Consider the following 71474-nt stretch of genomic DNA (forward strand, 5'->3'; position numbering starts at 1 on the left):
GTGATCAAAGAGAAAACACATGTGGTCAAAGCTCCTATGGTCAAAGGCCCGCTGTGGTCAAACCCCCTATGGTCAAAGCCCCTATGGTCAAAGCCCCTCTGTGGTCAAAACCCCTATGGTCAAACCCCCTTTGGTCAAAACACCTGTGGACAAAGTTCCGCGCACCTAAGGGAAGGTAAGATTACTTTTTAAATAATTATTTAGAAATTAATTAGAACGGTTAGAATTAAATGAACATTGTTAATAGTCAATTACTATTCATAAATGGCGTCATTGTGGGGGGGGGGGGGGGGTCTCTGGCTTTTTGTTAGTCGTTAAAAGGCGTGACGTCTATAGCCCTAGATACAATGAAACCTCACGGAAAATCATTTTGAAACGATCAGTATTGAAAATAATAACGTGTGGACAGCACAGTGATGTAGCCCACTTCATGTAGAACTCAAATCTTGTAAAACGTACTCAACTGCTGTCGGTGAAAATACTTTCTAAACAACACTTCATTCGATATGGATACCATTTATTTTTTTCCGACAAGGAAAATATGTCAAAGTACAAAAATATTTTATCTCCCCCCCCCCCCCCCCATTCAGTCAAACATTGAACGACCTCACAAGAGGTTCTTGCGTTTGTGCATTCTGGTATTACTCGTGGTATTAGCAAAGAAACATACAAAGGTAGAAATAGGATTTCGCTCGTGTGTGTTCCACCCAGAGGCGTAGCGACCCATTCCGGCGCCCGGGGGGGGGGGGGGGGGGGGATTATCAATGTTGTTCCCCCTTATTCAAACTTTGTTATTCACGTTGACAAAAAAATGCGCGTCCCCCCCCCCCCCCATACATACACCAATTCAGGAAATCAGTCTGTAAAGCCATGTCTCAATTTATTTTCTTAAATTTCACTGTGCAGAATGAGCTTTTTGTTTAAAATGTACCCCGTTTTGCACGCCCTTCGGTTGGCGCCCGGGGCGGCCACCCAGCCCGCCCTCCTCGTAGCTACGCCTCTGGTTCTATCTTTTATGGAAACATTCATTTTATTTATAGCACGAAAGCGCTATTTAATAAACAAAACGTGAGTGTTCAAACAAAATTGATCAGAGTATAACATCAGAAACACATTCAAGTTTTAGTGATATCCCATGTTTTCCTCATGCTCGTGGTCGACGGTGCTCAAGCTAGATGTAATGAATCTGCATGCCGCCATCTTTGCAATTTTTTTCCTAGAAAATTTCCCCGTAGACTGTTTGGGAAAGGAGTCAAAAATGAGAAATTTGTTTGGAACTCCGTCGAACTCTGTCGCCCTGTTGGTGTAGAGAGTTCTACAGAACCGTTTGAGATCTTCTGTAGTGAGTCGAGCGCATCTCTCAAGCGTGACGCACACACAGATCTCCTGGTGCAGGACTGGGTGGGGGGATACCTGCAGGGGAGTGGGTAGGGGGGTATGAATTTATTCGTTGGTTAAAATGTACTAGATAATGTATGGTCCAGAGCAGGGAATAATCGTTATCATGACAGTGTTGGTGACTAAGTGTACGTTTAGCTCAGAATCTGTTTTTCAATAGGTTTCCAGTTACCATTTGGAATGTATCTCATACAATCATTACGGTACGATTCATTAAAGTGACTACGAAATATAACAACAAATATTTAAAAAGGCTCCTAATATTTTTAACTAATGTTTTAACTCCACTTTTAAAAAATAACCAGAGCAAGACTTTGATGATTTTTTTTCCTAACATTTCTAAATGTATCACCTAGTGAAATTGAATTTTTGTGTAGAAATAATCACAGATATTGCCGCATAACTTTTTTCCTTGATGTATTTAGAACACACAAGGTGCATAAATCTAAAATAAACAACCTAAAAGTGGAGTTAGATCGGTCTGGTTCTTTGGAAGCGGTATGAGTCCTCAAACGTTAGATATCTCAACTATAACATCCAACATCAGACATAAAAAAAACTACATCATCCACCATAAAACATCTTAACTACATCATCCACAATTAGAATCTCCGCTACAAACATCCACCATTGGACAACTCAACTGCAACATCTAACAATGGACATGTTAACTACTTCATCCATTATTGGACATGTCAACTACATCATCTATCTTTAGACATCTCAATTACAACATCCACTACTGGATATCTCAACTACAACATCCACCGTTAGCCATATCAACTACGACATCCACCTTTAGACACCTCACCTACAACATCCACCTACAACATCCACCTACAACATCCACCTACAACATCCACCTACAACATCCACCTACAACATCCACCTTTAGACATCTTAACCACAAAAACCACCCTTTCAACACCTCACCTACAACAACCACGTTCTCCACCCCCGGGCAAGTGTGCAGCCTCTCCTCCAACCACTGAGGGTAGACGATGGTTGTACCGTTCAAGATAGAGTCGGATGTTCGTCCAATAACGTGGAGGTCGCCGACTTCACTGCACATCATCACCATATCAAGCAATGTCACAGAGAAAAACAAATGTAAATTATTTTGGGTTGCTGTCTTTGGTTCTTCCAAGCAGAAACACTCCCATATAATCAATATAAATAAACATTAATGGCGGTTTGTAAGAATTGAAATAGTTTGAGCGAATACATTTTTAACATCATTATTAACCTCCCCAGTCAGTGCCCAAGACACATGGGACACCTGTTTGTTTCAATTACCTCGGTACACATCAAATTGTGTGGTCAGCACAATGTCTAGTCGCCTTAGATTAACCTAACGTAAGCTTTAGGGGTTTGAACCTCGAGACGTTAAGGTTAGCAGTTGTGCGCACTACCACCCGAACACTCATTTTAGAACACACATAAACCATAAACTTGGTTTCAATATTTTTGGATAACTTTAAATAAGCATATATTGGTTGGACCAACAGCAGGGGGGGGGGCAAGATTATCAACCATCTTACCAATGTGTTGGAATGTAGGTAAAACTTTGTAAGTATTAAAATGTGTACATTATGTGTCTAATATAGTAGTCGACTTACTCTGTGTAGCCTAGATCACTGGTAACAAACCAGTTGTCCTCAGTGAACACGCCTTGTGTTGACCGCTCCATACCCAGGTAATGTCTCAGGACGTTGCCCCCTATGTCGTGAGAGATGAAATGTATGTCACATACTCATGTATGTTTTGATAGATGGGCAGTAGCATAACCAGGCAGGGGGGTGCGGGCCGCACCGGGGGACAGTTCGGGGGCGGTGGGGGGGGGGGGATCCAAATTGAAAAATCGTAAATATTACTGACAAAACAAAGTTTTATACAGTTAAATAAACTGATGGGGAGAGACCAAAACGATTATGCAAAATTAAAATTGTTGAAGGAGGAGTGGGGTGACAGCCTCAGTCATTGCACCGATTTGAACAGCACTCGACCTAGTAACGCCACTTTGGATGAGTGCATGAATATTGTAATGGGTGATTATGCTCACATTGGATATAATCATATAGCTTTTAATTAGGACATTCGTGGGTATTAGCTTCACATATTATTATATAACTTAAATACAAATTGTTCAGTATATAACGAAGACCAACGTATGATACTAGTGGAAACAAATGAAATCAAACTGACAGCAAATAAAGTACGCTCTGACAGCTGAATGTTCACAGATAAAGTAGAGTTTCTCTGGATTGGTTGTTGTTGTTTTTTTTACATCGTCGTAAGGAGGGATTGTGTGGTCAGCACAATGACCGTTACACTAAACTCAGGTACCCATAAAGGCTGAGCTGACTCAAATAATCAAGCCCTCAGCTGACTTTCCGTGTTAGCAGACCAGAGATCTATCACCCGACCACACCACTCCATCTGTGACTTTATTTCATGTTGAGTATAACGTAAAACATTAATTCTGATTAGTGAGTGTATGTAAAAAGATGACAACGACAGAGGACATAGGAGTACACGTCATCCCGTACACCATATGCCATGCAACATTCGGACAAAATGTACGCTTACCCCTCCTCCCACCCCATCCTCACTCACTCCGTACAAAGTATCCTGCACGCCCCAAAATCAACCCCCTATTTTAAGCGAGAAATCTTTCACCTCTGCCTTTAACCTCCCCACCCACCGTACCAAGTATCCTGGCACGCCCTTGTATCTAGTCCCTATTTGTAGCGAGAAACCTTTCACCTCTACAAAAGATTTTTCCGACTTTGTTAGCGCTTGTGACGAGTGTGTTAGTCTTCTCGTCCAGAAGTTTCATCTGTAGCCCAGTGGTCAAGCACTGACCGGTGTAGCAGTCTTTAATCTGATCCTGCTTCCAGACGTATAAGAAAGTATACGGTAAAACATAAATCATAAGCAGATATTGCCTTATTAAGTACCGAGGATTCAATAGCTTACACTGTTTTGCAAATAATGGATGTATTTATTAAATTACTTGAAACGTCTCAAGAGGAAATTCATTTTTAATTTATTTATAAAGATTATCAGTATTTTATTTATAATTTCAGGACTAGATCTATATCTTCAACAAAACTACTGTTTGTCTGATCAACAACTCAACAAAATTACCCTGTTAGTGTGATCCACGACTCCTGTTACCAAAAACCCTGCGTCTGTTGACCCATATATTGTGTAAACTTTCTCAAACACTCGCCCCACTACATCAAACAGCTTCTGCAATGAATAGACTAAGAGATAAACTGTGTTGACCTAAACAAAATAAGCTAACAGCTTCTGCAATGAATAAACTGAAGAATAAACGGTGTTGACCTAAACAAAATAAACTAACAGCTTCTTCAATGAATAAACTGGAATTATAAACGGTGTTTACCTAAACAAAATAAGCTAACAGTTTATGCCCATTAAAACAAGAGTTAGTCAGTGAGCTAATGGTACCGTAAACAAAACTAGGACTTACTTTTCTGATTGGCTGGCCTCCAGTAATTAGGGCAGAGATTTTCTGATGAAAACATCCGTTATCATATGCCTTTAAAAATAGTTTCAATACATTTTGTTTTTAATTCGGCGCAGTGTTTATTGCAGGCATCTTTCATGGGTGGGGGTATGGAGAGATAGATGTCAGGATACTATATAGATATGCCATTGTTCACCCCCCCCCCCCTCCCCCCCACGTCACGGGAGTTTCAATTGAACCCCTCCACACACAGAAAACAAGGGAAAAAACATCTTTTAGTGTTTTAGTTACATTTAGAGTCGTCCATAAATACCGTCACACTCGTAGGGTGGGTCCGTAATTTTGTGACGGTGTGTGATGAGGCGGAAGGGGGGGGGGGGGTCAGATGGTGTAACGTCACACTTTTGCATCATAAAAAAGCAATGTAAGAAAACGAATTTCAGCCGTTATCTCGCGTTTTAGAAAACTGTTTTAATAAATTGTAATAGGAATTGATTAAAGTACTCTATGTTGACAGCGTTCAGACAAGATTTTGTGAAATATCGTATTTTAAGAAAAATTCAAATACAATTTTGAGGGGGGTTGTAAGCTGAGGTGTGACGTCATTTTAGGGGTGGGGTCTGGCTTTTTGTGACTGAGGGGAGGGTAGAGGTAAAAGTCGTCAAAAAAAGCGCGACGTCATTTATGGACAACCCTTTACTATCATTTTAAATATTTTAAATTGGTACAATTTCATTAATATATATGTATGCCTATATTTATTTTATTTAAATAATCTTTGTTAATATTCAATTGGAAATATTTACCAACTACTCTCATAAAGAAAAGAACAACCAAAATTACTCGTCTAGATTTGTTCAAATGACAGTTAACCGATCGTCTGCACTAGGTTCAATCACCTGCTTGAGTTCCATGACGTCAGCAGGTAACATGAAGGCCAGGTGTACGCCCAGGTGAGAGAGCAACTGCCAGATGTCCGTCACTCGCCTCTTGACCACACCGTCATACACCTCCTGCACCACCGTGGTGACACCTGCCGAGAGATACAGGTGGGGACTTCCGGCTATCCACTCCATTGGTCGGTCGTTGTACATGACGTCAGTGAGCTGCCCAAAGTGTTTGATGGCGTCAGCTTGTGCCAGGTACTCTCTTGTGGGGGGGGAAGGGGGTGGGGGGATCGAAATAGAAGGTTGTATTTGTGTCAGGTACTCTCTTGTGGGGGGTAGAAATAGAAGGTTGTATTTGTGCCAGATATAGGTTCAGAAAATTTTAGACAAGTTTAGAAAATTATTGGAATATAGGCTTTGAACAGTGTCATGTGATATATTTTAAAATTCTTTCAGAACACTATAAGGATAGGCCTACTTGTGATAAGTTTTACCATTCCACTGTTTCCTATATAGTAACACTAAAGAAAGATAAACGTGGGCTTAAAGTAAAAATGCGATTGCTAAAGAAAAGCGATAAACTATTAGTTGAATGCAACTTCAGCAAAATAAGTAGAGAATCACACAGGAAATTCAAATGTAATTTAACGAAAGTAAATTAAGAGTTTAAAAAAATTCGACTGAAATGTAACCCACCTCTGAGTCCTAGGCACCAACTTTGAGTAGCTAGTACTACCGGAAGTCAAGAAAATGTAAGCCTCGTCATCAGCATTGACGTCTGCCTCGTAGAAATCTTCATCAGCGAGAGAAGAGATGAAAGCTGTGTGGTCTTGGTGGCTGGTTAACTTGTACACGATCAGCTGTTTCAGACAAGGGGCCTGGCTACACTGTACTGGGATGATGGTTTCTACACTGTTTAGTAAACGCACATTCGATCAATTGTTTGAAAGAAATTTTTTAGTTATGTCTCTTTGAATAAAAATGTTAATATATCTTATAGGAATATAATGCTAACGAAGTTAAAGTTAACCTAGCCAACAGTGGAAATGTGTGACCATCAATCATTTAAAATATAATTGATAAAATTAATTATTAGATAACATGTACACCATTTAAAGATAAATACGCTTCCTATACACCTACCCTACTTGGCGTTTCAGACCATCTGTTTTAAAAAATGTCTGAAGAAAAAGCAACTCTTCGCAATCTCGTGATGTTATGATAGTCCTGCACTTGGAGATGTTGAGGGCTTTAAATACATCTTGTCCATCGGACAGAATCGTCTAGAAGGTTACATGTATAATTCTTTAAAAAAAACAATTACTAGCACAGTGCAGACAAGTTCTGCAAGTGTTCTCATTGTCAAGAAAAGTAACTAAAGAAGTCAATAGAGAGTTCATATTTTTCTTGACCTCGGATTTTGAAGTTGTGGTGAGCACTTTGCCCAGCCGCCTTTATTTCCCAAACATAAGCTAGGTACCCATCAAAGCTGGGTGGACTCAGGGACATTCTACTGACTTTGACCCGGATCCGAACTCGAGACTTTCGAATTAACAAACTTAGTGCTCTACCGCTTAGGCCACGCCGTTCAATAAATTGAAATAAATGATACGAGCCGACCCGCCGCCGCTATTTAGTTGTTTTCATAATTCATAATTTGTGAATTCGACAGTACCAACGCTGCCACTAAAATTATTTGTCTTAAATTTAAATCACTATCAGTAGCTCGTTAAGGACGATAACCCCCCCCCCCCCCCGTGAAAGTAAACTCCTCTTAGTTACCTCCCCTAAGTTTAAAATCGTTTCAAACTAAATTATCTGCCTCTAATAGCCGTTACTAAACCCGGCTCTACGATTGTAAACATTTCGCATGATCATGTAGGGGTGGGGGTGGTAGGGAGCGCGCTTACAGCTGGGTGTTTTCTATGGTCTCCAAGAAGAGAATTATATATAGAGATATGAAAATAAAAAGCAAGGTCACAAAGTAAACAAAAAATATCTCAATTAAAAGGTAACTAAATTATGTAGGCCTATTATTGCACTTCCTAATCAAATCGCAATCAGCTGTGTCCAATCAAAATGATTAATTACCGTAACCAGTTGTGTGGGATGTGCTTAACAGTCCAATCAAACCAATTAATTACCTTAGCATTGATGACGACACCACCAGCCGTCATGATACCCAAATCAGTGATGAGCTTTGTCCGTGAGTTGTTTAAAATGGAGCAGACGACATCACCAATCTGTTGATTAAAATATCTTTAATACAGAGTCCTTGACGTCTTTAGACAGACAAGAAACTGACAAATAAATGTACCTTAATTCCTAATCTTCGTAGCCTTGAAGCGAATCGTCCACTCAAGTTCCACAACTCGAATCTTGATAAGGGAAGCAACTCATTTTGAAAAGTTAGAAAAATATACCCCGCCTTTGAAGGGTCTTGTTGTGCGCGGTATTTAAGCCTTTCGATAACAATATCTGTTGGAATATTTTGTGCCATCGTGTATCACTAAAATAAAAATAAATTTAAAAACAGTTTATATAACATTTGTACAATGTAGATCTAAGTGATGCTTTGGTTTTCGTTTTAGTTTCGCTAGAAAACTTATAATAACAACGGTTGTTGTTTTTTTTTAGAAAAAGAAAATATTAAAATTTCATTGTTATAAAGAGGTTAACACAATGAACATGGACAAATTCTAAATTTTTCCCTTAAAAAAAGTTAAATGAGAATTTCTATTGACAATTACTTAATTACGTTTTCAATAACTTAACAGAATAGGAAATCATGGTAATTAAACGCAAAATGTTGACGAATCTAACTTTTATAGTTTTCCTAATACAACATGTTGACGAAACTAATTGTTATTTCTCAACGTTAAACACGATCTTGCTCCAGTTAAATTCTTGCTTGTCAACACCAGTAGTCCACAACTGCGTCATTGATAACTTTATTAGGACCAAACAACCTATGTTGGCAGCAACTTTTGATAGAATACGTCGCTTGGCCTTTTTTATCATGGTAGTGCTACATACTTTCATGTTGAAGGTATTTCTCAGAGTTAGATTATTCTTAGCCACAGACCATGGGGTGGACTGGCCCATAGGTACAAAGAAAAACATTAAGCAAGACATCAGAGTTTCTTCCAGGCATCTCTTCGGGCCCCCCCCCCCACGAAAAAATTCTACCGCCCCCCCCCCCCCCCCCGAAAAAATTCTACCGCCCCCCCCCCCTCCGAACTAAATGAAATTTATATAACTTATATAACAAATATATACTTTTAACAGTGTCCGCCCCCCCCCCCAGAGAAAGTCTACCGCCCCCCCCCCCCCGAAAATTTCAAGTGACCCCCCCCCCCCCCCCCCCGGAGAAAAAAGTCTGTAACAAACACTACACGACATTAGCGTCGTAAAACCACACCTCCATCCTCTTACGTGTCATCCATTTATTGGGGTGTTCCACAGGCTACTCCTTTTGAAGAACGCCACCCCTAGCCTCTACACCCGATGTAAACGTTCACTAAAAAGTCAAGGCCTATTAGTGTTTTTAAAAGTTTAAATCATTAGATTGTCCACACCGGATTCATTTCCTATATTTCTGTTTAGGTCTAATATAGGTCTGAATGTCGATTACCATTTCATGCAGTTTTGTTTTAGTTATAAACAATACAGATTATGATTGTGATGTCCACATAGACCCTCCCTCCCCCACCCCTTCCACACGCATCCACAATCGTTAACTGTGGTGGTTCCATAAAAGAATAAGGTTGGGGTGTGTAAAATGGTCCACAAAAATAAATTAAAAGAAATGTTTCAGCAACACTGTATAGTATTCCAAGATTTTAAAAATGTCTAACTGTATAGTCCGTCGTACCATAACACGTGGCTTATTGTGTGTTTGGATGGGTGGGGTGTGTATGCGATATAAAATAAGTCTCCCGTGTAGACTGGCAACAACGTTGAAGGTTTGGGATTGTAGGGCTAGCCTATTATAGCCTACAATCCTACATAGACCACATTAGCCACTGTCCCTTCAGCGTGGATAATGATTGTGAAGATTGTATATCAGAAGCGTAGCAACCCTTCCCGGCGCCCGGGGACGAACTTTCAATCTGGCGCCCCGCTCGGGATCAACTTTTCAACTTTCGATTTGCACCCCCCCCCCCTCTCTCATACTTTCGATTGGCAACCCCCCCCCCCCCCATCAAACTTTCGATTTCCATTCCCCCCCCCCCCCCATCATCATATATTTTTTATTTTATTTATAAAGCAAAAATGCAGCTAAAATGAGATTTTAATTTGTTTTTCCAACCCATTTTGGCGCCCCCTAAGGTCGGCGCCCGGGGACATATGTACCCCCCCCCCCCCCCGCCCCGCCCCCTTCGCTACGCCTCTGTTGTAGATTATGCCTAAGTGAATACCGTCATTACTTCTTCCCTTCCCCCTTCGTATCAAGAAGTTAAAGCTAATTTTATGACGCAGAAAAAAAAAAGCAAACAACCTTAAACGTAGTACTAAAGTTAGTCTAATGTATTGTTTGTAACTTTCCCTAATTTTAACTATCACTTTAAATTTAATCTGCTTCGAACAAAAAGATGTCTACTAATTTATTGATGTCCACTTGTTTGGTAGGTGTAGATAGGTTGTGATGTCCACTAGTTGGGTTGGTGTAGGTGCAGTCAGGTTGTGATGTCCACTTGTTTGGTAGTTGCCTATTTAAAACAAATGAGATGTAGTTATATAAGTGTGTATTTCCATAAGCAATACATTTTCTGTTCATTTTTACTTTTTCATATACAAAGTAAAGAGGAAGTATTGTAATTGTTACACATCCCTGAGTTGGATAAACATAGTTTTGTAATTTTGTCCATGTATATGTGTGTGTCTGTCTGTGAACATGGTAACTTGAGTATCGTTACAGCTAAGTTGATGAAATTTCATTTATAAGCATTATATCAAACTAGTAGTTCTGTAACAACTTTTCAGCGATTTCCGGAAATGAACTTATTCTACTTTTCATTCATCTATTTATCTGAATTAGTACTCAAGTACTTTTTAAAAATTAAATTTCGCATGAAAGTAAAAGATCTAGTTCTCTGCCTTTTTTCAAATTTTGCGTAATTTCCGTTGACCAGAAGTAGTAATTTACACTATTTCTGATTTCTCAAAAGAATTTATAAAGTACTAATATTCTACACTATTATATTGTTTGCCGTTCACTTGGTGTGCACTTTTTTTTCTACGAGATTCTATTCTATTTTTAAAAGTAAGTATTTAGAAATTAATTAAAAATCATATCTATATCCCAAGATGCCATTCTCCGTAGTGTTATACAAGAAATTTTAGGGGAGATCACTCCCGGTTTATTTTTTTTTTTTGCACCTAACATACAAGTGCTGGTACAACTGGCACCCAAAGTGTAAATCTGCCATACAGTCAGTGACTGGTTGGCAGAGGCGTAGCGACCCCTCCTGGCGCCCGGGGACAAACTTTCGATTTGCACCCCCACCCCCTCGAACTTTTCATTTGCACCCTCCCCTCCAACTTTCAATTTAGCGCCCCCCTAAGGTCGGCGCCCGGGGACATATGTCCCCCCCCGCCCCCCCCCCCTCGCTACGCCTCTGCTGGTTGGTCAGTGACTGGTGGTTGTCCTTGACTTCCGTGACTGGTGGTTGTCCGTGACTGGTTGTCATATAAATATGTCAGTGACAGGTGGTTGTCAGTAAAAAAAAAGTAAGTAAAGTTTCCCTTTCAAACCTGACGGTCTATGGGGCAGGTGAAGTAGAGTTCACTTGTTTCTGTGACCTCGGCATATGAAGAGATAGTGTGGTCAGCACTATGCCCAGCCGCCTTTACTCTCCCTAACGTGAGTTAGGTACCCATCAGAGTTGGGTGGACTCAGGGACGGTCTACTGGCTTGAACCCGGATTCGAACTCGAGACTTACGGGTTAGCAGTCCAGCTCTCTACCGCTAGACCACTCCGTCCCTTGGTTGTCAGTGATGTGGTGGTTTTCAGTGACTGGTGGTTGCCAGTGATGTGGTGGTTTTCAGTGACTGGTGGTTGTCCGTGACTGGTTGTCATATAAATATGTCAGTGACAGGTGGTTGTCAGTGATGTGGTGGTTGTCAGTGACTGGTGGTTGCCAGTGATGTGGTGGTTTTCAGTGACTGGTGGTTGTCAGTGACTGGTTGTCATATAAATATGTCAGTGACTGGTGGTTGTCAGTGACTGGTTGTCATATAAATATGTCAGTGACAGGTGGTTGTCAGTGACTGGAGTGCTTTCATCGCTTCCCACCAGACAATGTTTATTTAAAGAGAGCTGTCCTTAAAATAAAATTTGTGTGACACTGCACTAAAAAAATTGTTTTTGATTGACCTCGCTCATAAAACACAACCAGAGAGTAAATTACATTAGACTAGGCCTAGCCTACATTGTCAGATCTGCATGTGTTAAGTGGACGGATCACATAAGTTGTAGGGCTGTTTGTGTATAGTGAAATTTTCCAAGAAGCCATTCAGCCGAGTTCTCTCGATGAAACATTGAAAGAGAGTTCACTAACTGTGTCATGAAATGAACAAGTATAAAAGTAATATTGGTGGGCTTTTGTGAATAGAGATCAGAGTTTCTTCCAGGCATCTCTCCGGGAGGGGGCAAAGATCCCCCCCCCCGAAAAAATTTTTACCGCCCCCCCCCCCCCCGAACGAAATGAAATTTATACAATTCATATAGAAAATATATACTTTTAATAGTGTCCAATTTTGAGGGGGAGGGTGTTAGCTGAGATGTGACCTCATTTTAGGGGGGGGGGTCTGGCTTTTGTGACGATGTGTGACGAAGGGAGAAGTTAAAACTAAACGCTAAATTATGGTCACACCGAAAACATAAACTTAGACATCATAACATCAAAATGAAAAAACCCAAAATGGTAGCCTTAGTATACATAAAGCTCAATAAATTAGTAAACAATAGTAAACATCTTTTTGTTCGAAGCAGATTAAATTTAACGTGCTAGATAAACTTAGGGAAAGTTACAAATAATACATTAGACTAAAGTAACTTTAGTACTACGTTTAAGGTTGTTTGTTTTTGTTGTTTTTTTAAAGCATGTTTGTGTGGTCAACTCTGGAGATGGTTACCACATTAGGTAAAAATCTCTGGAAAATATTTTTATAACCATAGTTAACAGTTAAAAAGAGAAAGAAACAAAGCAAAAGAAAAAAATCCAACTTTCGTAAACTAGGCAACACCCGGAAATGGAATACCGCCATGTTTTACTTACATAGAGATGTGTAAACAATCGAGTCTAAGCTTAGAAACCAACTCTTTTTAAATTTGAGAATGAAATTTAAACAATTAAGTTATCAGTTGCACTTTGATGACTTTAATATACATCAGGGAGTTACTGTTCTACTAGTGTCGGACAAAAAACTCGCCTGTAAGTAAAAGTAAGTGTTTTCGGACAGAACAGTTTGAGTTAAAGTTCTAAAATTTAAAATCTAAAAGTTGTGAACTTGAATTACCTAGACCACCTACACTGAGACACTCCTACACTTACACACACTACACTTACACTTTTACTTGAGACTTGAGTCACAATAACTCTCCTCTCACCATTCTAACTCTAACTAAAAGTAAAAAGCTTTAAGTTTATATAATAATATAAGGTAATCTATCGTTTTGGGTACGTAAAATCGCCCGCGGCTAGTAATGTACGAAAAAGTTACCTCATTGTCAAGGCTTTAATAGAAGTATATTTTGATATATTTGTGTCAAATATTATAGATAAATGAATAACTAACCTAAATCAATAGGTAAATATATCAATATAGGCAAGAAATTAACTTTAAACAGCAGTGTTTGCGAGCAGGATTTCCTATATAAACAGCAGCCATTTGTAAAATAGAGTTGCCTTCCCCTGATCTCGCGCTATAAGTTAACAAAGAAAGAACTTAAACAAGATGGCTGCTATAGTAAATGAGCATGGTTGCATCTGTTGGAAACATCGCTAGTATTCATTTATTATTGAAAAGTTTTAATTCAATTGTTTGAAAACAGGTACATAAATGAAACAAGGAAACATATTTGTATTTTTCAAAACACAAATCCTCCTCAAAATGTGAAATAATTATTAAAATTTAAGGAGTCACCTGTTTTTCACATTACTAGTCACCGGCGATTTTACGTACCCAAAACGATAGATTACCTAATATAAATATTTAATATAGTTAGGTTCTAACTCAAACTACTACTAGTTCACTACTGACTACTCTAGACAAGATACTAGACCTAGTTAAGATTTCTAGATCTAGTAGTAGGTAACTACTAAATAAATATAGTAACTAACTACAGTTAATTTTATTGAAATATTTAATATTGTTGAGTCCTTGACTATCAGTTACTAGACTAGTAGTAATTTAGACAGATTAGTTTACTAGTTTACTAGATCTATTACCCCCCAAAAGTTAAGAACAGTTTAACTTATTCAAGGCTAAAGGCTAAAACTATCAAAGTATTCATAATTTTTATATTGTCCCTTGATTTCCTGGTTACTTTAGCAGACATAAGTAGCAGTTTAAAACTGAATGTGTTTTTTACATCTTTATTTTGTCACCTGATGTTTCCCATCCACATTTAAAAATCAAATAGGTTGAATTACACCCACGAAGTACGGTGAATGTTAAAAAATTGACTCCTAAATATAGCAATCATCACCTCAGGATGACAATTGGAATGAGCGGCACACATTACAATAATAAAAAGTACTGCCAGATTTTATAATTGAATTTCTATTTCTACTTTATTTTATTTTCAGCTATGATGTAGTTCACTCAAAATTTCATTTCCATGTTGAGGCGAAGACGGCAGCGTGTTGGTCCCTCAGATAACAATGGCACAATGATAGAGATCCGTCCCGGACGTAAGCTGAGAATTCGACATTTTAATGCCAAACCAAGAGATGAAAAATTTGAAAAAGAAATGCAGCTGTATATCCAAAACAAGCAAAGAAATGCTCACATATCAGGCCCCCTTACTATGCCAAAAATGGCTCATAACTCAACACAATTGAACAAACCTTTTTGTGATAATCTCATGCTAAATGAAAAATTAAGTGCAGGAGACGGTTTACAGTCTGAGAAGCAGTACACATCTGAGGTTACATTAAGTAAAGTAGCACATATATCCCCTGCTAAGTCATTAACAAAGAGCATGAATTATGAAGGAGAAACAAATTCTTTTACAGGAAGTGCAGCAGAATCACCATTGCATCATGGGATTACAGAGAAGAATATTAGGTCTGCCTCTAGTGTTCAGGTGTCATTACATAATGCTGGCAGAAGACTCAATGATATACAACCCTCTAACGAATCAGGTCTTTCACAGTTGAGAGAAGATGAACGTGAAAAGCAATATAATGAGCTGCCAAGTTCACTTGATCTTCGTAATTCTACGCCCCATTCTAAAATACATGATGTGTCCTCCCATCCCGACTTGCAAAAGCAACTACAGAATCAAATTTCAAGTTCTAGTGAATCATCTACATCAAATCAAAAACTTACTCATGAAGACGTTGTTTTATTTTTTATTCATGGAGTAGGTGGCTCCTCTGATGTGTGGTGTTCACAGTCTAAATATTTTGCGAGTCGAGGATATGAGATTGTCATTCCTGACTTGATAGGGCATGGATTTAGCTGTGCACCCAAAAATGCCAAAGCTTATCATTTTAAAGAAATAGCTGCAGACTTAGAAGAACTGTTTGATAAATATTGCAAGAGAAGAAATATTATTGTTGGTCATTCATATGGGTAGGTTTAGAACAATTTTTCAAATGAAAATATTGGGTTCGTAGTGACCGACTTTTTAGTGTGGTTAAAAATAGTTGATTGTGTTAAATCAAATGCTCAAATATTTGATTAAAAATTTCTAATCCAAATAGGGAGATTTACTAATTTTTTAAATTGTGCATTCATCATATAAAATGTTTTATTTTATCTGCAGTGCATCTTTTGCTACATTGTTAGCCAGAAACAGACCCAGGCGCGTCTACAAGTTAATACTTATAAGTGGCGGGCCACCTACCCCACTGGCTCCCCAGCCTGGGGTTTTCACCCTGCCCTACTGCTTGCTGGCCTGCATAAAGCCATGCCTTGTCTGTGGGTTCCACAAGTAAGTGTTCTGGCTTGGTTAAAAAAACTTTACTTCATCTGCCCAAAGGATCATTAGGTCTGAAAGGGGAATATTTAAAGTTTGTTCCTTGACATCGGCATATGAAGGGGTGGTGTGGTCAGAACTATGACCAATGCCTAGTTTGAGTCAGGTCTGTGCAGGGCAGCAGACTCAAGTTCGGACTGAGATTCAAACTTGAGACTTTCATGTTAGCAGTTCAGTGTTCTATCACTGGACCACACCCTCCCATGTCAACATATTTTCTGTACTAAAATTTACATAGCTGTTGTAGCCAAAGTGTACAAAATTTTTATACCGATGCAAATTATTCTCCAGGTTTGCATGTTTTAATCTTTTACATAAACCAATCGATAATTATTCCTTTAAGTTCAATTTGATGGAGCAATTATTTCTAGTATTTCTACCCTGACCCCAACGTTGATAACAAAACTTTGAGAAACCACTTTGCGCAAACAGCATATGTTTTCATTGTTTTTCAAGGTCTTCTTAGTACTACCAGCTTATACTTTGTGTTTTATAGAGGTGCGTTTCACAAAAGAAGAAAACCTGTGATCTCAAAGGAAGAAGCCTTTAACGTGCCTGCCTATGTCCTGCAGAATGTGATGAATGGTCAGGACTGGCCTGATGGGGACGAGCTGTTTCACAACTGGCTTACCTGCCCTTGTTTGCTCATCTATGGGGATCAGGATCAGCTGGTGTCACTCAGGGATGAGGAGGAGATGGCCAAGGTTTGTTGTGTAGATGGCCAAGGTTTGTTGTGTAGATGGCCAAGGTTTGTTTTGTAGATGGCCAAGGTTTGTTGTGTAGATGGCCAAGGTTTGTTTTGTAGATGACTAAGGTTTGTTTTATAGATGGCCAAGGTTTGTTGTGTAGATGAGATGGCAACCTGATCTACACAACAAACCTTGGCCAAGTTGTGTTGTGTAGACCAGGGGAGATGGCCACACTGTCAGCCAATTTTATATAGTATTCAATATTTAATAGAACACATTAACAGTCTCCTATCACCTGCCATGTATTTAAATGGAATAAAATATTGAAGCTAACAAGTCTTGTGGTTTAAGATTCAAATCTACACTGAAATTAATTTGTTTTCCTTCAATCATTATTTCATGCCTTGAAAAGGGGGATAACTGCTATTGATGTTAAATTGTCTTCCAAATTTTTTCAGGTTTTATTGAACTCAAAGCTTCAAGTGATCAGAGATGCTAGCCACATGGTGATGATAGAGGCACCAGATGAAGTGAATCAACTCTTGGAACAGTTCATCCACGAACCTGAAGGTCCATCCACTGGCTACCGTAACAACTATGCAGCTCAGAAGTGCCTAAATCAGTCAACGTCTTTTACCAACAGCCAAAAATCTTCAAAGCATACTTTACCTCAAACCTTTATAAGTAAAAGTATTCTAATTTAAAATAATTATTAGGTGTTTTTAAGGGTGTTTTAATTTTTATTTTTATTGATTTACTATAAATAAAATGCATTATTTCTAGCTACAGTCTATTAAGAATTGTAATGGTTTGTCAGCTAGTAACTAGAATCTAAATTAAACTCATTATAAAAACTCATTATAAAATAAATACAAATGAGTACAAATACTACCTGTTATTTTGTTGTATTGTACCTAAGGATGTTACACTAAACTCAGTATTTCAGGACTACTTTGTGTCTTTCAGAAATTATGATGATGTTAATCCTGTATAAACCATGAGTCTAAGAGCTCATAAGTGATGATGTTAAACCCTTTATATTTCACAAGTATTATATCTCAATCTTATTCCCACCATAATTCATAGGTGTTAATAAGATTTCAATCTCAAAACCTTTTAGGTTGGTTTATATTCGCTCTACCAGATATTGTATTCTGTGCATAGGAAAAAAAAATTTAAATTCTATTGACTGGCTCTAATCTATAGAACCTTGACTCAGCTCTGATGGGTACCTGTCATGAGTCTGGGAAAACAAAGGCAGATGGACATGCCACTGATAACGCTATTTCTTTAAAGAAACAGATGAACTCTTCTTAATCTGCCCTATAGATCATCTGATCTGAAAGGGTACCTAACTCCTTTTTGTTTTTTATCTTATCTAAAAGGGTAGGCTACTCTTATGGAAATCTACATTTTTTTTTGTGTATTTATTTATTTATTTTTATGATTGTTATAAACTCTTGCTGTTTAATAAATTGGTCTTAAATTTTTAAATATCTATCAGGATTTATTGTTTAATAATTCTGTTTCTGAAACACCAAGCTATCTGTTGAAGAATGCAGAAACAAACATCAATTCCTTTGTTGTTAGTAGTAAGCTACTTCTATCTTTTTTAATTTTCTAAATATTACTATGTTTAGAGCATCTATTTCTTTAATGTAATTCATAAATCATAATTTTGTAAAATATTTTTGCTTTTCTCAAAAAAAAAAATATAAACACATTTGAGTTACTTTTCGCTTATCCTAACCTCTAAGTCTAACTGTTAAAATCTAAAATAAAATGTTTTTACACGACTTACTGCTTTATAATTTTTTTTTTATATTTTATGTTTATCTTTCATAGTTTCAATCTTTAAAAAATTGGTGCATAAGTGTGTGTACATTTTTTCCTCAAGTTTAAATGAGTTTTTTAGAGTATACTTGTTTTCTATACTTTGGTTAAATTTGACTATATTAGCTTACATTAAGTTTGACTAAGGTTAAGTTGGACTAGGTTAGGTTAAGTTTGACTACGTTAGGTTAAGTTGGAGTAGGTTAGGTTAAGTTGGTCTAGGTTAGGTTAATTTGACTGTGGTTAAGTTAGCCTTTCATCCACATGGACAGGCAAAGTACACAACAATTGTCCAGGCCATTTATGACCTTAGTGTGTCCAATTGTCCCTTTTGGGGTAATACAACTTTTTGTCCCTTACCTTATTATTGCTGGGTTTTTTAATGAGAAGCTTTTTTTTTATTTTTGTTAAATAAATATGATGTAAACAATTTCATAGGACAAGTAGCAACAGTACAGGTGGTGTGGGTGTGTCACTTTCTTACATACAAGGACAAAACCATGATATAATATGTAAATTATTTCAGCTATTTTGTTTTCCCATTTTTACAGGTTTGAGTTGTTTTTTTTTTATTTTTGGTGAAGTATTCTTGTAAAAGTACTCCTTCAGAACTGATAGCATAGGGCATGATATGATAAAGGCAGCTGGGCAAAGTACTAAAACCTGTTCATATGACTAAGGCAGACTCATGCCTGGTACCCATTAGAACTGGGTACACTCAACGAATTCCCTGAAGACACACACCACAGGTGCCAACATCAAGACTTTCTCATTAGCTACCATTTCACAATATTCAAGTATTTTTATTTTAAATACCACATGCACTGTCACATTTTAAAAATGAAAAAAAAAACTGATCAGATGAAAATTCTCCTGAGAGCTCTTCCCTAGTGTTGTTCAAGTAGTAAAATAAACATTCAGAATCTTTGATCCCTATGGCGTTGAACCCAAAGCATTGCAACCTGACTGCCAGAAGATGATTAGTACATACCATTGTCACTTAAGTCATCTTTTTACTTGGAAGCATGTTAAAAAAATTGTGTATTAATAATTGATGTGTGCTTGCGTTCATTTGAAAACATTTAGCCCTCTGTGCGTCATTATAGTCCAATGTAAGTTTAGATTGGTTGTAAGAAATATTGTTGTGTCCTTGTTAACTGGGCTTTATTCACTAACCCCTTTTGTCTGAACTTAATTGACTGGCCCCTTTTGTCTGAACTTAATTGACTGGCCCCTTTTGTCTGAACTTAATTGACTGGCCCCTTTTGTCTGAACTTAATTGACTGGCCCCTTTTGTCTGGACTTAATTGACTGGCCCCTTTTGTCTGACTTAATTGACTGGCCCCTTTTGTCTGAACTTAATTGACTGGCCCCTTTTGTCTGAACTTAATTGACTGGCCCCTTTTGTCTGGACTTAATTGACTGGCCCCTTTTCTCTGGACTTAATTGACTGGCCCCTTTTCTCTGGACTTAATTAACTGGCCCCTTTTGTCTGAACTTAATTGACTGGCCCCTTTTGTCTGGACTTAATTGACTGGCCCCTTTTGTCTGGACTTAATTAACTGGCCCCTTTTGTCTGAACTTAATTGACTGGCCCCTTTTGTCTGAACTTAATTGACTGGCCCCTTTTGTCTGAACTTAACTGACTGGCCCCTTTTGTCTGAACTTAATTGACTGGCCCCTTTTGTCTGGACTTAATTGACTGGCCCCTTTTGTCTGAACTTAATTGACTGGCCCCTTTTGTCTGAACTTAATTGACTGGCCCCTTTTGTCTGGACTTAATTGACTGGCCCCTTTTGTCTGACTTAATTGACTGGCCCCTTTTGTCTGAACTTAATTGACTGGCCCCTTTTGTCTGAACTTAATTGACTGGCCCCTTTTGTCTGGACTTAATTGACTGGCCCCTTTTGTATGGACTTAATTAACTGGCCCCTTTTGTCTGAACTTAATTGACTGGCCCCTTTTGTCTGGACTTAATTAACTGGCCCCTTTTGTCTGAATTTAATTAACTGGCCCCTTTTGTCTGAACTTAATTAACTGACCCCTTTTGTCTGAACTTAACTGACTGGCCCCTTTTGTCTGAACTTAATTGACAAGCCCCTTGCGTCTGGACCACGATATTGTTCCAAGTCATCTTTAACCACTGACTGCATACGTCATGCAAGATACCCGTGAGCTGGGGACCGGTTTCCGCAGTTTAGCTATTCGCTGATCAAAAACTGCTACTTGAGTACACTAAACATTTCCAGTTTTCGCCTCATGTGAGGAAATTACTGCAGCACCGCAAAGCACACGTGCAGAAAGGTTTAGTCCCAATGTTATGTATAAAGTCTACAAAATAATATTCACCGCCTTCGGGAAGACTTCCCAATATGTAGAGTTTTACCAATGGTTGCAGATGGAGAAATTCTCATTACTGCTCCAGGTGATAAGTGTATCATAATTCTTTGCCTGAAGTTGAACTCCCGATTTTTAATGAACAATCAGAGGATAAAAAACTTTAAACACACAACTGAAGTCTACAATTACCGAAACACAAACAGCTATAGAAACAGAATCTCAAGCCTGTAATATACATCCGTCAATGCGAATACGCCTCAATTAAACCAGAGATTACCCTCTAATGAACTTTGCTAATGAATTGATAATTAAAGTCATTGATGTGCTGCAGAAGACAGAGCTCTCAGGGACTAAAGCTCAGCTCCCGCGAGAAAGCTCTGATTCGAACCACCTGGGCGGATATCACAAAGCAGATTGAGGAAGTAGGTGTGGAATCTTTCTTAAATCTGTTTACCACACACACACACGCCATTGACTCATTTCTGAAATTTAAAGACACCGACATTAAGGATTTGGCGACAAGCGCACTGCTAAAGTCGCACAGCCTAAGAGTGACGAATTTTGTAAACAAATGCATCAATCGGCTGGAAAATCCGGAAGGCATGGCCAATATGGCTGTAGAGTTGGGCATGTCTCATTTAGACAACAACGTGAAAGAGGAGTACTTGAACACGCAGACAGCTACATCAATGCGATAGCCAAGAGGTGTCGCGAGACTTGGAGCCGCGAGGCGAGACTGGCGTGGGAGAAGCTGTTTGATTTCATACTGCGCAACATGCAAGTTGGTATAGCTCTTCAAAAAAAAAAGAGAGACTCACGGCATAAATAATCTCAAGAAAAAAACTTTTTTAAAGGTGACCAGTTCTTTCTCACGTCACAGATTGAACATAATTAATTGTACTGATTCTAAAATTACAAAACAACAAAAATAAACTCACAAATTACTTTCATGTAGTGTATGTAGTAATTTTATTTACATAAAGTTGATATAACGCCTCAGTACTCGTATTTTTAACAGGTATTCAAAAGAGTAAAATCATTTGAATACAATAAGCATTTTTTGTTTGTTGAAGGTTGTCGTTTTTGTTGTCTAAACAGTTCTTTGAATAAAACTTAGGAGTTAAGATTAGTCATATTGGTTGTTTTCATGGCAATCAAGACAAAAACAGTTCTGAACAACGCGCAAATCCCCTCTCGAGGGGGGCACGTGATATTTTCGGAGGGAGGTGGACTAAGGGGGGGGGGCGGTTTACTTTCTTTGGAGGGACAGAGCCCCCTCCCCCTCCTCCAAAGCAGAGGCGTAGCCCGGGGACAAACTTTCGATTTGCACCCCCCTCAAAGTTTCAATTTGTTTTTCCAACCCATTTTGGCGTCCCCTAAAATCGGCGCCCGGGGATATATGTCCCTCTCCCCCCCCCCCCCCCTCGCTACGCCTCTGCTCCAAAGAGATGCCTGCTTCCAGCGACTCAGCCCCGTAGCTGCCTGTCCTTCCTAAACACACCACCTGATATTCCCCTCAAACCACACTACCTCTACCCCCATCAAACTCAACCCCTCCCACCTACCCCTCCACATAAAAAACACCTTCCTTGCTCCCCCCCCCCTCTCTTCATATACCAACCATAACAGCTTCCCAACCACCCATCCTACTCTTTTTTATTTTGCTTCATTAGGTTTTCAATTACAAAAAAATTGACCAAAACAATTGATACAAATTCACTTATAATAATAATTTTATTTTGATTTCATGAATAAACTTTACTGTAATGGAATACAAAATGTGACGGTGAAATGTTCAAAATAACTTAGATTTAAGGGTTTGTCGCTTATCATGTAACTCAATTTTGACCCAGTTCTAGTTTAATGCAGCAATTTTGTTTAAACTTTCCAGATATATTCATCTCCGAATGACAATGCAAGAATATCTTATTTTTAATCATATTTGCTATTAAATAAGTCATCAAAAATGAATTTAAGTGAACTGGTCACTGATACTGACTAAGAAGGGGCAGATAGTTTTTTTTTAAATCACAAGCCACTGATTTGGCTTTCAAGCAAAGGTTAAGAATTTTAAAGAAAGCAAGTGTTTCATTTTCTTATTTTAAGTATACAGAAAAAGTTTTAAAAAGTTACAGGATAAAAAAAAATAATGCCATACAACGACGTAGTCCAGACATGAACTATGTGATGCCATCATTAAAACTGATGCAATATCTTTTAAGGTTAGAAGAAGCTTTGAGATAGACTATATGGTATGGTGATTGTGTCTCCATTTCTGTTAGTAAATAATAAAATTATCATTAAAAAATTCACTAAAAACAAAACAAAATCTAATTCAATTGATACTCGTCAAACACCAGGGTGATTGGGACTTTATACACGACTTGGCATTATCACCACAAAGCCAGTTGTTTTAACTGTATGGTGCTTAAAGCTCGTGATCAACACAAGTGAAGGAGACAAACAAGCTAGACAATTGTGTAAATAGCTGCCTATGGTCAATATTAAATACTAGGAGGTTTAGTAAATTACTTGACATAACATCATGGGAAAAAGACAGGACAAATCCCAGTGGAGCAAGACATTTGGGGAAAAGACAGGACAAATACCAGTGGAGCAAGACATTTGGGGAAAAGACAGGACAAATCCTAGTGTAGCAGACATTTGGGAAACATACAAGACAAATCCCCCCAGTGAAGCAAGACATTTGGGAAAAAGACAGGACAAATCCCAATGGAGCAAGACATCTGGGGAAAAAGAATATAGTTATTGGTGACTTCCTTACTATTTTGACTATTTCAATCAAACGCATGACAAAGCAGACGCATTTTTCTCTTTGCTATTGATAGACCTAGATATATATTAGTATTATGATAGTATAATATTTTGAGATAGTAGGCCTACATATTATTATTAATAAAGCATAGAAAAAATTAAAATAAAATACTAATAGTCAGTGATAATAAAATTGGCTGAGATTGTATTGAATTTTTAAAAATCATTTTATCTGGCATTCAAACAAGGGAATGCACTCTAACGGTCATGCTTTGCTGAGAGTTAGATCTAGAGTTAGAAACTGAGTAAAAAAAAGCACTTGGTCACATCAGTGCCTGTAGGCTTTTTATTTTTTAGGGCTTAGGGTAAAGAATCTACAAAGTTTTAAGAAGATTATAGACTCTTAGATAGATCAAGATCTTCTTGCACACAACCCACATTGTCACTGTGACATTTCATAACATTAACGCAAACGTTTCTAGTCTCTAGACTCTAGACTACTATATTATACACACACACACTACTAGATTCTAGATCTAGATTAGATTAGATCTACTACGCTAGTCTCTGTACTCTGTAGTGTACAGTAAAACTGTTGATTTGATTGTATTGTAACTTTGTTGATTCCTAGACTAGATTCTAGATGTCATCTAGGCACTAGTCACTGACTCACGGCAGTAGACTAGAATCTAATCTAGATCTAGATCTAGAAATTCAACTCAATACATTTACAAGATTCTAGATAATATTATCTACTATCTAGGGCCCTCTATATTAATATTTGGTAATCTATCGTTTTAGGTACGTAAAATCGCCCGCGACTAGATCTAGTAATGTGAAAAACAGGTGACTCCTTAAATTTTAATAATTATTTCACATTTTGAGGAGGATTTCTGTTTTGAAAAATACAAAAATGTTTCTTGGTTTCATTTATGTACCTGGTTTTAAACAACCGAATTAAAACTTTTCAGTAATAAATGAAGACTATCAATGTTTCCAACAGATGCAACCATGCTCATTTACTATAGCAGCCATCTTGTTTATTTTTTTTTATTGTATTCTTATAGCACAAGATTCAGGGGAAGCCACTCTAACTTACAGATGTACGCTTTTTATATAGCAAATCCTGCTCACAAACACTGCTGTTTAAAGTTAATTTCTTGCCTATATTCAACATATTGATATATTAATAATTAGCCATTTATTTAGGTTTATTATTCATTTATCTATGATATTTGAATTTGACACAAATATTTCACAATATACTACTATTAAAGCCTTGACAATGAGGTAACTTTTTCGTACATTACTAGCCGCAGCCAATTTTACGTGCCTAATGCGATAGATTACCAAATAAGTTATAGAATCTAAATAACTTGTCTAATGTCTGCTTTAGTAACATTTTAGTTTAACTGTTTTTCCCTCCCTTTCCCTCTGATACACAATCACTTGCAACTTTTTCACAGTGTTTCTTTTCTGCAAACTGTTTCACTTGTAGATCAGGTTACTTGTGTCTCAAATTTTGCCTTCACATAACAGCTCATATCTGAGAAATCTTATAGATTGGGGGACTCATTCTTCGATTTTCCACTGTATGTATATGACTATGAAGACAGTGTTATTGTAAAATAAACAAGTGCCCGCAAGTGTTATTTCTTAAATTATTTAATTTAAACCTTGTCTTTATTAAATACTAGGGCCTACAGTTTTAGCTATTATTTTGTTTTAAATAATATAATTTTTTAAACTTCTGTATACAGTGTCTAGTGTTTATAATGCATGAAATATGTTTATGGCAGCCGCTACAAACAATAGGTCCTAAAAGGCTGCATAGTGATGTAATTGGCAGAATAGAACCCAGGTGATGATTACTAACAGGCAAATAGTTGCAAATTGATATTGGGCCCAGTAAAAATTTCAGATGTCAGATTTTTAGTTATTCTCCAAGGTGGTAGTGGGTAAACTGCAAGTGGTCGACAATTTTTCAACTTTTTTCATTCTGATTTCTTATTTTACCATTTTGTATTATTAAAATTATTGCATCTTGAAATCTACCAACGCCTGTTTTATTTATTAAATAACTAATTATTGGCAAATGATAAATTGTAATAAAAAAAAAATATAGGCCCTAATGTGTTGGTTTTTTTTTTTTTTCAGAAATCATATGTGCAAAGTACCTAAAACTCAGCTGAAATAAAGTTATTGCCATGAAAACTTTGTAAGACAAGAGAAACTATAATTTTATGTGTAAATAGAAAATGTCATTACCAGAAAGCTTTCAGTCTCAAGTGTCTGAGGCCTTATTAGTTACCATTCCTGACACCAACCGTGAATCTGCACATACCCATATGGAGAAATCCCATCTCTGTTCAACAACACCCAAACTAACAGATAACGGGAAGACTGATTGTTGCCATTTGATAAAGAAAAAGGGTTCAGTCCATTCGGCACAGAAAATGAATGAGCCAGTTTTTGTTAAGTTGTATACTTCAGGAGATAAATTTCTTGTGAGTATATGATCAATGTAATGTACATAGCAATCTAGTGCAGTTAATTTCATTCTCATTTACCATTTTTTAATAACTAATAGCATGTAATATCTTTTTATGTATTTATCTGGTTTTTACTAACTCACATTCGTGTACTTCTTTTAAAAGATACTTCAAAATATACTTAATAATACATTAGCCTGAATTGTTTTCCTTAAATAAATTATTTACAGACTGTGCAAGAAAGATTAGAAGAACTGCAAAGAAACAAAGCTAGCAAGGAAAGTGAAAGTCTTTTAAATGAAGGAGTAGCAAAGTTGATAAATCTGGTTGATAATCAGCACTGTGATGAAGATGCATTGTTTGAGGAAAGTTTCAATAATCGTGAGCACATCAAAAACCTGCCAATGGAAGAGGCTTGCTGGACTATTGGAGAAATAGAACTCTGTAATCTTCTTTCTTGTTTTTTTTTAATCTATGTATGTTTTCTGAACTAGAAAAGTTTTCTGGTGACAGAGAAGATTAAGTAGAGTTGATCTATTTTGATGAACTCTGCATTAATAAAGTATAAAGGAAAATGTAAATACTTTGAACCAAGGGTATTTTTTTATTATTATACTTTGTGCTATTATACCCAGTGCTATACCTTGCATTAAGTGGTAATTCTTTTTCAAATATGGATACCTAGTTAACTCCAGAGATGTAATCATCTTAACTTTTTTTTTACTTTCAGTAATTTTTCCCAACGGCAAAATCCTGCGCTTGATGGCATTGATGAGTATCTCTCTAAACTCAGTCAGCCAGACTCTGCTAACCAGTATTGCATCTAAAGATACCATATCTTACAAAGAGCAAGCCATGCGCCTTTTTTATCATGCCTGCCTTCACCCACATAGAAAAAAGCCAAGACGACCCCAAAGCATTTTGCTTCGAAGTACACCTGATGCTGAGTAAGTCTTTAATCAGTTATATGCTTTTAAAAAACCCACTGGAAGTTAACTTCATTAAGGGAATAGATGGCTTGAATTCTAATGTTTCTGATACTTATGTTTGTTAATTGAGTTCCATTGTAAAACAATACAAAGAAATGTTCCAATCAACTGCTACAGGATTAAATAAATGTTTGAATAGCTACAGGATTATATAAATATTGGAATAACTTAACCTTATGATTATGTGTGAGTTACCCTTTTTTAATCTGGCGGTCCAAAAGGCAATTAAAGTAGAGTTCATCTGTTTCTGTGACCTCTGCTTATAGGGCTGGTAAGTAGGTCACCAACCAGTTCTGTGGCTCATGCAGGTTTTATTGAGCCGTAGAGCTGGTTGGTGACCTACTTATCAGCCCTATAAAAGGATAGTGTGGTCAGTAAATCGACTAGTAGTTGTGTGTTCTACCTCCTGACCACTACATGCCATCAATAGTGTGTACTGTGTGGGATGTACTTTTCACTAATACAAAAAGTATGTGATGTGAAAGATGACAGTATTGAAGTTCAAATATTTATCTTTCATTGACTTTGTTTCAGGGGTGTTGAGCTTGATGTTGCAGAGTTTGGTGTCTACTTCATTGATTCCATGAGAAAGTCTAAGAAAAAAATCAGAAAGTTTTCCAATCTGCCTGAGCATATTTCATTTCATATGTGCTGCGAATGTGGTCTGAGAGGAACCATTGATATGTTTCAAACATGGTAGAGCTACTTTTTTGGGTTTTTTAAATTGAGATCATCATTGTTGTTGGTTTATAAGTTTTTCACCTCTGTATGTACAAGTAGTATTGTATTGACATTTAATTTTTTTTATTTTTATAATACTGTTATGATTAAGATAAGGGTTAGGCTAAAGTTAGCCTTACTAGCAAAAAAAAAGGTTCTTGATACACCCTGACATTGATCAAAGAAGTATTTTTAATAAACTTTAATTTAGATTACATATTGTTTTTAAAATTTAACAATACTTGAAATTCCTCTCTTCCAACGATTATCATACACATACAACATTATCAACTCCTCATCATTATTAAATAGTTACGCCCTTGCTTCTGATAGCTGTCACATCAGATTTATATGTAAGATACTTTTAAAGCATGAGTTGCTTGAATGGATTTGATTGGATGTCTTCCCCAGCCCACATTGTGAGGCTGTTCTCTACTGTGATGAAGAGTGCAGAAGCAAAGCTTGGCAAGACAAGCACAGTCCCTGGTGTGAGCACTTCAAGACATTCATGAAGATGGAATCTTGTCTTGCAGATCTGCCGTTTGAGTTTGCTAAAAGTAATTGATAACCTGAAAATTACAATTTCTTTAAATAGCCTCATCTTATAACAAAGTAAACTTCATATGATTTAGACTGAAAGATTTGGTGTCGAAATAGGCTTTTTAAAAAAATTGTTTTGTTTTGATTTGTTAAACTTCATTGGTTGTAATGTTTAAATGTTTATTAAGATTCAACAAGTCGAGATTTTCGACCACATAAACTTCAAGAGTTGTTGATTGAAAATGATGTCTACAAGAAGGGCCTCTGGAGAAGAGAATGTCCATCTTCTAATAAAACCAGTTGCATACCATTTGGTAAGTTTTTAATATGAATCTGATACTAAAGAAAAGTTGAATGTACACTGTTCAAATTAATTTGTTTGTAAGTTAAAATAAAATAGGTAACACATTTTATAATTTTAGGCTTGAAAAATAAAAAATAAAATAGCTTGTGAAGGAAAAATTTACAAATGTATTTTACATATTGTCAACATATTATATATTTTCTATTTAAGCACATTTATAGTGGGGTTTTTTTCTGTTTTAATGAAAGTTTGGCTTTGAATTTTCTACAAACACATTATTGTTAATTTGGCAGTTATTTTTAAAAAATAAGACTTTAAATTTTTTTCAAGGTGAATTGGATAACGAGGAAAAGCCTTTTGTCTTTCCATTGGAGGGCGCTGTCCTGCAAAGTCCACCAAATGGCCAGCTACCAGACTTGGATAAACCATTGAAAACCTGGGGCGACTATTACAGTTATCGAGGCTTTTGGCTGGATTCACCTGTAGCTGGTGTTCTTCATTACCCTCTTACACTCTACTGGATCATCACACATTGTCTTTCAAAACACTGTAAGTTCTACCATTTCATTTTGTCTTATTTTGTCTAATTTTATTAATATCTTCATCATTCACTGCCACTGTGCCCCAATCTTAAGGGCTTTGGACAGCTTTTAAATTTAAGTTATCATGTAAATCATTAACTATCTCAAATACGAGTTTCTCTCATTCTGGATTCATAACCAGTGAAAGTCAATGAAAATTTTTCTCCTGTGCAATATGTTGTAACAAAGAAAACTGAAGCAAATAATTCCATTGGCTTATTTCTTTATTTCTGTGTTGCAGACTCACTCATTTTTGAGAATATCAAGCTGAATAAATGTATCCACATTCATCTAATTGGAGTGGAGAAAGAAGCAGAAATGTTTCATTCATTCCTGGTAATATTTTGTTTTAACCTCTCTAATAACAATACCTTTGTTTTGAAGGTGTTTTTTTATATTTATGTTATGTATATTTTTTACGTTTTATTTCCTTTGTCATCAAACGTTATTTAAACATGACTGCCTCATTTCTTTAAGGAGTGTGCCAGACTTTTAGCACCACTGGAAGTTCACATTCACCTGTTTGGAAATAAAATATCTAAGCGAATTCACAACTATTTTCGCACTCAAGAGAATCTCACATTCCACGTTCATTATGGATTATACCATGAAAGCAAACTTCACATGTTGCCTCGCCCACACTTGGCTGTTGGTAAGTTGCAATTGTTAACTACATTTTTGTCATTTCTTTTAAAGTAAAGATTTTCAAAATATGAAAAAAGTAACGCAGAATTATTTTTCTTACTAGGGTATGGTACTTTCAATTTTATAGTTACTCCCCCTAGTCACATACATGATTTGTAAAATTAAAAAATCCTATCAATTTTATTTTTGATATAAATTTTTTAATGCCTTTCATGTTTTATTTTAATAACATACTATGATACTTTCATATCTCTAGAATATTATAAAAAAAATTTATTTTAACTCCTGTAAAAGATAAGTTTTTTTTTTTTAATTTCCATAAAGTATTCTTGTTGACACTTGAATTTCATCTGTAAATATTGCAGGCTTCAATGCTGGGTTAAGTGCTTATCCAAGTTTCATCAGAACCATTGAAACTCTAGTGGTAAGTTTGTTTTTTTACTTTTATGTCTAAACACAAGGCTGAATGTCTTACAACTCATAAGTTAAATGGAACAATACAAAAACAAATTATGTGGACGATTTAAATAACACATGCTTCATACTTATTTTTTTGTTAAAGCAACATTATCCTTAGAATCTTTGTCTATGAGTTTAATACATTTTAGCTGTTGCTAATAGTAAGTGATCATTTTTTTTTTACTGTCTTCACACAGGTGCAAAAGACACCTTTCTACTGTACAGATTATTGTTACCATAGCATCGCTCATTCAAATCAAGCTCTAGTCAAAAGTAAAGTTGGCTTGCTAGTCAAACCTGTGATAAATCCTTTTCGAAGCCCCTTCCGCATCACCTCCCCTGAATCTCACCTCCCTTGTTACAGTAATGGTTTTGTTTTCTGTATTAAGCCGATGAAAACAAAACGGTCAAAAAAAATATCAAATGTGCAATAACAAGTGTTTTTTAAGTTGTGATTCTTCTTGTAAATAAAACAAATGTATTTTTAATTCAGAGTTTTGTAATGGTTGCCAGCTGTTAAATGTAGGCAAAACCAATAAATCCAATGACATAAAAATATGTACTGAAATATTCACTTTCTTATATATTTTTTTTTATAAATTATAAACTAACAATTATTTTTAGTTGAAAGCTAACCTATTGAAATTAAGTTCTAAGGTACATGTATTGATAGCTTCAGCTGTACTAAAAGTACAGCAAAGACTGGTTATAATTAAGATACAAATAAGGGCTACGTTTCTCCTAGGGGCAGGTGAAGAAGAGTTCACCTTTTTCTGTGACCTTGGAATATGATGCTAGTGTGGTCAGCCCTATGCCCAACCACCTTGACTTTCACTAACGTAATACCCCATCAGAGTTGAGTGGACTCTGGGACATGCTACAACTCAAGCCAGGGACCTTAACTCGAGACTCAAGTAAACAGATAGACGCATTACTTATAAAAACTGTGATCTAAATAAAATTATATAATTAAAAATATAATAAAATATGCCTGATGAAAATTCAAATACCCTGCATGATCTGTAAACCCCTGACAACTTTGAAAATAAAAGATAAGCAGAGAAACAAATCATTTCATGTAAACAACAACATACATCAAACAGGAAAATACAGAAACCCATGCAAACTTTGTATTAAGTTTATTTCTATTAGATTTTACGACAAGACTAACAATATTGGTTGACAAACTACACAGAGTTACAAGTTATGCCATGTACAAATTTACATGGTTAAGTTGCACACTGAAAAAAAAAAATTGATTTGCAAAAAGCTTAATACTTAGATTACACACAATATTTATAGTGTATAAATTTCCCTGTCACTGATTGTAATCAAATGATGCAGACATTAAAAAATGGCAGATGAGATATGAACAAGAAATGATTATATATGTCATTTATATAACAAGTTTGTTGCTATTGTTTGCTGAAGATTTACGTACATGTGAAAAAGTGCTGGGATTGATGTTTATGTTGGAGATGATTTAGATATATCAAATTCCATTAAAAGTACCATAAACCCAAGTCAGGCTGATATACAACAGTTGAGTCAACACGTTTTAAAACCCTAAAAACATCGAGCCCTTATGTTAACTATTTTGTAATTAAATGTAAACATGTCATGGTGATTTAGGGCTGTTTAAAAATCTCAGATGGAATAATAAATTTTTATTTACAAAAAAAACTAACCCTTTTTAATTGAAATATATCTATAAACGGGAAAAAACATTTCCAATTATTTTCCATTTTATGAGTACTGAAATAATACTGCTGTTTAAGAACAATTAACAGTCAAGTCCCATATTGAAGTTGATAAATTTTTTTTGAGTCTTTTGATGCTGTGTAAAGCTAAATTTGAATATTTGAGTATGTTTACAAAACATCCCAGGGTAAAAAGCATTTCAATAAATAAAATTATAATGCCCAAGTTGATAGTGCAACAGAAGCAACCACCAGTCCTATACAAAAGTAGGCTACTTATTCTTATATTTGATGCTTGTACCTTAGGATGAAATGTTTTCTTTCCTATGTTAAAAATAATTTATACAACAAATCTTAAAACCAAAATAAAGCTTTTTTTTTTAATATGGCTGGAAAAACTATTTTAAATTAAAGCAGTTAAAGAAATGTTCATAACAGTTTCTAAATGAACAAAATGAGATTTTAAATTAAAGCATTTTAAGATATTATAATGTATTTGTTTATATAACAAAATGTGTACCAGAGCAACACATCCTTATTTATAAACAAAAGTATCATAGGGTACAAGATGTGCTATGACTAGATAAGCCTACTGTCATACAGAATATTGTAAGGTGGTAATTTTAGTTCAACCATAGAATTGAAGTTCAGAAAACAATTTAAAGAGTTTGACGTCATATTTCATTGAAACTATGAATGTTATGATAGATAATTAAACTTTTTAAACAGCAGATACAAGTAGTTATAATAAGTGGCTAAGTTAGCTGAATGAGTAGCCCTTAAAAGTTTCAACATAAGCTGTTCAAAAGCAAGATAAATTATCATCAGGATATTCAAAATCTCTACCAACTAAGGAATTCAATACAGCTTTTGAAATATAGCAGTAAAGGGTGATCATAAAAGTTAAGTTTAATAAAGGTTATTTTTTAAAGTTCTTTCTGGAATCGTTCATAGACCTAGTTATTTCCCTGTAAATGGTTATTTCCCGTTAAATGAAGATCTCAGTGAATCTCAGTGAATAGACGCACTGTAAAAACTTTTTTAATAGTACAAAATTATTACTAGACGTAAAGTTTTCAAATGCTGAGCTGAATGTTTGTGCATCTAACCACCCTTTTTGATAATCCTAACAATCCTAATGTTAAAGGTGTGCAAATGATACCACTAGCTAGCCATCAATCATGAGGATTTAACTACAACAATTTTCTATTTTTAAAGAGCTTGTTTAATGAAACTGCAACAATGTCACATACCTTAAATTCTTAATAGTAGGCATATTTTTGTTTAAATAATTAGATTAAAAATTCTCATCTGTTTCTATTGTTATGATATATTATTTAAGGCATGATAAAATCAAGTGGTATCCATACATTTTTAATAGGAATCCCCCTAATAAAGTAAGTTATATAAGACCTACAAAAGAATTTAAAACTCAAGAGCTGCTGTGATCTCTTTACTCTTCACTATGAAAACTTTTTTTTTCGAAATGTCTCAAAATGTGTATTTTTAATATAAATTATGGCACAATCAAACATTTATCCATATAGTTTTGCTCAAGCTAATTATACAGGCAGTATTTGCAAGTGGCAAGAAAACAAATGAGAACATAAAATCAGCCAGTTGGGGAATCACATCTGTAATGGTATTTAACTTTTCAGAAACTAAAACAAAACATAAAGGAAAATCACATCTGTAAACAGTAGGCAGACTGAACTTTTCAGAAAGTAGGCAAAAAAAATTGTATTTATCTAGTGTCGTTATTTAACAAGTGTTTAGAGTATACAGTTAACTTAGTTCACAGTAAGTATGAAATGGTTTTTTTGTGTACTGCTGTTGCATTTTAAGTTAAGGAATTCTTGACATACACAGTGAAAATGCATGAACTTCATTAAAAGTCCTCAAGCCAAACTTTACCTCATAAAAAAAAAAAATTTGAAATATGTAAATATATTGTTAAGGAACTATTTTTTAAAAGTGTTGTTTTATTTCTGATAACTTAAATATTATGTATTATGACAAGAGTGAGGCTGTAAAAATATGGTTTTTAATGCTATGATCATTTTCAACCTCAGTGATAAACTTCCAAATTTCCAGAGACAAAAAGGCAATATACACAAAAATTTCAAACTGAAGAGTTAGCAAAGCTCAAGTTGCAACTCTACCAATTTTGAGTATTAACAAAGGAAGAATGGATTGCGCCAGTCTTTCACTGGAGACAACCATTGCTTCTAACATCAAGTCTGACAGCTGGACAATGGCAAAAATTCTGCAGCAAACAACAGACAACGCCCATCACCTTAAAAACAGGAAAAAGTCAAGCTTATGTGACCTTGACTGTTTGATAACAAATGGGAAAAGAAGGAGTGAATAAAAGACATAATCACATTATTAAAACAATACTAGTCCTTAGCATGTAGGACAATAACAATGGGCAATAAACAGTTCTATCTTTGAGCCAGGGATTCTTTTTTTTTTTTTTGAATGTCTAAGATTTAGGAGTAATGCATATGCATTCCTAGTATTGAAAGATATTTAGGAATGTATTAAAAAGGTGCCTTTTAATAAAAAAAATAAAAAAGTATTAACCTTAACACTTGTGTGTTTCATTATTTTAAGAAAATTTAAATAACTCAAATTGGACAGTTGTTAAACATGTACAAATATTTTTTTACAATGATTTATTATAAATAATAGCTGGTAAAATAATTTCTTCATGCAAGAGCAAAGTTCAGGTGGAGCTATTTAAGGTCAGTGTACACCCAAAGTTTGGTTTCTCTTTAAACAAATATGTACGTCAAACTAATAGAAAGAGAAAGGCAATAGAAATTTTAAACTTTTACAAATCAGGTTATACTACTTAGACAATTTGATGTTTAAAGCTTATTCCCATTAAAACAACTGTTCTGATAATTACTCTTTACTCCACAGTAAGGGTGTTAAAAATGTATTATAAATGCCAAACATATCTTTGCTAGACATGTAAATTAGGTTAATCCTTAGGTAAAAACAGTAAAAGTGATTTGTACACCATAAAACAAAATCCAGAGATGAACTGGCCAAAAGTGTTTTCTTTATGTTAACTTACCTCTAGATTGTTCTTTTACACTAAATTACATTTTATTTATCAAAGGTATAAAAAAACTGACATAATAAAAAATGATACACTATTTACAATAGTCTGTCATTGGCTGCTATTGTTTGACTGCCCTAAAAAAACTTATTTGAAAATCTGTGTGTTAACTTTTTTTTAAAAATATTTTTAGATAGCACTAATTAAATAATGGTGGTTTGCAAAATATCTAGGGTCAGTTAACGCTTAATAAAATTTTAATTTGGCAGAAAAATCTCCACCTAAAGAGGTTGTTTTTTTTTTAAGTAAGCAACCTATGAAAAGTTGTCTGAAAATAATTCTTTTTAGTCTTATCCTATTAATAAAAAATTTAACAGCTTTAGTCCATGTAAGATGAAATCATACATTTTTTTAAACACAAACGATTAATATACTAAAATATAATAAAGCAAGCCATTAAAAGATATATTTCATAATGACTAACTTTTAAGTTTTAGCTCTTAATATAAAATAGAACAAAACATGATGTCATCAATCAATGAAAAGAGCAGATTATAAAGTATAACCTGTTGAATAAAATGGAGCAAGAATACACAAAAGTACAAAAAAATAATTTAAAATGTATTATCTACAAAAAGATGAAATTGACAGATGTCAATGAGTAAATCATGTGTGATATGATGATTACTAATTTAACATTTACATTTTTAACAAAGTAAAGTAAATATCAGACATATTTTCAATAAATAAAATAAAGCAAGAAATAAGAACTTTTCTTTTTAAAACAATTTATAGACCTGTTCTTAATTTTTTACATATTACAAATTAGAACTTTAACAGCAAGTATTGTCCTGCTGAAACATTAGCTCAAAAAAATTAATGTGTTTATTTTATTTTTAGAATTAATAAAATAATATTGACCCTAAAAGGATAAAAAACACTATTTACATTAAACTTCCTCCATTATTAAGTTACAAAAGGATTATTAAAAAGAAGGTATTTAAAAAAAAAAACAATGCCGATTACTTGAAGTAACACCCCACTTCAGATAAAGAATGAGTTCAGGTTTATACTTTTGATAATATTATAGAGGATAACATTGTTCTTAACGTTTAACATGTCATTAAATGTACAAAAATAATCTTTCTGAGAAAAATGGTTCGAGTGATTGGGTTTGTTTTCTGTTTGGCAAACTGTGATGAAGCACAGGGCTTAAGCTTCGGTTTGGTGTCATAGATAACAGGAAATGGAAAGAAAAACAATCTCATGTCATTGTGCATTTTAAAATTAAGAGGACAATAGTAAAATTTATAACGTATGCATTTTATGTATCTACAATATCAACATCTTTCTTTAGCTTTACTTAAATGATTAAACACTGAAAAGATTGTTAAATACTTTATTTATGTAAATAAAGTTTGTTAAATGGCAGATGATAAAACATTAACAAACTTCTTTAGACTTGTATGTAAATCTGCTTCAGCTTAAATTTAAAATAGTTACAATACTCTACAGCAATTGTTGCACCAAACTTGTTAGAGCTGGAAGCCTTGCTGTGGAGTTTTTTCTTCTTTGAATTCAAAATTTACTTTGTACAATAAAAACGTGTTTTGAAGTTCTTTTTATGCTGTCAAGTTAATCATCCAGGACTATAACAGGGGCGTCATCACGATGCCTAGAACTGGTACCTGAAACAGAAAACACAACAGTCATTGTCTTCAATCAAATACACATTTTTATATATATCATAACTTGATTCTATCACAAAAATAATTAACATTGATTAGATATTGCCGACTAATTCAACTTTAACAAAAAGAAAAATTGTATGTTGTTTACTTTACAGAAGCAGGTGAACTTTTTTTTCTATGTTAATTTACTTCAACAACTAAAATAACAAAGGTGATACGAAAGCAAGGTGTTTGACAAAGGTATTTATGCTGATCCATGTTTTTAAAGTTTAACACCAACTGTGACAGCTTGTTTTGTCCTGCTGTGTTAAATCTTTAAAACTAATTACAATAAATTACCCTTTAGCCGCTCTCTGTGCTTGGTGGTTAATGCTTTTAAATGATGTAGTTACCAATAAAGGGGAAAATGTACTAAAAATAAAGAATACGTTTCTCCAAGATGACAGTATCTGCTTTAAAAAAAGTATTTTAACTTCGGTTTAAACCAAATAAGTGTCATATACTTTTCATAGTATCTGATAGAAAATATTTATTATTTGGCATTAATAAAAATAAATCACAGTTACTACTTAGACAAGTAACAGTATTATGCCCATAACATTGTAACCTAAATAACATATTTTAACAAAGTAGTAAATACCTAACTGTTTTTAAAAAAAACATTTTAAGAACAACAACAACAAAAATAAATTGAAGCAAGTTAATGTAAATTAAAAACAACTAAAAATATTTTAAATGGTTAATTTTTAACATAATACAACCATGATCAATTACTTTTTCTTTGATTTATTAGGACACTTCCACTAAAACCAATTTAAGAATAGGTATCACCCCAAAAGTGAAATCTCTTGATTTATAAACATAGGAGGCTAATATTGTATACCATTACTATACATATGAACACAAGTAAGAAAATGTGTTCAAAATTGTTGTGACCTTGAAAATTGATGGCATTACTATATGTAGTAGCATATTTATGTGCATGATTATGAAAAAAGTATTAACATTTAAGAACTCAAATAAAAGTATTAACCTTTAAGAACTGAAAGTGAAAACTTTAAATTAGTAACATAATGATGCATATGATATTTTGTTCCACTTTTATTTGAATCTGATTGATAAAAAGATATTTTATAATAAAAAAAATTTCTTTTACATGAGCAAAAATCCGTTTATGATGTCAACAAGGAGGGGGGGGGCGGGGGTCTGAAGAAAAAAATCGACTTTTGTGGCTGGCAGGGGAGTTCGGGTCAATGTGGACGTCCACAAGGTGAATTTATTATCAAAATAATAACATCTAAAAAAAAAATTTAAATTAAAAAAAAACTGCATAGAAAATATATGAATTAACTCTGCCGTTCTTGTGTTAAAAAGACACCAGCTCAATGGGTGATTAAATGTATCAGATGTAACTGTATACCGCCTGCCTAAGAAAAGAAGCAACCACTTTTTACAAGCGGTAGAAGGGGGCATTGACCGCTACACATTTTTTTAAAAAATCCACGGTATTAGTTTATCTTTAAAAATTTCTAAGAATTGAAACATAAGTTTAAAAAAAAAAACAAGATCTAGACCTAGGCCATGATAGATTGTGCAACCAAATCATGTGTCAAAGCCTAAGGCAATATAGATTTAGTTGTTTTTTTTCCAACTCAAAATAACGTTTTAAAATTAGAAATTTAAATAATGCGCTTGTGGAATGCTCACATGATCAGGTGTGTATGGCTCACGAAAAAAGGGGAGATACAGTTTGTTATGGAAACATTAGAAGCGAGAAGTGTCCATAAGGTTCAATAAAAGTAATATGACGTCAAGTTGATTAAACTAATTTTATCATACCCCATATAGTCATTAATAACTAGACAGCCACAAATGACATCAAATGGTTCATTCTACAGCCCCACCAACCCAACCACTTTAATAAAAAATAATTTATGACTGCCTCCAACCTCTGAATACCTTTAAGAAAAATAGTGTAAAATAGAGAGGTACACAGTGTCCATGTGCAATCACTCTTTAATAAAGAACAATTTTATATAGTCTTAGCATAATTCCAAGGTAAGTTTACATGGACTAACAGACATCATGGACAAGTTTTATTTCTAAAATTAATTTCCTAACATTTTCCAGATATTTTTAAAAGCCAGCCCAAAAAATAGTGGTTTTCCAGACTTTGAAGTCTAACATTAACTTTTCAAGACTTTTTCCAGACTTGCATTAAGCAATTGAGTATATTTTTTTTTATAAAACAGGACATAAAGTAAACAGAGATTGAGTTTGTGAGCCAGAGGAGACTACTACTTACAAATGTTAAATTTTTTGTGGACGTCCAAATAAACAAATAATAAATAAAAATATCTTGAACACTTTTTGGAATATCTGAATAAACTTAAATCAATTTTAAGAATGGTACATTCTGAACATGAATATTAAATTAAAGCAAAGTAGCAATGTAACGTTTTAAAAAAATTGTGCACGAGGTGTCAAAAAAGCAGTTTTGAGAAAAACGCAAAAATAAAAGCAGCTCTGATTGGCTGAAACTGTATAATCTCATAGGAAGTTTATTAATTTACTAAAAAAATAAAGCTTTTTATATTGAAAATAATATTAATCAAAGGTTAAGAACAAGATTCACCTGATTAGAGTACTGAAAAATGTATTAAATTAAAGTAATTAGTAAAAAAGTTATGAATCAATTAAGATTAAGTATTTTTAATTAGAAAAACTATCAAATAACCGTGGTTACTTTTTAAAAGTTAATTAAACCACTCCTAATTATAAAAAAAATTTAAATTGGCAGTGAATGGATATACAAAAAAACGTGTTTTCTATAATGAATTGGGGAGATACCTGTCTTCAAAAAAAGAAATTTTTGGATATAAAAATAATACATTCTTCAAACACTGTCAGCTTGAATAAATTAGATAGTTGGAAATTGTAAGCATCCCACATTTGCAAAATGGTGATAACTGTGTGCTGTACAAATGATAGACAAGAGATACAAGAAAATCTATTTCATAAATTTTAGTGAAATGGTTACAGAGAAAAAGTGCTGAGCAAAGATTCAGTGTAATTTTTTATTGTTAGTGATTGCTTTAACTTTAAGATAAAGAAATTTTAGGTGTATGCTTTATACATTGCGCATTCTTGTTCAGCTTGAAAGCTAAAAGAAGATTGTTAAATATAAAAGTGGATTATACGTGCAAGAAAGAAAACTACAACACACCTTTGATGTCAATTTTTATTTTTTTTTAAGTAAGATTCAAGGAAAAAGTTACTTTTATTTTGGCTACTAAACCCCTTAATTGTATACATTTCATTTCTTTGCTAAGTTATTTTTAACAGCTCTAAATACATAAGAGCTGATACAAAGCAGGTGACAGAAATGTTATCCATTCAGTTTGGAATAAACTGTTATTATTAAATGCATAAAAAATTAGGTGTATTATATTTTCTTTCTTTCTTAAAAGAAATACTGTTACTTCAGTTTTAAACATAACAAAAAACAAAAAGTGTTAAGCAGAGTTTCAGAAAAATACACACTTTTATCCACTAACTTGTCTAGTCAGATAATTTACTCAAAGTATCTGTATGGAGGTTTGAGAATTAGAGTCTTTCCATGAACATGCGGATAAAAATAAAAATAATTATAGATAAAAATAAATTAGTAATGTTAAATACAACAATAAGAATATTTTTTAAATAAGCAACAAAATTTGATAACTAAAATAAGCATAAAAATGTATAATACTATAATTTGTACAGGACACTGATTGTTTTCTTTTATTAATGCAATTCATATTAAAATGTAATTTAAAAAAATAATCATTAATATGCATTTAATATAATCTATGCATCATACACTTCCAGAATATTTTAACAGGTGATGCTTTAAAATGAATCACCTTCAATTCATCATTCATGTTCATTTTCACAGCAGTTTCTTAATGGATCAAACCATAGTTAATTAAATACTTACCTCCATTAGACGTTGAAGAATGACTTAGATTGTCATGTTTCGGCTGCAGCATTTTGGCTGATGGGCCTGGCAAAGGTGAGTTGTTGCTTCTTTTATAAACTCCAGCCATGGGAGAGCTGGACCGTCTCTTCATTGACGGGTGAGTTGCTGGTTTGCCTGAGAGCTGGGGCTGGTCAGCTGAACTTTTAGTGAACATGTAGTTCAACTGAGGGAAATAGTTTTCTAAGTCATGGACTTTAATTATTTTGTTGCACTTGAGCTTGCTAACAGGAAGATTATAGTACTGAACAAATGCTTTCTCTTCCTCTGCTGTGCATTCATAGAGGTTGACTTTCAGAACATACTGTAAAACTTTAACAAACTCTGACAGAGGAACCGTGGGGAAATACAGCTTGGAGACGGCTTCCACAAGACAAAAGTTCCCAGCTCGAGATGGCGTGTTGACTGTTAAACATGATATGCTCTTGCCGTTGACCAAACAAGCTGAAATCATCTGTGACAGATCTGCCTTGTGGTGGTTGTTATTGCTGGCACAAGACAAGCTCCCGGTTCCTAGCTGAAAAGACTGATCCATGTTAGATCTGGGGATGTTATTGTTTTGATGAGACAGGGAAGAGTAATGAGATGTGTTGTTCTGTGGGGATTCACTGCTGAGTCTTCTTGTAGGCTGGCTAACTCCCAGGGCATCGCGGACTAATCTCTGTTCGTGAGCATCTGTTCTAGCAAACAGCGAACTTTCAAACTGGTTCACCCCAAACTGAAATGGTGAATTTGGTGAATACTGCTGTGGGGATGGAGGTAAGCCTGTGACTGGTGGAGGGTACCTGACCATGTGTCCGGAGTTGTCTTTGGCCATCATCTGACCTGCCCTTGAGGACATGTTGTGCGAGCCTCTGAATATGGGGTGATTAATATCAGGTATAGATGACGAATGTTTCGCCTGGTGTAGCTGGGGATGAGAGGGAACTTGGTACGCTGAAGATATTGGTGTTTCAGGTTGTATTGGGGGAGTTTTTGACATAAGTGATGTGTTGGTCACATTATTAGCATGAGCAGGAGGTGGTCCCCGAGGCATTATAGCCCAGAGAGATCCAGGCATCGCCGAAGCAGCTGAGCCACTGGTGTCAATGTTTTTCTCCGAAGCAGAGTGAGGCCGCTGAGATGACAAACGTGGGGGCTCCATACTCAAGCCTGGAGAGGGTCGCAGCATTGAGGAGTTGGTGTTTCCATGATAGTCATGCAGAGTGCTAGACAACTGAGAGGCAGGAAAACCTTGACGTTGAAAGATTGATAGAAATGGGTTCAACTCTGGGTGTCCACTGGCAGCCATCAGTTCAAGATTGGTTTGTTGCTGACCACGGGAGGAGGGCCGCGCTACAGTGCTCTGGTGGTGTACCATTGATGGCATGGTGACAGGGTGAGACACGGGTGGCAGTAGAGGGCTGGAAGAAGGCAGGCCAGTTCGAGGATCTAAGTAGCGTGCATGCTGAAATGGATTTTTAAAAGGAAGGTCGAAGAGCTGGACCTGACACCTTTGTAGCACCTCTGTTATAGATATGAGTCTCGTGTTTTTGCCAAATGTAAACTCAAAGCCAGCTGCCTTACATGCTTCATTCAATAATGCACATTCCTGTGGGGTTGGAAGCAATCCATCCACGCTGGTGTTAGTGAGCAGCCCTGCAGCATATACAATCACTGACAGTGGGACAAGCTTCACCTGTTTTGAGCCCTCTGTTCTGAGTATATATGGCGATACTGTATTGTTAATCTGCATCCAGCCACAGTATTGAGAGAGTTCAGGTTTGGTTGGAGATGTTCTGTGCGATGTTGTGACTTCACCACCTATTTTAGCTAAAACATCTGCGGGAAAAGTTTTCTTAACAATTTTAAAAAACTCTTCAAATTCTTCCAGGTCAACAATTAAATCTTTTACTGTAAATGGATTGTGTCCATATTCATAATCACAATGTGCTGTATTGATTTCATTTAAAAGCTTTGCTTCTGCATCAGTTATAAAATAGCTTACTAAAGGATCCTTTTTACCCAACTCATCAGGGAAAGTATTGGGATATTTGCTCAGCAATTTTCGTTCAACAATTCTAACAGAAACAAATTTTTTCTTTTTCCTTAAGATATAAGGAATACTCGTATCATCCACTGTTTCCCAGCCAAATATTCCCTTAATACTCTCAGAATCAATGGGATCTTCATCAGGAAGGTCTGAATCTTTGGCGGACGACTGATCATATTTGGAGTGAGCAACAGGGGGCTCAGAGTGGCTGGGAATTTGCATCGGCTGCATATGATCTGTTCCTGGGGGCAGGGTATACTGCGGTGTAAAAGGATTGTCACTGATAGATTTTGTGCGGGCTGACAAATCTCCTCTGTGTGCTGGCTCAGGCTTCACATGCCTTGAAACACTAACATTTTCCTGAAGATTGAATTTTAAAACTCTCATATAAGTATATGCATTAACTACAAATAATCATATGCACTGGAAAAATTTTTTTGTAAATCTACCAGTATCCAAAAATTGCTGGTTGGAAATTATAATGAAAGCAATACATTGATATTCTAATCCTATTGTATTTTTGTAAAGTAGGTTAAGTACCTGGGAGAAGTCAGATAGAGAATATTCATCTGTTTCTTTTACCTCAGCATATACCCAATCAGCTTTACTTTCCCCAACTCAAGTCAGGCGCCCATGAGAAATGAGGGGGGGGGGGGGGGGGGGGGGGGAAGACACAGGGGACGACAGGGGACGACTTAGGGATGTTGAGGGAAACAAACTAGAGACTTTCATTACAACCCAAACTAAATTAAAATGTAAACATAGATAGATTTTCAACATTACTAATAGAAAATGTTTACCTCCATTGTACACAACGAACAATATCAGCTTCATTAAGGAACAAAGAGATCTCCTATATCCTGTATAAAAAGAGTAATAATGCATGTGAATAGTTTTAATATTAATCTACACAAAATATAGCTAACTAAAACAAGATAATTAAGAAATTGTATTGGCAGACTCCAAGTAATACTATCTATTACAATGTGTCCATTTCCAAACTTTCATACGCTGTGATTCTACAGGCAAGACCAGTGCATTACACCAGTGAATTCACAGACACGGCAGGTACAACAGACATTATAATTAGACACAAACTGAACTACAGTAGATCATCTATATTTGAAATCTATACTGAATTGTTATTAAATAATATAACTAGTATATTTAAAAGATAGATAATGCAGTTGTGTTGTTAAGAACTTTAATTGTAGTATGCTACTTCTTTAGGCAAATAGAGTTGTGGTCTTGTTTTAAGTTGTAATTTTTTAATAACAGTGTTATAGTGTTTACAATAGCTTTGTGACTGTCAGTTGCAATTTGTATTTAGCTTGTTTTCTCAAATTTAATTCAGCAAATAAATCTTTAGTACTATGTTGTTTCAAATATTGGCCTACTCAGTGGTGTAGAGTAGTTAAAATTTAACCTCAGTAATAGCTGGTATGAAATCAAAGTTGTGGACACAGTTCAATGAACTTTGCATAACTATCCCCTAAAACTATTTCTGTATGTCCCACTGGAATGTGGCTGTATATATGAAATTAAGCTAATTTAAATTTAATATGATATTTATACACATGTTTTACACATTTCTTGCACACATTGATAGTAAACTGAGTAGATAATGCTAAGTATTGAAGGGAACAACAGCAGTTCTTGAGTTAAGATTTTTGAGTGTAAATAGGGGAGGTAATAATCTGCCTTAGTGCATTCCCCTGTATAGCCATGTGTGCTATAAATGACATAACATGGAGGAGAGAAATGTGGAGGGGAGAGCAGTCGTACTGATTCCTCTTTGATCTCCAGGCTGGTGCGGGGTCATAAATGACATAACATGCTATCCCTGCTTTCTTGAGATATAATAACAGGCCTCTGTGTTACCTATAGGTAAAAAAATTACATAATGCTTTCTCATGGAAGTGAGAAGTTTTTAAGGGAGAAAAATGGTCTTTGACTTCTTCCCTGCTGGACCACAAGGGTCATAAATGACATAGCATGGAGCCTCTGCCTGGCTGAGATCTAAGAACAGCAATCCCTGTTACCAATAAAGAAGTTTTATGGTGAGTTAAAAGCAGGTGTGGTTTTATTGTCCTTAAAAAAAAATAAGCATTGGCAGACCTATTATCATTTTAAAAAATTATCTGGCTGGCTTCAGATGATTGCTTCAATACAGATCAGAACAGTATTATTAACATTTTGACAAAAGTCCAATCAATAATCAATAAATGTCTAAATTATTACCAGTGTCATATTCAGTGGGCTAACCAATGATAACTATGAGCTAGTGGAAACGTTAATCTAATTAGTTTTTTGATTTTCTAACAAATGATGTTGATCAATCAAGTTTTACTCTGAGAATAAAACAACTTTATATCATGGTAAATTAAGACAAAGGTCAGCTATTAGTTTTGGTATCAACAACTACTGCGGAAAAAAAATATTCCAGAATATAATTATTCTAATCATAGAATGTACAGCAGCAAATGCTTAAAGATTTGAACAAAAGAATGGCTGTAATAAATTTATGAGGTTTATTACCAAGTGAAATTTCCAAAAAAACAGTTCACATAATGGTCTTAAGGAGGTGAAAAATTTTCAGGGGAGAGCAGAGCGATTAATTCCTGATTTATCTCCTCCATGCTGAGCCATGAGGGTAATAAATTACATACAATAATTTATCTGCTTGTCTGTTAGTTCAGAAGTAGATTAACAGTTTTGTTGTGAATGAACCTTGGTGTATTGAATGAGTTTGAGCATATGTGCGTAGTGGAATGTGTATTAATAAAAGATGTTGAGGGTTTGAGAGTATGTGTGCAGTGAAATGGGTATTGTCAAAAGATGGTGATTGTGACGATGCAAGGAAGGATATGATGTGGGAGAGTATGGCTTTGTTGTTAGGGCAAAAAGTTGAAGTCAGTCTGAGTCTTGTTTTTGTCGTGTTAGGATGTGGAAGTCTTCGTCATGTCTGTCGTCGATGTAGTAAGATGTAGTCGTGTACAATATATGTAATTAAAGATAAGAAATGTATCAACGCCGCCCTGTCTTACTTTCTATTGGATCATAGTCGTATTAGTATGTTATCATTCAAGCATCAACCCTGTCAGATCCTCAGTTCATAACAAGTTTTACTTGGGGGGCTTTGTGGGGCTGGAGTGCCGACTGGTGCCTAATAACCCTAGTTGCTTTTTACCCAGCTATAACCTACAAACTAGATTGGCTACAGGACAGTATGCTGGTAAAAGAAATACTACTGCTCTGCCTAACTAAAAATTTATTTTAAACTGAAACAAAAACTCATCACTCTCTTTGCAAAAAAAAAAACAAATTAGCATGGATTTAAATTAATTTTACATTTTAGTCTAACTGTAGCATAAGTGGATAATTATTAAATTTAGACTGTTACTGTTAGGCTTAATTATATAAAAATTAGGAATTAAGTAATAACATTAAATAGGTAGGCTTAATAAATTTTAAATAGGGTTAACTTAGAGTTGATTAGTAACTAAGGCCTAGATTTATGACTTAAATCCTATGACAGCTTAATTAATTTGGAAACTTTGGTTCCTTTAGCTAAGTCTAAATATATTATTATAATATAGGTCTAGTTCTAAAGTATTGGGTATACTGATGTCATACGATAGCTAACCAAATCTTGGAGACTGGTAGAATCTTTAGGCCTAATACATTTGCAGTGTAGTAATTTACTGTGTTGCATTGATTAGGCTTACCACCTGTTAAATTACTATATCTAGAATAAGGGGTCATCCATTTATGACGTCCGCGGGGGGGGGGGGGGGGGGGGGGCCGGAAAAAACTGACTTTTGTGGACGCATATGGACTTTTATAAGGAAAACAATTGGATTTTTGTGGACGGGGGGTCCAAAATCCCAAAAAATTGTGGACGTCATAAATAGATGACCCCTAATCTAGATCGAGGCCTAGGTATGTGTTTTTTGTTAAAAAAGATCACAAGTATTATGATTATCAATCTAGTTTAGTCTTGTCTTCTTATCTAGATCTAACTTTTTATGTAGATTTGATTTTTTGCTGCTTTAATCATAATTAGATCTAGATAAAATAAGAAATCTAGATCTACACCAAGGTGGATTTTTATACCAGTGTCAATTAACAGAATCTTCTTTAAAAAGTGTGTGTTAGATTACGGATACTTGTAGGTAACTAAATAATATACAGTGATACATAAATGGCTTACTAAACTCGCAACTAATGTCAATGCTTTCCCTAACCCCAACTTTAGTCCTGCCACGCCCCTAACCCTAGTTTCTAATCAAACCATAAAATTTAGTCCAGATAACAATGCTACTAACAACCTAACACACCTATTTTCGGAAGTCTATTAAAAGTGTTATCATAGGCATATTAAGTTATTATCGGACATTCATATCCTCAATCATCCCTAAACAATGTTTGATTGCAAACATTGGGGGAATTTTTATACCAGTGTCCGATAATAGAATGAACTTAATTTAAAAAAGGGGTAGGCCTATAGGCCTACAGTAAGGTTACTGGTAGTTACTAAAAATACATGGCTATTAAAAACCTAACACACCTATTTTTGGAAGAATCTATAATCTATAGGCCTAATGTTAATATTAATATCGGACATCGGTATCTTCAATCAATGCTAATCATTCCCAACACAAATCAAATATTTTATGATAAAATTTTTAATCAAATGCAGATAGGCCTAGAACTAGATATGTCAATGAAAAAGTAAAGCTAAGTGTTGTATAATATAGACTAGATTCTAGATCTAAACTAGATTCAAGATAATGTGTTGAGGTAAAATAATATCCACTGACCATGTTTTAGTGAATTTTTTTAGATCCGATTTTCTAGATCAAGAGATCAGATCGGGTGCCGCTGGTTGGATTAGAATTAAACTGATTGCAAACAATTTCTGATAACATTAAAATGCTGATAGATCATCAATTAAAAAGTGAAACTTTGTGTTGTATAATAATAGACTAAATAATGTGGAAAATAATAATAATATCCACTGACCATGTTTTATTTTTCTATTTTTTATACAAGCAAAAAAACGGCGGCCATCTTAGTACAACAGCAGTTATTTACCCTGATTAATGAATAGGCGGAAATGATGTGCAAAAAATGTTTTAAGTTTTTCGGCGTTCTGTTCATAAATGCCCAGTTCAGTAATTTAAACCTAGATTTAGATCTAGATTCTAGATCTATAAAGGCCCAACTATTTTTCTTTATTCTTTAATTTTAAAATGTGAATGTTTTTGTAGGTGGAGATATTGATACAAAAGCCTAGATAGAACTAGATTTAGATTATATCTATAATTCTAACTGGCGTAGCCAGGATCGTCTCAAAGGGGGGGGGGGGGGGGGGGGGTCAAATGTTTTCCAGCGTTATATACAGTGGCGTAACGAGGAGGGGTGTCACCATTAGGGGGTGACACCAAGGCAAAAAAATAGCAAAATATAAAGAGAAAAGTAATAATTCCACTTAATTAAGCGAGTAATCCGAATGTTAAAAAGTCTTTTAAGAGCAAATTTGACAAATCCCGACTAGGGTGGAGGGGGAGGGGGGGGGCTGCAAATCGAAAGTTTGAGGGGGGTGCGAATCAAAAATTGAAAGTTTGTCCCAGGGAAAGGTCGCTACGCCTCTGGGGGGTGACACCATTAAGTGCCGCACCGGGTGACACCCGACCTCGCTACGCCACTGGTTATATATATATATATATATATATATATATATATATATATATATATATATATATATATATATATATATATATATATATATATATATATATATATATATAAGCTGTATTTCATTGCTTCGCTATGATGTAAAATAAATTGAAAGTAGTACTCTGAAGAAATAAGAGAAAACACACAATGTAGGCCAACACAACAAAACAAATTATCACTCTAACTAAACAAAAACAATATATATATATATATATATATATATATATATATATATATATATATATATATATATATATATATATATATATATATATATATATAACCATATATAGCCATATATAACCATATATATATATATATATATATATATATATATATATATATATATATATATATATACACACACAATACTACAAAAAGCAATGAACGCAATGGACGAAATTTTAAACAGGTATAAGATCTTATTATCTTGATGGTCTCAAATTTTGAGCGATTTCCGGTTAACGGAAGTATTACTTAAGTCTATTTCCAATTTCTGAAAAAATATCACTTCTACCGAAACGATTTCTTCAAAACTTTTCACGGAGGTCTGGACTCGATGACAGTTTGGCTCAATTAGATATTTAATTAACTTTTTTTTTTAAATTAATTAATGTTTTATTTGTAAATCACTAATTTTCCTCCCGTTTCTATTTTTTAAAAATTCATTATAGGAGAACGTTTAGTAGAGTTCATTCCCGCTTTATTTATAAAAGCAAAGTGACTCGCGACCCCCATAGAATTTTTAAAAATATTTTGTTTAGTTTAGTATACCCTCCGCCAATGCGGGTCGCGACCAATATAATGGGAACCCGTGCTATAGATTAAATATCTCGGTGTCTAGATTTTATACATGTACAGGATTTTTATGGAATCGGAAGGGCATTTAGGAAAATAACGCAGATATTTTTTTAATCCCTTTACTATATGACTGTAACATCGGCGTTAAGTTGTAAAAGACCCCCCCCCCCCCCCACACACACACACACACTTCTGTAGGCCTAATACTGGTGCAGTGTTCGTTTTATCAATTTACTTTGTTCTCGGTAATGTCTAGTTTAGTGATATGTAGACAAATTACATTTTAAATTATATAGCTAATCTAAGTAATATGTTTTAGGTCTTCGCATAACCATTGACGGATTTCGGATTTAGATCTAGAAAAGTAATCGCCCTCCAACCAAAATAAAAAAAAAACAACAACGGAAAACTAGCCCTATCTTCTAATTACGTCATAATTTTTTACATTGGGGGGGGGGGGAGGAATATGACTTGTGAGACATTAGGGACGATTCAGGAAATGACGTTTGCATTGTTTAAACTGAAGTAGGCATCTGCATTTTGTTTTGTCATTTAAAAGACTTGTAAAGTTTAATAAGAAATTAATCAATATGGGCGGGGGGGGGGGGGGGGAGGGCTACCTAATTCTGACCCAGCTCAGAAAATATTCTAAAAAGAAATAGCTGTTTCAAATATAAATGCAATGACAGGGGGTGGGTTTGGCAAAACGATGACATCATATCTTGAGGTTAGGGGGTCTGATGTAATGCATGAGGGGCAGGTAATAATCGTTCAAAAACCAGACGTCATTTATGGACAACCCCCCCCCCCCCCCCGTATCGAGGTCCAAAAAATGTAACATTTAACATTTGCTTTATTAAATTCAATTTTTAACGGTTAATCTACACACTAACACAGACGAGTAACAGTTTGAATTATAAAAAGAAAAGGGGGAAGGAGCGATTTCTTTCGTTTATTCTTTCTTGAAGTCATTATTACCAGTTAGTCCAGTCTAGAGCCAGACTTTGCTGCACAACTCGATGTTCCATGATATGTTCCCCATCCTTCCGTCATCTCGTGGTCCGATACAGAGGGAATAGATCTTTTTCTGCACCGTCGCGCACAGCACCCAGTATAGATAGGTCACCCTTCTTCCAGGGCTTATTAATGGCGCATCTTCTCCCAGGGTTTTATAGATGGCTCACTCATCTACCCAGGGCTTTATAGATGGCTCACTCATCTACCCAGGGCTTTATAGATGGCTCACTCATCTACCCAGGGCTTTATAGATGGCTCACTCATCTACCCAGGGCTTTATAGATGGCTCACTCATCTACCCAGGGCTTTATAGATGGGTCACTGATCTACCCAGGGCTCTATAGATGGCTCACTGATCTACCCAGGGCTCTATAGATCGCTCACTGATCTACACAGGGCTCTATAGATGGCTCACTGATCTACCCAGGGCTTTATAGATGGCTCACTCATCTACCCAGGGCTCTATAGATGGCTCACTGATCTACCCAGGGCTTTATAGATGGCTCACTCATCTACCCAGGGCTCTATAGATGGCTCACTGATCTACCCAGTGCTCTATAGATGGCTCACTGATCTACCCATGGTTTTATAGATGGCTCACTCATCTACCCAGTGCTCTATAGTTGGCTCACTCATCTACCCAGGGCTCTATAGATGGCTCACTGATCTACCCATGGTTTTATAGATGGCTCACTCATCTACCCAGTGCTCTATAGTTGGCTCACTCATCTACCCAGGGCTTTATAGATGGCTCACTCATCTACCCAGGGCTTTATAGATGGCTCACTCATCTACCCAGGGCTCTATAGATGGCTCACTGATCTACCCAGTGCTCTATAGATGGCTCACTGATCTACCCATGGTTTTATAGATGGCTCACTCATCTACCCAGTGCTCTATAGTTGGCTCACTCATCTACCCAGGGCTCTATAGATGGCTCACTGATCTACCCATGGTTTTATAGATGGCTCACTCATCTACCCAGTGCTCTATAGTTGGCTCACTCATCTACCCAGGGCTTTATAGATGGCTCACTCATCTACCCAGGGCTCTATAGATGGCTCACTGATCTACCCAGGGCTCTATAGATGACTCACTAATCTACCCAGGGCTTTATAGATACAGGGGCGTAGCGAGGGGGGGGGGTGCGGGGGTGCGGACCGCACCGGGTGACACCATTTAGGGGGGTGACACCAAGGCAAAAAATAGCAAATTATATAGAGAAAAACTCGAGGGGGGGTGCAAATCGAAAGTTTGAGGGGGGGGGGGGTGCAAATCGAAAACTTGAGGGGGGGGGGGTGCAAATCGAAAATTTGAAAGTTTGTCCCTGGGAAGGGTCTCTATGCCTCTGGGGGGTGACACCATTAAGTGCCTCACCGGGTGACACCCGACCTCGCTACGCCACTGTATAGATATAACTCACTTTCTTACCCAGGGCAGGGATGTATAGATGGTACACTATCCTGTTCGCTTGTATGATGTGAGTTCCGAAAACTTGAACCCCAAGGTAATTCGCATGTGGCCGAGAACTTGTAGTTGAGTTTATCTCCCCAAACAGAATAGTTCGAATCCCCGTCCACACCGTACGTCTGAAAATCAAGATGGAGGCCCATGGGACACGGATAACATTGCCGAGACCACTTCACTGAAGTCTTCAGTAACACAGGGAGCATCGGCTGAATTTCGTAATGTTGGGCACCATTATCAGGCGGCAATGGTCGCAGAACGTTTCTTTACTTCAGACCGTAAGGTGTCTACAGCATAACATTTTTAAACTAGCGCATAAAAAGTAGTTTGTTTCCCTAATACAATCCTACAGTTTCGGAGGGATCGATTATCAGTCACGATCTTTAACCATTTTTAAAATACACGTTTCTTTATTTGAATTTTTATAATTAAAAAAAAAAAAACAGCTTCAATCTTGACGGCACAACTTCTGGGGGGGGGGGGGGGGGGGTGGGGGGGGGGGTGTAGATGGACGACATTTTCCGGGGAGGGGGGGTTAGGCAGACACTGGTAATGTATGTTTTCTATATAAATTCCATTTCGTTCGGTTAAGGGGTGAGGGTGGGCGGTAGACGAGATACCTGGAAGAAACTGGTGTGTGTGTGGGGGGGGGGGGGGGTTAAGCCACGATCTCCAACGAATGCTGCAGCATAGGATTGAAGCTATTAACTGTTCATTCTGTTGGTATTGATTTCACCAACTTCATTGATCAGCAAAGTGTAGGGATGCAGCCTTTGATTATGTGACAAAATGAGACCTCGTCTTAAAGCTGAGTATTTATGTGCTATAAATAAAAGGTGACAAATGCCATGTGGGTTATCATTGATCGTGGAGTAAATGTACAGGATTCTGCTATAAATAGAACAGCCACCACGTGATAAAATCTATGCTGGTCATCAATAATTTTTGCAATGCATTTTCTGTAGCAATAAGTATAAAAAGAACATGCTGGCTACCATAGAGCTTTTCTACAGTGCATGTTCTGTAGCTATAAAATAGAACAGCTCCCTCATGGCAAATGCCATGCTATTACTTATAATATTTGTAGCTATAAATAACACAGAAACGACAACATAAAGAAACAAAAAAAAAAGAAAAAAAAGTATCTTTAAAAATATTGTTTTATAAAAATGTGTCATTATTTACAACAGAATAAAATAATAGTTGGTCAGAAAGTAAAATCTAGATTTATACCTGATTGTAATAATGGGAAATAAATTACAGCACTAAAGACCTAAAACATACACAATAAGGAAAATTTGACCTACTAAAATATCACATTCGTATCTGTTTACTAGAAAACAAGGTAACCATTACATATTTGTAAGCTATCACAAGATTCAAGAAAAGCAAAAATTGTTGACATTGTCGGATGTTGGTTTTTAAGTTTCATTCCGTCATTTAAATTTTAAAATAAAATGTGTTAAAAAACAAGAATCTAATGAGTATCACAATAACAGGCAATATAGCAACAATAGTTATCATCCCTCAGAATTTCACAAATTGGTAACAGTAACTCAATTTACATCTTAAAAATACATTAACTTATTAGCGTGTCAGAATTACAATAACTGTTTTTGTTTCAAAAGAAATACCTAGGAAGATTCCACAAAAGACTTATTACAATTACGAATATAGAGAGTTCATAAACTAAAACATACTTTTAAAATACTTTTACTGCTATAAACTGTATAAAACATAACATACAGCCAATAAAAAGTTGTCTAAAATTTTATTTGTCTTGAATCTTGCACAATTTTTTCTTTGGACAATAGCAGCAGGCCCTGAGAAAAGGAACAATCAAAAAGTTCAGCAAAGTTAAAAATATAATATATTAAGACAAGATATTGATAATCCCACGACTTAAGTCTGGTTAATTACTAATTAAGTAAGATTGTTATTATCTCTTTAAACAAATAGATATGGCCTATATTCCAGACCCCTGAAACATACATTTGTTGTCAGAAAATTACTGCAGCGGAATACGACATAAAATCTTTATCCCTTTATTCAGTGTAACTTGAAGGTAATAAATATCAAACATGATAAATGACTGAGACATTGATTGGCCAAATTATTAAATTTAATTTAAATGAATCATTATAGGTTTGTGTATAGGCCTACTGTTTGAGTAATGTTAAACTGCAACATAGCATGGGAGATAAGGTGAGTATTTTTCAAAAACACTGACATGCCTTTATGGGTTTACAAGTACATCACACAACATCCAAGAAAAAACCAAAAACTGGTTATGAAACATAACATCAAATAAAACAAAGGATTTTAACAACCGTAATACAAGATTAATAGCTATCTACACTACCAAGACATAGTCTATTCTAAATCGGTGACACAAAAGAAACACAAATCTAGAATACAGTGGATATTAAACAAAACTTAAGTACACACTAATCTGTTACAATGAAATGACTGGACTGGGGCTTCAAACCACTCTGTCACATTTCTTTTATACCCATATATAAAAAGTGACGAACCGGACAATGGCAATGTGACAACACAGCCCACAGAAATAGAAGTGGACAATGACAATGTGACAACACAGCCCACAGATATAGAAGTGGACAATGACAACGTGACAACACAGCCCACAGAAATAGAAGTGGACAATGACAACGTGACAACACAGCCTACAGAAATAGAAGTGGACAATGACAATGTGACAACACAGCCCACAGAAATAGAAGTGGACAATGACAATGTAACAATACAGCCCACAGAAATAGGAATGGACAATGACAATGTAACAATACAGCCCACAGAAATAGGAATGGACAATGACAACGTGACAACACAGCCCACAGATATAGAAGTGGACAATGACAACGTGACAACACAGCCCACAGAAATAGGAATGGACAATGACAATGTAACAACACAGCCCACAGAAATAGGAATGGACAATAACAATGTAACAATACAGCCCACAGAAATAGGAATGGACAATGACAATGTAACAATACAGCCCACAGAAATAGGAATGGACAATGACAATGTGACAACACAGCCCACAGAAATTGAAGTGGACAATGACAATGTGACAATACAGCCCACAGAAATAGAAGTGGACAATGACAATGTGACAATACAGCCCACAGAAATAAGAGTGAACACAAAAGAACAGAACAGGATACTGCAGACAACAACATTCACCCATGCATCCCCTTCGCTTGTTCACTAGATAAGTAACTGATGTCAGGACAGGAAGTAATATGAAAGACCCATTTAGACTAATATGGCTTCTGATCAGAATGAATGTTTACATACCAGGTAGGGACATGATCCATAGCAAAAGGACTTACACTGTGACCTGCGAAATAAGACTATATTTTAATCTGCATGTTTTATTATAAATACACACTTCTTGATAAAAAAATAATAAGCTAAATTGTATGTATGAAACCATTATAAAATTAACATACCTGTGTGACAACACTGTATGCAGGATTTACAGATCCCTGTAAAGTTGTAAAAAACTTAGTAAGTTTTCAAGGGATGTAACCAGATACTATTCCAATGTTAAGATAGGTAAAACTGTTTACAATGATTTTTTTTTTATATATAAATAATATGAGATGGTGTGATCAAGTAAATGATTATTTTAAAGTTTTGAATGTAGGTGTGTGACTTAATTAAAAGATCCCCGAATCAATACAGCTGTAATTGATTGATGGATAAAGCCTCAGTAAGTTGGGTGACAGGCAAGACTACCCGTTTGTATGCTAAACCATACAAGATTAATGCCCATAAGAACTTTAGATTTTTTTCAAAAAGGTATGTATAAAAGGAAGTTTTTTTATAAAATTGTTTTTTTTTTTTAAAATACTTTTAATATAACTTATTCCATAAAATCTATAATAAAACATCATTTGTTACTGTCGTTTTTGAATAAAATATTTTATTCTATTTTTAATTGAAATTCCAATGAAATTCTACTCACACTTTACATTGCAGTTGTTACAAGTAAAATAGTCCACAGTCTGAGGTCCCAGCTCTTTAAAAATATTAACGTAACAACGTTTGGGTAAATCACTTTGAGATTTGAACACACCTTGTAGAACTATTTCACTTCCTGGTTTCTTAAATAGACAAACACTGCAGATTTTTTTTTAAACATTAGGTGTTAAAAGTTAAAGGTATTAATATCAAACTAAAAACAACCAAACCCATAATTATGGTCCATTATTTGAATCAATGGACCATAAACTGAACTCATCTAACACATGGTGATACTTTCTCCTGTAACCCAGCAAGTGGAACATACCATGTTGAACTGGAAGATGGGCCTCGAGTCCCACGTCAAAGAGTGGACATCATCTCTGTTGTGAATGTTATTTAACACTTCACACAAATTATAATGGCTGTTTTTTGCCAGAGGACTGAAATAATTTCAAAAGCAATAGTTTAAATAATTTAAATGGTATGTTGGCAAATTGAAATACAGTAAAACAGAAAAGATTTTATAATGTGAAATAGTTTCATTTTTAATCCAATTTTTTTTTAAAAATAGCATTATCTTTTAATTGCCAAAATCTGCATTTTTTTCACTGTAATATTAAGGCAACATAGCAGAATTTTTTTTATTTTTACACTCTGCTAACTTCAGATACTGGAACTAAAAATTATAAAAACCAATTCTTTTTCTAAAGAAAAAAGTGGTCTGCACTCAAATTTTGTTAAATGAATGATATAAAATTAAGTTTTAAAAAAAGTACTTTACATAAATGTTTTTATGGCAAGGGAAAATATTTCCTCAACTCAAAATGTGTCAAACATTGGATAAACCTAACCTACTCGAAAAGCAGCCGGACACCAGTATCATCTGTCCAGTTTAAGATATCATCACAGCGTTCTTGCATGGCTGCCTCAATTTTTGGCTTAATTTCAAGGAGGCTGTGAAATGTTAAATGACATGTCATCACAATATACAATATTCCAGATATAACTTTGTTCAAATGTAAAGCTTTTGCCTTCATACATTTTCTGAAACATTTATGAGTACCAAAGAAAATTACAAAACAACTACAATAAACTACAGACTTAGATGTAATAAATGCATAGAAAGGTATTAAATAATATCACGCATGTCAAATCACAATCTTTAAATAATTTAAATTTATACAGATGGTTAATAAACTAAAAGTAGCAGCATTTGAAAACATTAACAATATTAAGGAAAGCTAGCTATGGATTTTGCAATAATGAAACAATGAAACATTTAGAAAAAAACTAAAGATAGATTTAAAAAAGGTTGTGGCACAAAAAAATCCTTAACTAGGTATTACATATATATATCAATGGGCCATGAGTAAAATTTTCTAAACACAGTGGGGATGAAGATAAGCACAATTAATGGAAAATGAGGACTACCAGAATGATTTTTAAAATTGTGTCCTACAAATCATCCAAAGGGTAGATGAAGCAGAGTTCACCTGTTGTTTTTTTTTAACACAGCATGTGAAGGTATTGGGTGGCCAGTATTCCAATCCGTCTTTACTTTCCCTAATGAGAGTCATGTGCCCAACAGAACTTGATGGACTTAGGAATGTCCGACAGACCTGGTGAACTCTAGACTCTGAGGTTAGCAGTTGAGCACTATAGCATCATGTCATGTCATGTTTGCCTGTCGTCCCTACTGGGACATAGGCCGCTGACAAGAGCTTTCCAGACGTGTCTCTGTCCAGGGCTAGTTTCTCCAACTGTCCCCAGGTGTATCCAATCTTCTTGGTGTCTTCTTCCAGGTCACGTCTCCAGGTCTTTCTTGGTCTGCCTCTCTTCCTCCTGCCTTGTGGATTCCAGGTGAGGGCCTGTCTTGTTATGCTGGATACAGGCTTCCTGAGTGTGTGGCCAATCCATTTCCATTTTCTCTGGAGGATCTCTACTTCCACTGGCAGTTGATTTGTCCGTTGCCATAGAACATCATTTCTGATGGTTTTAGGCCAGCGAATTCGCAGGATCTTTCTGAGACATGCGTTTATAAATGATTGTATTTTCTTGAGCACTATAGCACTGGCCACATTATCCTGTACAACTGAGTTCAAAGAATCAAAGCATTTTTTTAAATTGGCTGTTGAATTTTGTTTTTGCAAAATTCATTTGGAAATACACAGTACACAATTAATGTGATTTGTGCTCTATTATTCATTGTTAAAAATTATTAAGTAACTAGGCATGCTGCCCAGCTTCGCTTAGGCTTTCGAAAACATTGAGAATTTGAATGCTTAATTAATTCGCCCGAAGGTCGGTCTACGACCTCAAGAGTTATGAAGAGGTTCCTCCGTGGACATTTTTTTTCGATTTATAGCTCATATAAGGTACCGGTCAGTCGAGGTCAGTTTTGACCCCCACATCGTAGACTTTTCGGCCAACCGGCCCCCGTGTTCTGTCGCACCAAGGCAAGATCATGCCAAATTTGAAGCGCCTGCGGCGCCGGGAAGTGCCCTATCGGACACCCGACAATCTAGATCTAGATCTAGATTCCTAAAAGAATTTTTTTTTTAAATTTAGCCCGAGCATAATAAAAAAGAATACATTAACCAAGTTGACTTGCTGTGTCTCGAACCCGCACCACCTGCGTGGTTTAATGTACACTATCTCCGCTATTTAGGCACCTTATAAAATTCGGAGAATGAAACACGTATTTTAAAATCTTAACTTACGCGAATATGCCTATTCTTTCAAATTAATTTTTTATCCCAAATTAGCCAGTTCCAAACAAAGATTTTGTATAAAATAAATAAGTCTTGAAATAGTTTAGTCCTAATATAGACATTTATTTTTGGAATTGATTTTAGAGAAGTTAGAGTCTAAATCTAGATCTTAGCGTCTACGTCTAGATCTAGTTATTGCGTAGATTTAGATTTAGATTTAGTCTAGATCTAGAATCTCTAGATCTAGAATCCAAATACATAAAATAAATTTTATGAGTTTAGGCCGGAAAAATTGTATTGTATACATTTCATAGTGTACGTAGATCTAAATCAAATTTGAATGAAATAGTTCATTTCTTTTCATTCTTAACACGGCAGATGACGTCATTAGTTAATGTATAAGCAATAGTGACGTCACAGTTTTATGCGTTCTTTTTCACATATATTAATGCTTTTCCGGTTGCATAAATAATACTGTTTCTCTACATTCGAATACGCCTTTAATTTTTATTTTTCTTCTTTAAGTAAAATTGTGGTTATACATTTAAAACATCTAACATATTATTTTCAACAAAAGTCCGTAAAAAGTTCTCCATATACCGCTGCCGATTCTGACGTGATGTCCGGCGAAAATTTTTTGCGGACAGAGAAAGAGAGAGAGAGAGAGAAGAGCGCACATGGCCTTTTATAAATTAGGATGAACATTGATACCTTTCAGAGGGTTTTATGATCACATCTAAAATTCGGACATCTTTGTCTGCCAAATATATGCTTACATTTACAGGAAGTATTTCAAAGCTGGGAACATTTTCTGTCAGGTATCTGTTCAAACAAGAGTCATGTGATAGCATATAATATATATATATATATATATATATATATACACAATATTTTGACTTTCTGTATTATTATTAGATTGGTTAAATAAAGAAGGCAACAATTTATCTAAAATGATAGTGTAGTTTCATTTTAAAAGTCTGCAACTCTTTGAAGTAGCCAATGGCATAATGGGTGAAAGTGTGTGTAGAGGGAGGGGAGGGGTATGGATTCTATAAATGTTAAATTCTATGCTAGACGGTACTATACAAAAATGTTATACGATTTGAATGGTAGGGGAGGGTGAGTATTTTAAAAATGAAACACTACCTATCAAATGCATCTGCAATCAATTTTTCACTTTCTTCAAGGTTTGATTTTAACTTTGCTTTTAATTCATCTGTACTTTCGGAATTACTCCCAATAAAATATAGGCTTGATCCTCGATCAATTAGCTCCAGTTTTCTTCTGTAATCTTCTTTTAATTTCTAGAAATTCAACAGAGAATAACTTTAAAAATGAAACACAACTAGAAATAAAAATTATTTATAAGTAGTTTTATTTAAAAAAATAGCAGAATGGTTAATACTGAAATTAAGTGTTTTATACTTAAAATTTCATAGGCTTTTCAAGCCAATATAGCCCATTCACTGTTAAGCATAAACGATATGCTTTTAAGTTAACATTTCACCTTGCATGCACATAAAATTATATAACTCAGCTATCTCAAAGAAAATGTTTTTTTTAATTGATTTAGAGACTAAATGTTTTGAACACTAAACCTCATTCTATATTTTGGACACTACACACAACTCTACAACTTTAGGTTGGACATTAGCTCTCACTCTATATTAGATGCTGACACAAAACTCATCACTAACACAAACAATGTTGGACAATCTAACCCATAATTCTTTGTTTCATACCCAATAACCTACAAACTTCAATGGACACTTAACCACCACAATATACAGTAATAAATCTAGAAAAGTCAGGTATACTTACATCATAATATCTCTGATGGGAAAGTAAACTTGATTTCATGTGTTCTATAAGAAAAACATTAACAATTATATTTATTTATTGTAGATTTAAGGCTAAAAACTACTGAAACATTACCCTATTCAAACCATTAAAACTTTGAAAAAATCATTGTATGCCTATATTATACTTAAAGTAACGTAAAACTATAAAAATACTTCAATAATAAAAAAAAACTTATATTTTTATTAACAAAAACTAACTTTTAAGTATTTCCTCAAACGGTGATTTGCTTGTATTTTCTACAGCTGAAAACAATGAAACAAAATGTATAAGGTTTTTAATATATTCAGTTTTTATCATAACATTCCCTTTTATAGTATTTTTTTAAATCAATCAAAATTAAACCCAATGTATCATAACAATTATGATTAAAGTTGGAGGATAAGCTAATTTAAGTTTTAAGACAAGATATTTTAATTCTAGCACACCTTTTAAAAGAAAAAAAATAAGGGAGATAACTTGCAATGAGCTTTAACAGCTAATAATTTAAAACTTTAAAATAAAAACTTTACAGGTTTGAAACATGTTCTCAAAATATGTTTCCTCCGCCTTGTCACGTTGTAAAAGAACTTGTTCTGTTGAATAAGAGATAAGACTGATCAGGGTGCTTAGTAGTAGTGTTCTATTCAATTTAAAATTTGTAATGATACATTTCAATCAATAGAGATTAAGATGAATTCAAATTATTAAAAGATCATATTATGTTGATAATAATTTAATAATAAATTTTAAAATATTGTTCTCATTAAGCATGACCTGAATCTTCATCTATCAAATTTTCAGTGAGTACAAGAGCTCCTCACCAATTAATGAGTCAAACTGCACATCAAAATAGAACTGTGTGGCTTGCAGTTGGCTGTTGCAGCATGGGCAAGTATGCTTCTGTCCAACCCATTCTGTTATACAGCGTGAGCAATAGCGGTGCCCACACGGTGTTAACACAGCACCCCTTATCACAGACAGGCAGATAGAGCAGTGAATGTAGTCCTCAAGTGATTCATACTGGAAATATTTTTTTTAAAAAAACATTAAAATAAGAAAATAACATAAATATTCTTAAAACATGATTATTGATCAAAACCTACTTACTAACAATACTTAAAAGTCCTGGAATGGTAGTGAAAGCAACTACAGATACTATACTATCAATGTTAGGCTTAATTACAAATTAATAGAACAGTCTTTTTTAAAAGCAAATTACTGGATCTACACTCAGCCAAATTTATTTAGGTCACCTAAAAGACACTAAATGTAAAATGATAGATTACCAAAATAATAAATATTTAATACAAAGTGACCACTCTGAAGAAACTTCTTCCCCCCCCCCCCCCCCCCCTGGGCTAGTCCGGCCAGCAGAAGATGAAAACGCAATGACCATAACAGATGCAAATTGGCTCAAATTAAAGACTATTAATAGCAGGGCAATGGGCTCATTAATCCTTTAATAGCTGTGCAATGGGATCAGTTTTCCTTTTTAGCCTTATTCTTCTGACAAAACTATCTGTACCATGTGTTCGAACAGTTGCGCTTTGGGCTAGTCATCAGGTATTAAGTTGAGTATTCATAGTATTAGGTTAAAGTAGAGTGAAGTATAAAATTGTTTTTTTTAAAATCTATTTTAATAGCCTATTTAAATCTAGTATTTAAGTATTAATAAAGTTAATCCATGTCCCATCAAGACAACAGATAGGCTAAACAACGAACATTTAGATGACAAGAAAAACCGGGCCATTGTAGTGCTATAGGCTATGCGTTTCTTCTTCTGGCTAGAATCTGTCTATTTAATATATGCCTATCATGTCATGTCATGTTTGCCTGCCGTCCCTACTGGGACATAGGCCGCTGACAAGAGCTTTCCAGACGTCTCTGTCCAGGGCTAGTCTCTCCAACTGTCCCCAGGTGTATCCAATCTTCTTGGTGTCTTCTTCCAGGTCACGTCTCCAGGTCTTTCTTGGTCTGCCTCTCTTCCTCCTGCCTTGTGGATTCCAGGTGAGGGCCTGTCTTGTTATGCTGGATACAGGCTTCCTGAGTGTGTGGCCAATCCATTTCCATTTTCTCTGGAGGATCTCTACTTCCACTGGCAGTTGATTTGTCCGTTGCCATAGAACATCATTTCTGATGGTTTTAGGCCAGCGAATTCGCAGGATCTTTCTGAGACATGCGTTTATAAATGATTGTATTTTCTTCTTATTTATAGCAGTTATTCTCCATGTCTCAGCTCCATAGAGTAAAACAGGTTTTACGAGTGTGTTGAAGATCCGGATTTTTATTCTAAGGGTTAAATCTCCCGAACCCCAAACATTTTTTAGTTGGTTGAAGACTGCTCTTGCCTTACCCGTCCTTATTTTTATGTCTGCTTCTGTCCCACCCTGCTTATCAACAATACTTCCAAGGTAGGTGAATCTATCCACTTCTTCTAGGGCTTCTTCTGCCAGTGTTATAGGGTTGTTGTTTGATGCATTGACTTTGAGAACTTTACTTTTCCCTCTGTGGATGTTCAGACCCAGGCTTGTAGAAAAATTTGCAACCCTGTTGGTTTTATCCTGCATTTGCTGTTGTGTGTGAGAAAGAAGGGCCAGGTCGTCAGCAAAGTCCAGGTCATCCAGCTGGCTCCACAATGTCCACTGTATACCGTTTCGCGTTTTCTCTGTTGACATCTTCATAACCCAGTCTATGGCCAGTAGGAACAGGAATGGTGAAAGTAGGCAACCCTGCCTTACTCCGGTCCGTACTGGGAAGGCCTCTGTAGTCTGTTGGCCATGCACTACTCTACATTTGAGACCTTCATATGAAGACATAATAATGTTGACTATTTTCTGTGGCACCCCGTAGTGTCTCAACAATTTCCACATTGACTGCCTATCCAGGCTATCAAAGGCCTTCTCATAGTCTATGAAATTAATATAGAGAGATGAGTTCCACTCTTGGGTCTGTTCAATGATGATGCGCAGGGTAGCAATTTGGTCTATGCATGACCTTTCCTTCCTAAAGCCCGCCTGTTGATCTCGAAGCTGGGGATCTATGGCTTCCTTCATTCTGTTTAATAATATTCTGTTGAAGACTTTGCCTGGGATGGACAAAAGTGTTATCCCTCTATAGTTAGAGCATGCACTAAGATCGCCTTTCTTTGGAAGCTTTATGAGTAGTCCCTCCTTCCACTCCTCTGGTATTTGTTCATCTTCCCAGATTTTCTTGAAGAGTGTGTATAGTAGTGTGGTGCTAGTTTCTATATCTGCTGTCAGTGCTTCTGCCGGTATACCATCTATTCCTGGAGCCTTCCAATTTTTCAGCTGCTTTATAGCTCTATGTATCTCTTCTTTTGAAGGTGGGTTGCAGTCTATAGGGAGGTCACTTTCAGCTGGTGGTATGTCTTGCGTGCACTCTGGTGTTGGTCTATTCAGTAGTTCTTCAAAATGTTCTACCCATCTCTTCATCTGTCCTTCCGCATCAGGTATTGTCTTTCCATCTTTGGTTTTCACTGGCCTCTCTGGCTTACTGTACTTACCAGATATCTTCTTAATTGTATTGTACACGTCCCTAATATTACCATGGTACAGTGCTTCTTCCGCTTCTCTTGCCAGCAGTTCCAAATAGCTCCGTTTGTCTTTCCTTATGTGTTTCTTTACATTTTTGTTCGTTTCGGTGTATTCTTCCAGTGCTTTTAATTTCGTAGCCCGTGTGCGGCTGTTGTTTAATGTTGCCTTCTTTCTTTTTCTCTCTTCAATAATTTTCATGGTATCTGCTGATATCCATTCCTTCGCTTGTCTTTTGATAGGGCCTAGCACTTCTTCGCATGTTGATGTTAATATACTTTTAGTTTTTTCCCATGTTTCCTCTATCGTCTCTTCTTCTATTAGTTCTTGTAGTACCTGGAACCTATTGGACATATGAAGTTTAAATTCGTTGAGTTTAGATGGGTCCTTTAGCAGGCCTGTGTTGTACCTGTATTTCCTTTTGTTTTCCAACATGTTTTTCTTCAGCTTGAGTTTTACTTTAGCTACCAGTAGGTGATGGTCTGAAGCAACATCAGCTCCTCTCTTGACGCGTACATCCTGAAGTGATCTCCTGAACTTTTTTATGATACATATATGGTCTATCTGGTTTTCTGTAGATAGGTCGGGTGATACCCAAGTAGCTTTATGTATCCTTTTATGATGAAAGAGACTACCGCCAATGACTAAATTATTTGTGGCACACAAGTCAGCAAATCTTTCTCCGTTTTCGTTCATCTCACCTAAACCCTGCTGTCCCATACATTCTTCATATCCTCTGTTGTCGCTTCCAATCTTAGCATTGAAGTCGCCCATGAGTATAAGGATGTTTCTTCTTGGGCGGTTCTGGATAATGGTCATTAGCCTGTTGTAGAATTCGTCTTTGTCCTCCTCTTTGCTGTCATTTGTTGGGGCGTAGGCCTGTATTATGTCCATGTTTATTCGTCTTATTTTAGTTTTAAAGGTGGCTGTTATGATCCGCGGGCAGTGTGCCTCCCATCCGATGAGAGCCCTTTGTGCTTGGTTTGATAGCATGAGTGCAACTCCTTGAGTATGTGGTGCATTTTCATCCTCATGACCTGAGTACAGCAGTAGCTCTCCTGATATCAGCCTTTTTTGTCCTGAGCCAGTCCACCTTGATTCGCTGACACCCAGGATAGCTATTTTATAGCGTCTCATTTCTGCTGCTACTTGGGTTGCTTTTCCAGCTTCGTACATCGTGCGGACATTCCAAGCTCCAATATTGATGGTGGTCCTAGTGGAAATAATGGTGGTCGACCTGGTGGTTTCCAATACATATTGGCTTTCACCACCCGGCTTCATAAATTCTCCATCGGGAGATCCATTTTTCCCCTGGTCCGAGCTGTCTTTGTTTCTCTCTGTCTGCGTTTCTGTAGCGGGTAATTTGTTTTACGAGATAAGGTTGCTGACCTTATGCTCAACCCCCAACCTGGAGGGCCAGGGTGCTAGCTTTCGTCTGACCCCTACCCGCGCAGACCTTCCCAGCTTGGTTGAACCTGCCAGGAGTTAACACTCCCGCTGGTATAGCTCTGGGGGTCGTCAGGGTACGCAAGCTGCCAAGCCACGACAAGGCCCTAGCACCAGATGACAGAATATATGCCTATGCCTACATCTATTTTTCTGTAGTCTTTTAGGCTTGTTTTTTAAATCCTCCATCATATACTTAATTAAGAACAAAGAACAAGAAGAAGGCATACTAATATAATTATTTAGTATTTTTTATTTGTGCCTATAGCCTAAATTAAATAATAATAAATAGACCTAGGCCTAATATTAATATTTTAATAAGCCTATTTTTTTTTAAATTTTAGTAATATTAATAACCTGATAAATATAATTGATGACTTAACCTTACTTATTAGATCTACTAACTAATACTTACAGGTATAAAAATCTTTCCATTATTGTCATTGATGACATTAGTACCCATTTTTTTTATTTGACAAAACAAAAAGAAACTGACTGACAGTGACTTCAGAGAAGCCTAAAAAATTCAAATTCAAGTAAATTGTCAAATTGAGGAAATTCCTGGAATTAAAATGATTATGCTTAGTAACTAGTTTACTAAGCTAAGAATAATAATTATTATTTTTATTAAGATTTAAGAAGTGACCTGCCTGAGATGTCTGAGTGAGTACTGGCTAGATCTAAGTCTCTTGAGTCATATTTAATTATTTTTATTAGGCCCCCTGCCCCTAGGCCTTATTTTAAACTATAAATTAATTAATTAGTAAAAAAGTAGCCTAACTAAATTACTAATACTTATTAATTAATACGAGCCGACCCGCGGCATATCATACGCCGCCATTTAGTTGTTTTATTTTCTACTTTTTAGTAATTCATAATTTGTAAATTCGACAGTACCAATGCTGCCACTGAAAATATTTGCTTTAAAACACTATCAGTAGGTCGTTAGGAACGATACTACCCCCACCCTCCTTTCCCCCAACCCCTACCCTACACCCCCCCATGAAAGCAGCCTCCCCTAAGTTTAAAATCGTTTCAAACTAAATTGTCTGCCCCAAATAGCCGTCACTAAACCCGGCTCTACGACTGTAAACATTTAGCGTGAACCACAGCTCACCAGACCATGTAGGGGTGGGGTGGTAGGGAGCGCGCTTACAGCTTGTTTTCTAGCATCTCCAAGAAGAGAATCATATATATAGATTAATACTAGATTCTAGATTTAACAATAACTTAATAATAACTAAGACTAATCCTGACCTAATTACTAATAGGCTAATAGGTAATCCTAATTATTTTATATTTTATTATTTATTAGGGCCTATAGTATAATAATTATATTTATAATTTATTTACAGTAGGCCTAATATTATTATTTTATAGTAATTTTATAATTATAGCCTAAGTTTATTTTATAATCTAATAAAGTGGTTTCGCTGCAGAAGTTAGCGAGAAAAGACATTTTTTTAAAAATTAACAGTTAGGCCTAAATACTAGATCTACCGTAAAACTCTATTTTAGCGTAATTTATTCGCCACCTTACGTTCACCTCCGATTGAGCGTATTTTATTATAAACACAACCGAAACACACAAAAATGTTAGGAAAACACAAGGATTAGAGCTAGATCTACATATATTTTTTTATGAATGTGAGTTTTATTTAGAAAGGTAAAAAAAAAACAAGAAAAAAAAAGCATTAGTACAGTTCCAATTAAATAGCGTGTAATCGTCAGCGGGAGAAAAATCCCTACACAATCGAGGGTTCACAGTGAGTTCAAATTGACTTTAATTAATAATTATCAGCATACTTCATAAGTTCATAGCTTGGGCAATAGCTATTCTATTTGTAATGGTGTTGGCCTCAGTTTTGGGGTCATTGTGAGTTCATGAAAGTTTATTTATAGCATCATGCGTGGGAGATACTTGTAACAATACTCAATACAAACCTAACCGCCTTGCAATTTTGTGTTTCGTACTTCGCCCATTGCCATGAATATTCAATATCTAATCTTAACTGACACACGAACATAGCACATTCATTCAAGTTCAATATTCCAAATTTGGATTTTTTTCAAGTTTTGACAAAAGTAAATTATCAAAACTAAAACAAAACTTCATAAAGAAATAAGCCCAATGTTATGAATGTTTCCTAACGTATATTTTAAAATATTTTTGTGTGCTTCGGTTGTGTTTATCATTAAAATAATTAAAAATGGTTAAAGTTAAAAAACTTTTTAAAAGTGCTCAACTCAACTCAACTGGAGGTGTACGTGAAGCGGGTGAATAAAATCGCTAAAATTGTGTTTTACCTAGATTCTAGATCTCTAGAAATCTAGATCTAGATCTAGAATTTTAGATCAAAATCTTAACACTGTTAATATTAATATTTTGTAGTTTCTTCCTTATTCTTAATATTTTGTTTATCAATCTTACTAAGCAAAGATTAGTAAAGCTATAAAATCTAGTCATAGAAGTAAAAAAAAAAGTTGTTATAGGGGAATGTATTCCGGAAATTAAAGTTACAAAAAGTTATTTTAATATTATTGTTGCCTCCCTTTCAAAATTACATCATTCGGATTTAGTCACTAGGCCTACATTGACAATTTGGCATGAAAACGTTAAACAGAAACAGAATGAATGCTCTATCTCACTACCTTTCGAGTTTAGGGGAGCGAATGACGTATACAATTTTGTGAGCGCTACACTAAAAGTTTCAGTAAACACCATGTTTTGGTGTTTAACATAGAAATGTTCGGTTCCAACTGTGAAACAGTCAAAAGTTTTTTTTTGTTTTCGACATTGATACGCTTTCTAAAAATGAAATCAAGCAGCAATTGAATATAAAGCAGTATTTTCCAATTTTTGTGTGCTATTTCCCACTTAAAACCAGCGCCCCTACACCAAAAACCAGAGTACCCCTTTAGTGGGGGTAATCCATAAATGACGTCACGCTTTTTTGGACACCCCCCTCCCCTCCGTCACACACACGTCGTCACAAAAAGCAAGACCCCCCTAAAATGACGCCACACCTCAGCCTACAACCCTCCCCCCCCCCTCAAGACTGCAGTTGAATTTTTTTCAAACATCGATATTTTTCCAAAAACTTGTCTGAACTCTGTCAAAATAGAGTATTTTAATTAATTCCTATTACAATTGATTAAAACAGTTTTCTAAAACGCAAAATAACGTATAAAATTCGTTTTCTAATATTTGCTTTTTGATAATGCAAAATTGTGACGTCGCAAAATCTGAACCCCCCTCCCCCTCATCACACACCGTCACAAAATTACGGACCCCCTCCCCCCTGTGAGTGTGACGTCATTTATGGACGACCCCTTGTCTAAGTGCTTCTAAAATCCTTCCCCCCCCCCCCATTTAAAAAAAGTGCTGGACTTTATTTTATGTGAAGATTTTTCGTACTACATAATGTAATTGATAGATCATCATTTTGTTCACACCTTTTTCTCAATACTGGTCATTGTAGCAATAGCAGAGGGTCATCTTTTCTAATAGTATTCGCATTTTAAAAATTCAACGAAAATGGCTTTTATTATTTTGACAAATCACTAAAAAAAATCAAACATGAAAAAATGCACTAAAAAGGAAAAAAAAAAAATAAATATTCGTTTTAGATTGGTTACATCTTGCATAGTCAGCAACGTCAAACCACTATATACGTCGCAATAGAGTTTCTTCCAGCCCCCCCCCCCCCCCCCCCGGTGTCAAAAGTCGACAAGAAACACTGATGGGTAAAGGCTACTAAACAGATACCAGCTATAATATGCGATTGTCAAGAAAAGGCATGGAGAACCTTTAACAATTGTGGAGTCCGTGGCGAAATATCAATTTTTCACCTTCATGAAGATCTAAATGTAGTTATTCAAGTTTGCGAAAAAAAAAAAAAAAACAGCCACCGAAATTGGAAAGGTTTGTTGCGCTTTTTACCAGTCACTTTTTTAACGATTTAAAAAAAAAATTATTCTGGTGTTTCAATATATATGATTATTTTGATACGCTCCATTAAGCCTAATTGAACATTTAACGAAATTTTAGCTCTAGAATCGTTTATAATTTACTACTCTTTTAATCCCCTGGCCCTAGGCTAGCTCAAATAATGAAATAAAAATAAACAATATTAATTAGATACGATAACTGCGTTGGTCGGAATCAACCTTAAAATGAGGCTATGGGACCGGAAGCAAGTAATACGCCACCTACAGGCCTGAAACAATAAACTGGTAAAGAAAAGTTAAAAAAAAATATTGAAGGCCAAAACCATCGAGCTCTACACTAGAACTTGTTTATCAGCCATCATTTATTTAATGTTAGTTGGTGACCTAACCATCGCAGCTTCTAGAATCTGCTAGAGTTTAGATATATCCAGTTGCTTAAAAAAATTACCATGGCAGCAGCAGTTTCCCAGCACTTTGAAAATTTTAAATCACGTCTTGATAAAGTTTTGCACGAAAAAAACAAACTCAACGATTTCTTAGAAAAAATTGAGCAGAAAACAGGAGTAAGAAGATTGTACATCGCACTTGGTAAGAAGCGTATTTTCACTCTAACTCAAATACATACTAGATCTACATAGCTTTAGAATAGTTAAGATTAAGATTCTAAATCGGTAATCTATCGTTTTGGGTACGTAAAATCGCCCGCGGCTATTAATGTACGAAAACGTTACCTCATCATTGTCAAGACTTTAATAGAAGTATATTAGCGATACTCACTAATTTTAAATTTCGTTATTTTTTTATTTAAACATTACCAATGAAAGCTAGAGATCAATCTCTAATCAATCAAATACTTAATTTGTTGATAATAAACTCATTTGGAGCTTAATATTAATTACTGATTTTTGTTAAGGCAGATGCTAGCCGGAATAAGATGCGCATGCGCAATGGAGAGAAACTACGACTTGCCATCACGGCGATGTTTTCGATGGTACTGCGCATACGAGTGTTTACAACTGCAGAACCCTAACACTCTAACACCATCCCTAATCCTATCCCTATTCCTAATCCTATCCCTAATCCTATCCATAACCCTAATCCTAACCCTAGCCACAGGTCACTGCGCAGAGCTATCTTTTGCCTTTAAAAAAAAAAAGGCCAAGGCTATTCCCAGCCGACTGTGAATAGCCCCAATACGGCTATTCACAGTCGGCTGTCATTTCATGCTAAATACGACTGTGAATAATATCTTAAAATAATAAAAGCATTTATTGTGACTGGGGAATGAGGTATAGATTAAGAGAGCAGTGCTATTTTTATTTTGTTATAAAAAAGTTATTACAATTAAAGTTTAGTTTAGCTTTTAGGCTCATATCAGACATATCTGCTACAGGCTACGTAGGTCATAGATGATCAATTATGCACTCTAAATCTATACACTAGAATATAATCAGCTATAATTCAATTTCCATCACACTTTTGTGTTTTTTCCTCTTTTTTTTTTTTTTTTTTTTTTTGCTGATATGCCAACAATAACGTCACCAAAAAAATTAACAAATTAACATCTGATGGATTTGAACCTACACCTTCTGGCACGGCAGCCACTCCCAATGACCGCTCGACCACACATCTTCATGCCTAGTTAGGTATTTTAAACATTAAATCTATCAAAAACGGTCACGTGAATACGACTGTGAATAGCCCCAATATGGCTATTCACAGTCGACTGTGAATAGACACTTCGAAAAAAAAAAGCCTTTAAAATCGAGAAGCAGTGTACAGCGTCCCAGCGCAAGAACTCTTTCAATAAAGAACAATTTTAGATAGTCTTAGCACATTCACATGGTAAGTTTACACGCCGTAGACTTTCGGATATCCTGGAAAAGTTTAACTCCCAAATATTATTTAGGCCTAGTAATGGAAGGTACAGAAAATATCAAATCCCTATATTACCTTACCAATTATCAATGTACACATTGCGTGCAAAAATGAATAAGTAATTTTTTTAGCATGTTTTGAGAGGTCTACTAAATTTTGTGGACGTCCACAATGGGGGGGGGGGTCTAAAATTTCAAAA

The 71474-nt window shown here is 35.5% G+C and overlaps 6 protein-coding genes across 15 annotated transcripts in view; 3 read left to right on the forward strand and 3 right to left on the reverse strand.

The window, feature by feature from the left end:
- Positions 1-2318: 2318 nt before the first annotated feature.
- Positions 2319-8569, reverse strand: LOC131952370 (2-succinylbenzoate--CoA ligase; the record flags this gene model as incomplete). Of its 2 annotated transcripts, none has more annotated exon segments than XM_059314982.1 (11): positions 2319-2462; positions 3018-3117; positions 4165-4288; positions 4549-4653; positions 4898-4966; positions 5794-6043; positions 6478-6693; positions 6925-7064; positions 7926-8024; positions 8099-8290; positions 8540-8569. In XM_059314982.1, coding segments are annotated over 10 exon segments (1430 nt in total), but the record flags the coding sequence as incomplete, so codon positions are not given.
- A 4491-nt stretch (positions 8570-13060) lies between these two features.
- On the forward strand, positions 13061-17461 carry LOC131952379 (protein ABHD8-like). 2 transcript variants are annotated; one of them, XM_059315003.1, is made up of 5 exons: positions 13061-13231; positions 14599-15589; positions 15783-15950; positions 16492-16699; positions 17143-17461. In XM_059315003.1, exons 2-5 carry the CDS (start codon positions 14631-14633, stop codon positions 17386-17388), a joined length of 1581 nt encoding a protein of 526 aa, XP_059170986.1. In that variant the 5' UTR covers positions 13061-13231; positions 14599-14630; the 3' UTR covers positions 17389-17461. The 2 variants fall into 2 exon arrangements, with proteins under 2 accessions (XP_059170986.1, XP_059170987.1); XM_059315004.1 differs by having other exon boundaries at positions 13061-13221.
- Positions 17462-23881: 6420 nt separating this feature from the next.
- On the forward strand, positions 23882-30850 carry LOC131952383 (zinc finger MYND domain-containing protein 15). Of its 2 annotated transcripts, none has more exons than XM_059315009.1 (12): positions 23882-23969; positions 25790-26139; positions 26355-26568; positions 26855-27071; positions 27648-27809; positions 28245-28390; positions 28562-28687; positions 29008-29226; positions 29500-29594; positions 29736-29910; positions 30269-30327; positions 30560-30850. In XM_059315009.1, exons 2-12 carry the CDS (start codon positions 25891-25893, stop codon positions 30794-30796), a joined length of 1899 nt encoding a protein of 632 aa, XP_059170992.1. In that variant the 5' UTR covers positions 23882-23969; positions 25790-25890; the 3' UTR covers positions 30797-30850. The 2 variants fall into 2 exon arrangements, with proteins under 2 accessions (XP_059170992.1, XP_059170993.1); XM_059315010.1 differs by having other exon boundaries at positions 23886-23997.
- Positions 30851-36137: 5287 nt separating this feature from the next.
- Positions 36138-47967, reverse strand: LOC131952374 (uncharacterized). Of its 3 annotated transcripts, XM_059314996.1 has the most exons (5): positions 47697-47888; positions 43674-43733; positions 40803-43233; positions 40367-40436; positions 36138-36820 (listed from the first exon to the last, which is right to left on the reverse strand). In XM_059314996.1, the coding sequence occupies exons 2-4, from the start codon at positions 43677-43679 to the stop codon at positions 40402-40404; spliced, it is 2472 nt and encodes an 823-aa protein (XP_059170979.1). In that variant the 5' UTR covers positions 43680-43733; positions 47697-47888; the 3' UTR covers positions 36138-36820; positions 40367-40401. The 3 variants fall into 3 exon arrangements, with proteins under 3 accessions (XP_059170979.1, XP_059170976.1, XP_059170977.1); XM_059314993.1 differs by lacking the exons at positions 40367-40436; positions 47697-47888 and adding an exon at positions 47899-47967; XM_059314994.1 differs by lacking the exon at positions 40367-40436.
- Positions 47968-53064: 5097 nt separating this feature from the next.
- Positions 53065-68118, reverse strand: LOC131952375 (polycomb group RING finger protein 6). Of its 3 annotated transcripts, none has more exons than XM_059314997.1 (14): positions 67878-68118; positions 65862-65963; positions 61271-61469; positions 60980-61042; positions 60668-60712; positions 60429-60472; positions 59754-59911; positions 59319-59429; positions 56752-56850; positions 56222-56336; positions 55898-56036; positions 55380-55415; positions 55225-55267; positions 53065-53723 (listed from the first exon to the last, which is right to left on the reverse strand). In XM_059314997.1, exons 1-14 carry the CDS (start codon positions 67911-67913, stop codon positions 53672-53674), a joined length of 1242 nt encoding a protein of 413 aa, XP_059170980.1. In that variant the 5' UTR covers positions 67914-68118; the 3' UTR covers positions 53065-53671. The 3 variants fall into 3 exon arrangements, with proteins under 3 accessions (XP_059170980.1, XP_059170982.1, XP_059170981.1); XM_059314999.1 differs by lacking the exon at positions 67878-68118 and adding an exon at positions 67754-67869; XM_059314998.1 differs by lacking the exon at positions 67878-68118 and adding an exon at positions 66097-66394.
- Positions 68119-69632: 1514 nt separating this feature from the next.
- LOC131952372 (receptor expression-enhancing protein 5) overlaps positions 69633-71474 on the forward strand; it is a 10292-nt gene continuing 8450 nt past the window's right edge. For all 3 annotated transcript variants that reach the window (XM_059314992.1, XM_059314990.1, XM_059314991.1), the window contains exon 1: positions 69633-69985. In XM_059314992.1, the coding sequence (XP_059170975.1) occupies positions 69847-69985 (139 nt within the window). In that variant the 5' untranslated portion in view covers positions 69633-69846. The remainder of the gene's footprint in view (positions 69986-71474) is intronic.

This window comes from Physella acuta, unplaced genomic scaffold (genome assembly GCF_028476545.2).
Source record: "Physella acuta isolate Inbredline_101_S28 unplaced genomic scaffold, ASM2847654v3 ptg000871l, whole genome shotgun sequence".
Classification (NCBI taxonomy): domain Eukaryota; kingdom Metazoa; phylum Mollusca; class Gastropoda; family Physidae; genus Physella; species Physella acuta.

Bases quoted from the DNA above. Each gene is read 5' to 3' on its own strand.
- LOC131952374 (XM_059314993.1), bottom strand. The intron at 36,821-40,802 runs GTAAGTATTTAA...TTTCTGTTTCAG, and splicing joins TTCTTCAACGTCTAATGGAG to GTACCAGTTCTAGGCATCGT.
- LOC131952379 (XM_059315003.1), top strand. From the start codon at position 14,631: ATGTTGAGGCGAAGACGGCAGCGTGTTGGTCCCTCAGATAACAATGGC. The intron at 15,590-15,782 runs GTAGGTTTAGAA...TTTTATCTGCAG, and splicing joins ATTGTTGGTCATTCATATGG to TGCATCTTTTGCTACATTGT. The intron at 16,700-17,142 runs GTTTGTTGTGTA...AAATTTTTTCAG, and splicing joins ATGAGGAGGAGATGGCCAAG to GTTTTATTGAACTCAAAGCT.
- LOC131952383 (XM_059315009.1), top strand. From the start codon at position 25,891: ATGTCATTACCAGAAAGCTTTCAGTCTCAAGTGTCTGAGGCCTTATTA. The intron at 26,140-26,354 runs GTGAGTATATGA...AATTATTTACAG, and splicing joins CTTCAGGAGATAAATTTCTT to ACTGTGCAAGAAAGATTAGA. The intron at 28,391-28,561 runs GTAATTGATAAC...ATGTTTATTAAG, and splicing joins GCCGTTTGAGTTTGCTAAAA to ATTCAACAAGTCGAGATTTT.
- LOC131952375 (XM_059314997.1), bottom strand. From the start codon at position 67,913: ATGACTAGATTTTATAGCTTTACTAATCTTTGCTTA. The intron at 59,430-59,753 runs GTAGTGTTTCAT...TTGTTTGAACAG, and splicing joins ATTGCAGATGCATTTGATAG to ATACCTGACAGAAAATGTTC. The intron at 56,337-56,751 runs GTAGGTTAGGTT...AAATTATTTCAG, and splicing joins GGTGTCCGGCTGCTTTTCGA to TCCTCTGGCAAAAAACAGCC.